Source organism: Gossypium arboreum, chromosome 8 (genome assembly GCF_025698485.1).
Source record: "Gossypium arboreum isolate Shixiya-1 chromosome 8, ASM2569848v2, whole genome shotgun sequence".
NCBI classification, from domain to species: domain Eukaryota; kingdom Viridiplantae; phylum Streptophyta; class Magnoliopsida; order Malvales; family Malvaceae; genus Gossypium; species Gossypium arboreum.
Genome location: NC_069077.1, coordinates 133612721 through 133684809, shown reverse-complemented (window position 1 = coordinate 133684809; position 72089 = coordinate 133612721). Strand labels below are relative to the sequence as shown.

Below are 72089 nucleotides of genomic sequence, written 5' to 3'. Positions count from 1 at the left end.
TATTGTTACCCATATAGTTGACTTGTTCCTCTTCGGTTATGGGATTGAAGGATTGATATTCTATATGCACACCTCCTCTACTTGAGTCACACCTTATTACTGGATGTACCTGCGTAGAACCAAGTAAACCATCAATCTTTTTATTGAGAAGTTCTACCTGATTTGACAGCATAGTAACTGAGTCGACGTTATAAACGCCGGCTGTTTTTTTGGCTTAGTCCTCATGACTTGCCACTGATAGTTGTTTAGTGACATTTCTTCAATGAATTAATAAGCCTCTTCAGGTCTTTTGTTGTTGATGGTTCTGTCAGCAGCTGCGTCGACCATTTGCTGAGTCGAGGGATTCAGACCATTGTGGAATGTTTGTACTTGAAACCAAAGCGATAACCCATGGTAAGGGCACCTTCTCAGTAAGTCCTTGTATCTCTCTCATGCATCGTAAAGTGTTTCTAAATCCATCTGCACAAAAGAAGAGATATCATTATGTAATTTAGTCGTTTTAGCTGGTGGAAAGTATTTTAGTAAAAAAATTTCGGTCATTTGTTCCCAAGTAGTAATTGACCCTCGTGGTAACGAGTTCAACAACTGTTTAGCTTTATTCCTCAAAGAAAAAGGAAATAACCGAAGACGAATGGCATCATTAAAAACACCATTGATTTTAAATGTATCACAAAATTCTAGAAAGTTTGCTAAGCGAGCGTTGGGATCTTTATCCTGCAAACTATCAAACTGAACAAACTGCTGTATCATTTGAATTGTGTTAGGTTTTAGTTCAAAAGTATTTGCAGCTACAGCCGGTCTAACTATGCTAGATTCCGTTCCTATTAAAGAAGGTTTAGCATAATCATACATAGTGCGTGGAGTAGGATTTTGATTAGCCGCAATTGCAGGAGGTAGCTGATTGCCTTGGTTTCCAGCCATCTCGTCGGTTGGAGGTTGAGTATCGTCTTTTTGCTCGTTCTCTGTATCTTAAGTCTGCTACTTTATTTCTCTTTGGTTTCTCTGAACTGTCGATCGATTTCTTCGTCAAAAGTAATGGTCTCGACGGGTTTCTTCTAGTCATAAACTACTAAAACCTGCCAAGAGAAAGAAAAAGTAAATTAATAAATAATAATAATAATGAAATTAAATTAAATTGCAAGTAAAATAAATGACTAAAGTAATAAAAATTGAGCGTTCCCCGGCAACGGCGCCAAAAACTTGATCGCGTGATTCGTAACAAGTAATAAATATTTATAATGAAGATCAAACCTACACTAACTATTATCACGATGTAGGCAAGTGTACTTATCGAACAGTAGTACAATTTTAGCAAGACCGGATTGTCGAACCCAAAAAAATCTTGTCACCCTATTTTTAAGCACGCAAACAACTCCGCTTAATTATGACAAAAGTACTCTTAGACAGGGTCTATTCCTCCTCTGAATAAGAGCATGTCTTGAATCAGTATCCTGGGATATCAAAACAAGAATTAAGAACACATAATTAAGAACAAGTTAAATATTTATCATACGATTTAGAAAATAATAACAAGATTCGTCTTAGGTTTCATTCCCCTTAGGTATTTAGGGGATTTAGTTCATAACTAAATAAGAAAACATCTCAGAAGAATAAAGAATACAAAACATAAAGAAAACTCAAAACTCCTGAAAGGAAATTGAGGAAAGATCTTCAGTCTTGATGATGAATCTGGCTTTTAAGATGGATCAATCGGCTTTCTTGGGGTAATTCCTTACCCCCTATTCTCCGTCTCCCTTTTTCTCCTCTTCTGGGGTGTATTTATAGGCTTTGGAATGCCTAGAAGCCCTCAAAAGTGGCCTTTTCCGAATTGGACTTAACTTGGGCTCGGCAGGGACACCCCTGTGTGACACACCCGTGTGCGATACTTTAGGCCGTGTTCGAGCCTGTTAGAATGGCATGGGCGTGTGCTATGCCCGTGTGAGTCGTGCTCCAATTCTGCGATATTGACACGGCCGTGTGGTCTGCCCGTGTGATGAGGTCCAGGCCGTGTTGATTTCGTACTTTGGTCCATTTTCTCCATTTTTGGCCCGTTTCTCATTCCTTTCTCTCTCCTATGCTCTCCTAAGTATAAAAAATGAAATTAAAGCATTAGAAGCATCGAATTCACCAATTCTAATGAGAAATCATCCATAAAATGCATTAAACATGGGGTAAAAATGTGTATAATTTACAGTTTAGCATACATCATTTACAAAATATCAAATTATTCACATATATGTATACTTAAAATTCATATAATATCATAAAATTAACATTAAAATACACATTGCATTATTAAAATCATATGAACTTACCTCGTATGCGAAAATAGTCATTTTTACCATTTTGTCCACAACTTGGTATTTTGCCGATTTTAGCTCGAATTTTGATTTTCCTTGCTCTATTATTTCAAATATAACCTAATTAGGACTCATATTATTCAAATCAACCCAAAATCATATTTTTGAAAAATTACAATTTTGCCCCTAAACTTTCACATATTTACACTTTTTCCTCAAATCTCGTAAATTAAACTTCACCCTATTTTCTTATGTTTTATGACATGCTGATCATTTTTCCCTTCTATAGCAACATCAAATTCACACTCTATCATGTATTTATGAACATTAGATATTTTTACCGATTACGTCATTTTAGTCGTTTTTACGTAAAATCACTTAGCAAAAGTTGTTTAACACAACCTCAAGCTTCATATTCTACCATAAAACATCAAAATTCATTCATATCATTCATGGGTAAATTTTTAAATATAAACCCTAGCTCAAAATATTGGTAGAAATAAGTAAACCGAGCTACGAGAATTTCAAAAATGTAAAGAACATTAAAAACAGGGCTAGGATTGACTTACTATTGAGCTTAGAAGTTGAAGAAACCCCAGCTATGGTAGCAAGTAAAATTTGGCAGCAACATGAAGAAGATGAATGGATTTTTGCTTGATATTTCTCATTTTAATTCATTAAAATCCAAATGACCAAAATGCCCTTCCTTACTAAACTTTTAAAAATTTCATCCATGTCCAATTTTTGTCCAAAAACTTAGAAATTGGTCAAATTGCTATTTAAGGCCTCTTAAATAATATTCCAAAGCAATTTCATACTAGAAACTTCTAGAATGCAAGTTTTGCAACTTATTCAATTTAGTCTCAAATTTCAAATTAAGCACTTTATGCATAGAATTTCTTCACGAAACTTTCACACAATCATGAATCATATCATAGACCTCAAAATAATTATAAAATAATTATTTCTATCTCAAATTTGTGGTCCTGAAACCACTATTTCGATTAGGCCGTAATTCGGAATATCACAACTCTCCCCCCTTTAGGGATTTTCGTCCCCGAAAATCTTACCAGTAAACAGGTGTGGGTATTGATTCCTCAATTTTCATATTCTGTGCCGAAGAAATTTCACTCAGACGGTGCCTCCAATATATCTCTTTAATTTCTCATATATTCTGGAAGCTTACGGACTCATCTCTCAATTGTTCTTAAATTTTCAACCCTTCTCAGTTTCTCTTGTCATCTTGACATAAAACCAAAATCTCAATTTGGTTAATGGAGACTAGAATTCCAAGAAATCCAACAATCAAAGAGACCTGAAATTCCATGAATCTGATGAGTAGAAATTCATTAAATACCGATATGATTTACAGATCTCGTCAGACATTTAACAATAAGATACATTGCATTTTCTTTTTCCGCTACGGAAATAATTCTAATATGGCCTCGAGAATAATCCTTTCTCATTTTCATTCTAATATCAATACTGGCAGAAATAACTCTGGTAGATCCTGATGCTCGGCTTTAACCCCATTAACAACTCAGATTTTTCATGGCATCGAATGCTCTAAACTATTACATTACCTTATTGTCTTGAAACACATTACAATTCATACAGATTGAACACTCAAGTCGATCTTAATCACCGGTGAATGACATTTCAAGTAATCCTTTCTTCTAGTTACAAAACAATTCATCATGCCATCCTTTACTATTCATTCCTTACGTTAATCAAAACCGTCTCAATTGCATTAGCTCAAGTAACCAAAATATCTCAATTGAAGACATTAACTATGATTGACTTACTCAAGAGAAGTAATCTACTATGCCGATTGAAACTCGTACTTTTATCACCTATGTCTTTACTGATGTCAAACCTTACACGAAAATTAAAAAAATCCCAATACTGAAATCACCACATTACCCAAATCAAATCAGAAGTATAGTCATACTTGACATGATTATCACGAGCTGAAGAACACACTTCGAACATGAGTCATAATTGACAAATTACGGAATAAAGATAACAAGAAAATCGAATAAAGAAATCCAAGATAGAGAAACCCAGAATAAAGAAACCCAAGATACGATACTATGCTGGAAAATTGAAAACCAAACTCATAGGAAAATATAGAAGATCTCAATAATTCCTCAGAGAAAAGAAATCCAGAAGAAAATATCATTTAATCTCACTGGAATCAAATGCAACAAGAACAATGTATCTTCCCATATATACATATCAAACAGAGAATCAAGTAGAAGAAACAGAATCATAGTATCATACATATTCTCTCATCAATTTTTATCAGGCAGAATATAATAAAATGCCCGAAGGAATGGAGCAATACAAATTATAAACCAGTCAGGCCACCAATGCTTTCGTCTAACATCAGGATTAGAAAACATCCCCATATAACAAGAATTTCTTCAAAAGATCAACAACCATAAAAATATTTCTGGGAACGGATAAACACATAGAACATCTTAGAAGAAATTGCTAAAATCTATCCAGCCGTAACTGTCACACTCAGATATTACACATTTCAGATATCATTTCCCCAACTATTTCTACCATCACAAATTTCATATTACCTTTCACTAAAGAAGACCAGTTCTGAATAAATTTTGATTTGCACTTTTCTCGACCTTGTACCTTAGTAATTTGATTTATCAAAATAAATTTCTTCTCTAACTGGAACAGTGCATAACTCCAATAATCTTTATGCCAATCTGATACTTTTCTAGCTTTGACTTTACTTATCAACTCATTCTTCAATCTCTAATCATATTTATAATCAACCGGAAACTTATTCAGTACAAATCTCATGAAATTCCATTATAAACACCACTTCGGTAAGGGGAAGGAGTTGTAGGGCCTTTTATTCGACTTTCTCATACATATACATATGACACAATTTCCATCATCATAACAACATCATCAAAATCATATCATTTATTCAGGCAATGCATCATTCATGTTGGTTTACACAAATTTTCTAGTTATCCCATTTAGACAAGTATACTTATGCATGCATCCTATGTTTTCTAGATAGCTTGACTTATCCATTCATTTACTCAAACAAATCATATTCATGACATCATATAAGGGCTAAACAAACATAGATAAATTCATTTCATTATAATCATTTATCTCATAAAAAATATCATTGACATTCATCAACATTCAACGTTCAATCAAGGCAATGACATTTTCATTCATATCATAATATTAGGAACCTTTGCTCATACCTTTACGAATTTCTCTTTATCCCGTTCATCTTATCAAGTAAGCCAAGTGCACTACATCATATGAGCATTAAACAAGTATGGATATTTATTACAATATGAACTTTCATCTCACGTGTTATCACACATATATATATATATCATAAACTTTTATTCATACTTTTCTGAATCGAGACTCATCATAATCGTAATCTTATTCAAACACCTTCGCATCACATTGAACATGGTCAGTGCAGCTCGGTTGGACAGTACCTCTGTCTAAACAAAACAGTGCTCATACGCGTCAGGAGGCATCACACTATCACGGATCAGTGGCATCTATAGCTAGACTCTTACAATTGCTAGGTTAGTCCAAGAACCGACTAAACTATAGCTCTGATACCACCAAATGTAATGCCCCTTAGCCGTGTATGATGTTGGGACCAGAAACGAGGCATTACCGGACTTAAACATGCACACAAACAAAAATCGGCCCTAAAATTTCATTTAATTCAAAACTGTTTAGACACAAACATAACGTCCTTTATTTGGGTCTACGAAGCCCAAAACATACTTTGGAACTGTTTTGGGACTAAACCGAGAACTTACGAAAACTTGGTAAATTTTACGCAACAACAAGTCTTTTATTTTAAACATATTTCACTTTAACCAACATCCATGACTATCAACCTCATCACACCAGAAACATAGAACATGACATGATTAATTAAGCTTACAAACCATAGTGAATATGGGCCACATCCCATGGCCATATACGATAACTCAACGTAGATCAATAGGTTAGGCCAAATCATAATAATAATACATGTCATAAAACTAGCTTCCTATACATGCCACTCACTTGATATTTCTAATATTTGAATTAATTCTCCCAAAAGTGATAGCTTGATAGTGTGATTTTGCCTCCGACGATATCTAACCCCGAGCCGACCTATCAATACTAAAGAAATGGAGAGGAGGGGTAAGCTTTACGCTTAGTAAGTCCATATGAAATTAATAAGCAATTCTAACATGCTTTTTAAGATAAAACACTATAATTGTACAATTACACATGTTCAAGTTAAGTTGTTTTATCGAGTTACAGTTACTAAATCATTTATATCTAGATCTACGAAACTCCAAATTAAGTTCCATTAAGTTTTCATAAAACTATACTCATATACCTTTCTCCCATAAAATTTTCAGAATTTTTTACTTAGCCAATTAATACAGTTTATTCATTAAAGTTTCCCCTATTTTAGTGTTCGGCTACTCTGACCTCTGTTCACTACGAATCAATTTTCTATTTGTACAGAATTCAAAGGGATCTTCTATTTATTTCTATTAAAAATAGACTCAATAAGGAATATATGCATGTAAATTATAACTCCTAATTATTTTTCCATAATTTTTAGTGAACTTCTCAAATAGGAACAGAGGATCTTTTAGTCATTCAGACTCTGTCTCACAATAATTTAAATATCTCATAACATAAAATTCAATTTCATGTATCGTTTCCTCTATGTGAAACTAGACTCATTGAGTTTTAATCTAATATTTTATTCAACCCATAACTCAATTTTCACTATTTATGGTGAATTTCCAAAGTTGCATCACTACAGTAACCCAAAACTGCCAAGGCTAAATTTACTCAATCACAACTATTATTCACTAAATCCATACAATATCATTTCATCCATCATGGAAAGAACACATAATTATGCTTCATAGGCATAGATCCATAATCTCAATGTCATCAAGTATCAAGACTTATTCCTCATCATGTCATTTTCATAGTATTCACCAATACTATATACTTCATATATCAAGGCATCACACATAAGTTTAGTGTACATACCTGTACAACTTGTAATTTAACTTAATAACATACTCACCAATGGCTTGTCTCATTGGGACCATTATCGAATACTCCGTCAAATTACCCATTGAACACTTGGAATATAATCGGATACACGGAAGCCCGCAGCTAGACAAACTCAATAGCCTACGGTTTATGTAGCAAAGCTACCATAATCTCACCCATAATGAACTCGGAATGCAACTCAACGAGCTTGGGTGTTTGCATCTATAATGAAATCGGAACACAACTCAACGAGTTCAGATTCTTGCATCCACAGGTGAACTCGGAACGCAACTCAACGAGTTCAGATCTCAATTTCCTAGTGACATGTCACTTGTATCCTAATCTATTCCTAATGTTCAAATGGGATTTTCCTCGATCATACGCCTTTTCCATCTTTCTCGTGATGTCAATATCGATACTCCGGTGGCAACTCATATTTTTCAAGTATTCCACATAATTTGTATAATAATTCAACAATAATCATCATACCATTATAAAGACATCAACGACATATAGTAATGTTATATCATTTAGAAAATATCAAATTATTCACATATATGTATACTTACAATTCATATAATATCATAACATTAACATTAAAATACACATTGCATTATTAAAATCATATGAACTTACCTTGTATGCGAAAATGGTCATTTTTACCATTTTGTCCACAACTTGATATTTTACCGATTTTAGCCCGAATTTCAATTTTCCTTGCTCTATCATTTAAAATATAGCCTAATTAGGACTCATATTATTCAAATCAACCCAAAATCATATTTTTGAAAAATTACAATTTTGCCCCTAAACTTTCACATATTTACACTTTTGCCCCAAATCTCGTAAATTAAACTTCACCCTATTTTCTTATGTTTTATGACATGCTGATCATTTTTCCCTTCTATAGCAACATCAAATTCACACCATATCATGTATTTATGAACATTAGATATTTTTACCGATTACGTCATTTTAGTCATTTTTACGTAAAATCACTTAGCAAAAGTTGTTTAACACAATCTCAAGCTTCATATTCTACCATAAAACATCAAAATTCATGCATATCATTCATGGGTAAATTTTTAAATATAAACCCTAGCTCAAAATTTTGGTAAAAATAGGTAAATCGAGCTACGAGAATTTCAAAAATGTAAAGAACATTAAAAACGGGGCTAGGATTGACTTACTATTGAGCTTAGAAGTTGAAGAAACCCTAGCTATGGTAGCAAGTAAAATTTGGCAGAAACATGAAGAAGATGAATGGATTTTTGCTTGATTTTTCCCATTTTAATTCATTAAAATTCAAATGTCCAAAATGCCCTTCCTTACTAAACTTTCAAAAATTTCATCCATGTCCAATTTTTGTCCAAAAACTTAGAAATTGGTCAAATTTCTATTTAAGGCCTCTTAAATAATATTCCAAAGCAATTTCATACTAGAAACTTCTAGAATGCAAGTTTTGCAACTTATTCAATTTAGTCCCAAATTTCAAAATAAGCACTTTATGCATAGAATTTCTTCACAAAACTTTCACACAATCATGCAATCATATCATAGACCTCAAAATAATTATAAAATAATTATTTCTATCTCAGATTTGTGGTCCTAAAACCACTATTCTGATTAGGCCGTAATTCGGGATATCACAGGTGATGCAGTCAAATAGCTATTTTACGATAATTATGGTGATCTAACCTACTTACTCGACATCAAGATAGATAAGCATCTGTTTCGATCTTTGGCCCAATTTTGGAATCCAGCCTACAGTTGTTTCACCTTCGGGAACGTAGATTTGGTGCCTACAATGGAAGAATATACTACCTTACTTTGATGCCTAAGGGTCCAAGTTGACAGGGCCTACTCTAGAGCTGCTAATGTTCCGACCTTTGTGAAGAAATTGATGAATTTCACCGGAATGAGTGAGCAGTGAGTTACGACTCGGATCAAGCATAAAGGAGAAAGCAAATGTATTCCCTGGAAAAGTTTGCTAGACTTGATTTTGGCACACCCAGACGTGAAGAAGAGAGTGGACGTTTTTGCTTTAAGTAACTACGGGTTAATAGTTTTCCTTAAGGCACTAGGGCATGTAGACGAGGCAATTTCTAATCTATTTGACTGACTGGATAAGAAGGTCACGTCGGTTCCCGCGATTTTAGCTGAAACATTCAGATCTTTGAATGCGTGCCGAAGAGCTGGTGAGGGTCGGTTCATAGGATGTGTGCAGCTGCTACTAACTTGGTTCCATAGTCATTTCTGGAAGGTAGACAAGGTGTCATATCAGGTGTTCTCCGAGAATTACTCACCATTAAAGGAAATAGTGGCTACACCAGGACAAGATGACATATCAGAGGAAAGATGGATGGTGATCTTCCAGAATTTCTAAGAAGAGGATGTCGAATGGAGAGCCCCTTGGTTGGTTCCCGATGAGATCTTATACCGATATGGGGATTTCGACTGGGTCCCTTTACTTAGGATTTGGAGAGCCATAGGATATGCTCCTTTGCTCGTATTAAGGCAGTACAAGTCGAGATAGTTCATACCGGTGAGCCATAGGCTAGCTCAGTGTGAGTTTTCATATAAGGGGGATAATTATAAGAAGAAGGTACGAGAGATGTCCAACGCTTGGAACCAGACTCTCCGGATGAAGAGATTAGCAGTAGGCCCGATAATGACCCCTGAGTATAATGGATGGCGGAGTAAGAGAATCAATGATAATATTCCTGAGCCAAATCAAGAGGGCGAGCGGTCGATGGAAGAATATCTACAAGTGGTCCCATCTGAGTTAGAAATCATAAGGCATGACTTTGAGAGAAGGAATGCAGAACTCAAAAAGAAGATAGAACAACTGGAAGAGGAAAAGATGCATTTGACACTAGATGTTAATATCCAAAAGCTAGAAACTGAAAAAGTGAGAAAGGGCAAGAATAAGGTCTAAGAAGATTTGGATAGTTTAAAATCGGATTATAAGAAGCTACGTTTATCAATGAGAACTGCCAGTTTAGGAAAAAATCTGAACAATGGCGATACGAGATCCAAGAAAAGAAGGCCAAAGCCGATCGATAGGAAAGAAAATATCAAGACGCCCAGGGTCGAAAAGAAGCCTTAGAAAAGAGTCTGTCAGAAGCCCAAAATAAGAAGAACGGGTTTTGCCTTATGGTCAATTCTAGGGATGACAGCGAGGACTCTGTTTATTCGCCGGGTTTCTCCCCAACAAACACCCCAGCATAACCCAACGCATATCCACCTAGGGTGTCCATTAACATCAGTCTCTAGCATCAAGCAGGTGTGTCGGCATTAACAAACTTTCTAACAAGTTCAGGCTCCATAGACAATCCAGCAAATCCTTGTGTCCCTGATCTTGATGACATGGTGGAAGTACAAAAGGCAAAAGAAAAGCACTCAAAACAACTCGAAGACCGATGCAGATGGCTGGAGGAAATGTTCAAGGCACTGGAAAATGCTTATTACCATTATGGGGTTGATGCCAAATGCTTTAGCTTGGTTCCAGATCTGGTTCTCCCACCTAAGTTTAAGACCCTAGAGTTCGAGAAATATAACGGGACTAGCTACCCTGAAACTCACATTACAATGTTTTGCTGAAGCATGATGGGCTATATTGATAATGATTAGTTATTAATTCACTGTTTCCAAGATAGACTGACTGGGGCAGCGGCCAAGTGGTATAATCTGCTGAGCCGTGCTCAAATCAATTTATGGAAGGACCTGGCAGAAGCCTTCATGAAATAATATGGCCATGTAACAGATATGGCACCCGAAAAAATCACCTAACAGAACATGGAGAAAAAGCCAAACGAGAGCTTCAGGCAGTATGCTCAAAGGTGGAGGGAAGTCGCCACACAAGTCCAACCACCTTTTTTAGAAAAGGAAACAGCCATGCTCTATATTAATACCTTAAAGGCTCCATTTATTAATCACATGTTGGGAAGTACAACCAAGAGTTTCTCAGACATAGTAATGTCTGGTGAAATGATAGAAAATGCGATAAGGTGCAGAAAAATAGAAACAGAGGAAAGCACCAAGAAATCAGCCCCAAGAAAGAGGGAGAATGGGGTGAATTACATGAGCACATATAACAAGAGTCATTCGAGATCAATCACGGTAAGCCAGCCAAAGACAACAGCCACCAATCATCAAGGTTTCCCGAGAAAAGAATCCAACACGAGGACAAGCACCGAAAGGATATAGTTCACAGCTATACCCATGACGTATAGGGAGCTATATCAGAACCTATTCGATGCACACGTGGTATCCCCTTTCGACTTAAAGCCGATGAAACCCTCATTTCCCAAGTGATATGACGCAAATGCTCAGTGTGAATATCACGAGAAATCACTTGGCATTTAATCGAAAATTGTACCGTGTTAAAAAAGTTAGTTAAAAGGTTTATAAAAATGGGGATTGTAAAGTTTGACGACTCATCCGCACCAAATGTGACGGAAAGCCCCTTACCTAATCATACTGGTCAGGAGGTAAATGGGATAAATGAAGGTGGGAGTAGGAAAGTCAACTATAAGGTGGCAGAAATTAAAACCCCATTGAGACAGGTTTGGAAAGAGATGGTGAAAAGAGGATTGATCATACTGGATTCGAAAGAAAGATCTGAAGAAAAGAGGAACTGTTGTGAGTTTCATAATGGAGAAGGGCATGAAATCCAAGAATGCACCGAGTTCAGAGCCCTAGTGCAGGACATGGTGGACAACAAAGAAGTAGAGTTTTATGAAGAGCTTAAAAGCCCTAAAGAGGGAAATATATGCGCTTCGGAAGGAGAATCGACAGAGAAAGCCCAAAAAGTCAACTACCCAGTGGTCATCATTTCGCGAGCAAGAAACAACAAAGCTGGAATGCAAACAGCACCATGAGTCATAATCCAGAAATTTGTATCCTTTCCTTACAAGGATAGTAAAAGGGTTTCTTGGAACTATGACTGCAATATGGCAATCCCAGGAGAGGAGAACCCGGTCAATGCTTCAGAGGAGGGTAAAGATGTAGGTTTTTATACGCGTAGTGAGAGGCGCTACGATTTAGCAGATGCAAGAACGGAGCCCATAAAAGGAAAAGCCTTGACGGTCAAACAGAGGAAGGAAAAAATAGCCGGACTTGAACCTCTCGTTAACGAGCCAGTAAATGAAGAGTAGGCTAAAGAATTTTTGAAATTTTTAAAAAACAAAGAGTACAGTGTTGTAGAGCAGATGCATAAACAACCAGGTCGCATCTCGATGTTAGCCTTACTCTTAAGTTCGGAGGTCCATCATAATGCACTGATGAAGTCTTAAACGAAACCTATGTCACAACGATATTTCCGTCAATAAGCTAGACCACTTGGTTGGCAACATAAGCGCTAATAACTTCATTTTCTTTAATGATGATGAAATACCACCAGAAGGCATGGGATCGACCAAGGCTCTGCACATCACCACCCGCTGCAAGGGGTATACCTTACCGGAGGTGTTGACCGATAACGGGTCAGTCTTGAATGTCTTACCTTTACCCATGCTGAACAGGTTACCTGTGGATAGTTTCACATGAAAACGTGCCAAAACATAGTGAGGGCATTTGATGGCACCGAAAGAAGGGTAATGGGAAGAATCGAAATACCACTTTTAATTGGCCCAAACACATATGAGGTGGACTTCCTGGTAATGGACATCAAGCCTTCTTATAACTGCCTATTGGGAAGGCCTTGGATACATTCGACAGGGGCAGTACCTTCATCACTGCACCAAAAATTGAAGTTGGTAACAGAAGGTAGGCTAGTAACCATAAATACAGAAGAAGACATCATCGCAATTGTGACCAATGATGCGCCATATATAGAGGCAAACATTGAAGCAATCGAATATTCCTTCCGATCTTTGGAATTTGTGAACACAACATTCATCACCAAGGGAATAGGATTCCCATACCTAGGATATCCAAAACTACGAAAATGAGCCTATAGCTGACTGTCGAAAAAGGGGCTTTACCAGGAATAGGACACAGTAGATACCTTCAAGGAAAGGTTAAAGCACCGATGATAAAGGATAAACAATGCCGCTTTGGCATAGGATTTAAGCCAGACGCGAGACAAAGAAGGAAAGAGTTGGAAAAGTCGCAGGAGAGGAGGAGAGCACTGTTGAACGGGGAGGAGACTTCCCTACCTCACTTCACTATATAAATTACAATTTTACTTTTTTAGATATAATTATTAAAAGGGTAAAAATATAATAATGTGTCATAAAAAAACACATGTTTTATGTTTAAATATCTATATTCCTTTAAAAAGATTAAAAATATTTAAAAAACTAAAAAATTAAATCGAGGTAGGATGGGATGAGGAATGGTGCATCCAACATTTACACAGGTGGTGGCGATTTTCAAAATTATACATTTATAATGGAGCAGCGAGGATGATGGAGCAAATCGTGCCAACTATGGAACGGTAGTAAATTTTGCAGCATCCACCCTTTGTCTCACTTCATTACCATCCTCGGTGTTGAGGAGACAGTTAAGGTGGTTGGATAAGTTAAGAAATTTGGGTTTCGAGTATAGAGAATAACAAAAAATTGTAAAAGCATTCAACATCTTGATATTAATTGTAAAAGCATTCAACAATTTGATATTATGCAAATCAAAACTTAATGTTACATAAATAATAATCTTATGATCTTTAGAATAACATGATTTTCACAAATATATATATAATTACGTGATGTGAAATTGGAGTTAATGGTTGGATTTGTTAAAAAAAAAACTATGGTAAATTGATTTCTCTGTCTTTACCCTTTAAATTTTCATCTTTAAATAATTTCAAATAATTTATATGTATTTATCCTTGAAACCTGAATTCGAATCCCTTCTCTTGCATAATTTTTATTTATAGTATTTTTGCCCAACACCTTAGTGTGTCATCCCTTGCATAAAACCCCTAGTATAAATAGCATATTTTTCTATTCTATTAGGCTTTTTGCTTTCATTTTCCTCCCCTATTGCCACCTCTTTATTTTTCCTCTTCTCTTCTTCTCCTTTTGCTCTCCTTTATTCTTCATTGTGCCGCCCTAAAACCCTAAATCTTAGCAACCTTGCATTGCCCCCTCCTCTTTCCTTACACCATTTTTGTTGCTGCCCCTCTGCTCTCTCAATTTCTCCAATGTTTTCATCCCCATTGCTTCCACTTTCCTTGCTTTGTCGCCCCCTCTAAAGCCCTCATCCTCTCTCTCTTCTTTTCTTCTTTTGTCACAGATCTGAATCTGGTGAAGTGTAAGCAGCAGTTTTAAGTTAGATCTGATCTTATTTTTCCTTTTCGGTTTTCTCTCTAATAGACGAATTTGTAACGACCCAAAATTTACAGTTATCGAAAAGTGCATTTTCGGGTCTCCGTTTTGAAAAAACGAATTCGTAAATATTTATTAAAAATATTTAAGAAGTTAGTTATGTGGTTAATTAGGTTTTGATTAGGTTAATTTGTTTAAATTAAGAGTAATTAGGTATAATGATTATATTGCATAAAGGGTAAAAGTTGAATTATAGACTAGAGAAAATTGAAGGGACTAAATTAGTAATTAAGCCATGAGTGACAAGTGTGTGGTAATAGTGAAATACATGTGGTAAAATAAAATACATATATTTAAATAATAATCTATTTACTTATTATTTAAGTAAATTTTATATTATATTATTATATTATATTATAATGAAAGAATAAAACAAATAAATGAAACAAAAAAAGAAAGAAACAAGAACATAATAGAAAACGAAACAGGGGAGAAAAAGGAAAGAAAGAAAAAGGAGAAAAGCTTAGGGTTTTAAAGTTCAAACTCAAATTGGTAAGTCAATTTAATCCATTTTCTTGTAATTTTGATCTTTTTGAATCCTAGAACAAAATACTGCTTGATTTATGTTGAAATTTTAGAAGTTAGTAAATTTTTAGATGTTGTTCATGTTGAACAAATTGAGGTATTAGGGATTAAATTGATAGAATTTCAAGTTAGAAATGAAAAAGAGATTGAATTGTAAAATAAATCATAAGTTTTGAGTAATAATGACTAAATTGAGAGAATTTTGAAATTAGGGTTATTGGTGAAATTTGAAAGTTGAAATTAGTCTAAAGTGGGATTTGAATGAAAATATGAAATTAGTTTTAAATAAAATAAAGTTAGTTTTGATTAGGGACTAAATTGAAATGTGAGCAAAAAATTGAATAATAATTGAAATATTTAATTTGAAATTGTGTGCATTAATGATTTTAAATTGTTTTAATTTCCGTAGCTAACGTTAAGTCGGACACATTGGCTAAGAAAGGAAAAGACAAGGTTAACGAATAGTAGCTCTGGAATTACTGTTTGTATTTCTATAATCCGAATTTAAATCATTATTGTTATATTTATTATATATATATATGGTAAGTGGAATTGAGGTGAGTATTGGTCTTGAATTGAATTGAATTGAATTGAATTGAATTGAATTGAATTATGAGTATATGTGTGATTATTTGAAATGTATATTGATTGGAAATTGAAAAATGATTTGAAACCCTATTAACTGTATCGGGCTAAGTTGAATATAGTTGGCATGCCATAGGATTGGAAGAGTTCAGGTATACTTCGACCACGAGTCGGTAAGACACTGAGTGTCAATTTATTACTTTGAATTATCCGATGAGGCACTAGGTGCCAAACTGGTATGTTTTGGTTGGATCATTGTATTTGTCCTAGTCTGAGTCGTGTTAATAGGGGTAATTAAATGAAATGGCACTATGATTGGAATTGGAAATATTGTATGTGAATTGAAAATTGGATAGTAAATTGAAATATGCAATGAAATGCATGAATTATGTGTTCATGAAATGGATATGAAATGTATAATATTATTGTTAAATAAATTGTGAAAAGCTATTATATAACAAATGATGAGAATTGAGTATGGTATGAAATGATGTATCCATGAATTGAGTATTGCATAACTAATGCCATTGTACGAATAATATGGTTTGATATGTGAATAACCATTTATATAACAATTGTGTGAATTTAGATATTGTTTAAATAAAAAAAATGATAGTCATGATACTAGACATTAATATGTCATTATAATTTAATTGTGCCTATTATATTATTTTGTTTTTAAATATTCAAATTATAGAAATACCACTGAGTTTTTACTCAGCGTACGGTTTTGTTTTCTGTGCGCAGATTAAGTACTGTGATTTTGAAGAGTTGTAATTGAGGTTGTGAGCATCCATCTCATCACATCTCCAAGTGCCAAGAGGGTATGTTTCAAAATTTTGAATAGAATGGCATGCACTTAGGAAAATCAAGAATGTTCCAAGTAGTAGGGACAAATATATAAGTTGTAATTTTTTTTAATGTCCAAATATATTAGTGATTAGCCAAAATCTCATTGGCACCAAATGTAATATTCTTATATCAGATTCCTTGGGTCGAACCGCGTATAGGGGTGTTATATAATCTACCATTCATTTTTGGTCAGTTCTTACATGATTTATTTCGTGTTTAAATTTTGGAATGTCCAAATTTAAACGCTTCGGATTAGCAATGACATCGGAAGTTGCTCGCAATTTCATCTTAAGCCAAAATATTGTAAATAATGATATTAAAAACTAGATTTGAAATTTCAATTTCTTTTCCTGTTATGGTCAAACCCTATAAGGTGATTGGTGGCTAGTTTCTAACAATTTTTATTGTGTTAGGTATAGATCTGAACTAGATCTAATCAAATCTAAGTCTTAGAAGCTGTGGGATTAAGTCTAGTGCTGCGGATTTGCGTAAATCATGTATGGGTCCTAACTTTTGTATGTTTTGGTGTTTACTATAAATTGTATGATTGTTTGCAAGTTGGTTGAATGTCGTGTGTAATTTCTATGCATGGTTGAATGGCATAATGCCAACCGTGAAGTGGCCGATTATGGTAAGACGTCGCATGTTGGCCGAAAGTATTAAGTGACCCACTAGTAATGGTCGAATGTTATAGGGTTTTAAAATGAAGTAACCGATTGTGTAAGTATTTTACATATGAGTTAGTTATGTGTTTGATCAATTGATTGGCTAAATGCATGCCATTTTGTAACTAGTACCATTATGTAAGTTACTCATCATTGTTACTGACTACATGTAAGTATGTTTACTATAGTGTATATTGATAGCATGTACGCAAGTCATTCAATGCTATTGTTTTTACTGAATGTATGCAAAGCATACATCTGATACTGTTATACTGAATACATGTTAAGCATGCCACCATACTGAAACCAATACTGTTAAAGCATGATGTGCTTCATTGTTTACATGACATATTGTATTGCATGGGCTTGAGATTGATGGGTGACGGAGGAGTTCCTTGGAGTACCGACAGTTTATTCGCATTATTATTATATTTGCAGTATATCTGCATTTTGGAGTTTTGTGGAGTACTGCGGTTTATTCACAATTTACTGGCAGCTTGTCTACAATTTACTGGCAGATCAACTGCATACTGTTACTAGTGGTTTATCCACATCGAGTTTTAGCTCTTACTGTTTTTGGTGTTCAAATGACGAGTTCTGGGGAACTCATGGTGTGTAGCGGATGGATAGGAATGACCTTTGCATTGTTTTACATTTGAACATGCCCATGCATATACACTGTTTACTGAACTGCCATGAGCTATTATGAACATTGATATTGTTGGCTATATGTCCTACTGTGATTGTTTGAATGTATGCAAAACTACTGTTTGTTCTGTTAAGACTCATACTAAGCTTTTCAAGCTCACCCCTGTAGTTTACTTCTTACAGATAACCTTCAAGGTTAGGATCGGACACGACTTTCAGAGGTCTTGTCTCAATTTTATTTAATAAAGAAAATTAAAATTTTACTTTATTTTATTATGCTTTTTTTGGATTGTAATTTTATTAACTATGGACTGTGGCATGGGTTTATTTGTTTTTGTTTGGGATTGTACTGCATGAATGCAACTTTGTTAAAAATTGAACGCTAAAAACTGGCTTAAAATTTTTTAAAGTAAAACGGTTTTCATATAAGACAAAGGGTATTACATTTCCGCTGTGTAATAATGCAAATTGAAGTTTTAAAAATGCAATTTAACAAAAAAAAACAATTAAGTTCTTTTTCAAACAATATAACTTTTTAATAAACTGGACTTTAAATATAGACAATCTAATAACTTGACGTTTTTAAATTAACACAACGCAACCACACTAAGTTTTCTTAAAAAAAAAATCAAAATAGGAGTTTCTAAATTGAATGGCTTTATTAGGCCATTTTGATGGTCAATGTAGTCTACAAAATTCAGCCATAACATTTAAGTCAGGTATGGAGGTTACATCTTCCTACTAAAACAAGGTTTTAATAAATTCATTAGCATCTCATTTATCCTCTGTAATGTTGCTGTTAATTTAAAATTTCTCATAATTTGAAAATAATGTGTTCAAAATGAACTATAATAAGAAAGAGTTATCCATGTCTTAAAATCATTAGTTTTACAACAATATTAATCATCTAGATGGTATGTATTACATTTTCAAAAACATAATTTATCTAAAATTATGATATAATAAGGGTATGTTTGAATAGTACAAAGTAATTGAATGAAAGTGTAATTACTAGAGTAGTAATTACACTCTCTTGTAATTACATAGAATTGTAATTCTTTATAAGCGTTTGGTTGAAAAAGTATAATTTCATCGTAATTCTCTATGTCATCTTTGGTAGTACAAGTTGTAATTACACATGTACATAATTTATAAATTTAAAAATATTACTCACTATAAAAAATACTAGTATGATAAAATTAGTTTTTAAACAAGCAACCCAAATAAAATTAGATCATTATATATATTATGTTAATCTAAAAAAGTAGTTGATAATATAAACACTAGAAAAATAGCATGAATAAACATCATATGCAATTTTATCTAATTATTCTAATGCATATTTGTTAGGTTATTCCTCTTTAATATTTAATATATGCTCTTTATTATCATGTATTGATCCTTGACTGAGTTCATCATCATCTGAATCTGAACCCGCGTTATTAAAAATATCAACATCTCTTTCTCCATATACTCTATTAAGTATGGATTGTCTCAATTCCCCTTATGACTGAAGTTATGAAATATGCAACATGCTAGTACGATCCAACCTTAATTTATGCTATACTAAGGTGATGTTGATATGAAAAATGTTTTTTTAAAACAACAAATGTCTTCTCAACCACATTTTGAAGCCCCAAATGTCTCAAAGTAAAGAGTCCGTGAGTTGCCTATGGTGTTTGTGTCTAGCACCATTCTCTGACTGGTATCATACCTAACAATATGGTGCAAAAAAACCTTTTTTATTTGCATAATTAGTCTTTATCTTATAATATTTGAGTTCACAGTTCAAATAGTTTATTATCTTTAATTATAAAACTTATATAAACTTAATTTAGAGAAAGACTTATGCCAAAGTTAAATTTTTTTATAATATGTAAATTAAGTAAAAAAGTTTTATAAATTATCTAAAACTTTCATAGCACTTTTTATAAATAATATAATTTTTTCCATAACTTTGCAAAATAAGTTATGATAAAAAATTCTAACATTTTTATAAATAAATATATTATTTTATAATATATAATATGGGCACATAAATAAATTATGTCCATATTTAATCATAATTTTTTATAAATAAATATATTATAGTGCTTTTATAATAAAAATTATTTTTATAATAAATTTTTCCATAAATTTTAAAAATTAAGATTTAAATAATAGATTTTTGTTAGAAATTTATAAAATAGGTAAATTATTTTTATAATAATTTTATTAGAACTTTAATTTTCAAACTTCTCTAAAATTGTAAAGTATAATTGAGTGTTCCAATTACACCTAATTCGATAAAATTTATTAATTAAAATTATTATCCAAATATAATATATTTACACAATTACAAATAATTAAACTCAAATCTAATTATTAACTCACTCCAAGTGTACAAGACAAAACCAAATTAACCGTTGTGCGATGACAGCATAAAAATAGCAGCATGGAGTATCCCTACGAGTTTGACAATCAGATGATGAAACTAAGATAGAAACCTAATGAACTTAGGGCAATGGTTGGATGGAGTATGATTAATGGTATCTTGACTAGGGAAAATTGATGGAAAAAGAAAACCTATATATAGTCAAATTCTTGCTTTACATATCTAAAATTGGTAAATTAATTAGGTTGAAAACACCCCATTGTTTTTATTTATCAAAAAAAAAATTTAAACCATAACCTTTTCAATTTTGCCTCGATTTACGCACAGACAGGCAGCCAAGTTTCCCGACCATTGCCCGAGTCTTCAGCTGCCAGAAGAAAACCAAGTCAACAACAACAACCAAACGCGCATTTGGATTGGTTCTCTACTTTTGACATTTCTTTCAAATTAAATTATATAGTAAACTATCTAATTGGTCATCTAACTTTTTAGATGTTTTTATTTTAGTCACCCAATCGTTAAATCTCTAGTGGTAGTTAACTTGTATACGCCACATTACGTTCACATTTTCATTTTGGTCATCCAAAAATACCTTTTTTTTTTAAATATTGATTGAGGTAGAAAAAATTAAGGATTAAAGTGAAAAAATGGTAAAAACTAATTAAAATCATGCTTTAAAAATTGTCAAATTATACTTAGCCCATTGCGGGAAGTTCTAATTTTTTTAATATTAAAATTTAAATTTTAAAACATAAAAATCAATTAATAAGTTATTAAAATTTTTATTAAAATTTTTCCCTTAAAGTGTCAATAAAAATTTAGAATTTACAGCAATCCGATAAGTAAGTATAATTTGACAAATTTTTGATACATTATTAAAATGCAACTATGAACATGATCTGGGACTATAAGTTAACTGCAGATAGAGATTTTACAATTGGGTGACTAAAATAAAAAAAAAATTTAAAAGTTTAGTGACAAAATTACATATTTCATTTAAAAAGACCAAAATGAAAGCTTTCTAAAACTCGGTCACCTAGGTAGTTGACCCTAAACTATAATACGGAAAAAGACAGACCAACTCAGTTTTCCATTTTCTTTCTTCTTTTTTTCCCCTCTATTTTCTTTCTCTTTTCTTTTTCCCCCTCATTGTTTTTTCATCTAACTTTCTCAAATCCCAAACAAAAGGCCCCTGGGAAAAAAAGGGTTCTTTTTAGATTTTGAAATAAAGGCAGAAAAATGGTGAACTGGGAGCTAAACAGTTGCTGCAATAATGGCCAAGTTACCTTTCTGGTTACAATTGGTGTCTTCACTGTTGTCATTCTTGTTGTAAGCTTCTTTCTTGATTTTTTTTTCTCTTGTTTATAACGAAGATCATCTTTTTCTCTGCTATGCTTTTGGTTGTTGTAAGGAAACAATATAAACACGGTAAAAACAATGGGTTAATTTTGGTAAGAGCTCCATGGTTATGTTTATCTGAAGGATGATAGATCTACGGTTTAGTTGACTAAGCCATGATTGTTAGTTTTAGTTTAAAATTTAATAAGTTTCTTGTTTTGGAGAAACCATCGAATTGATGGTAATTTGAATTTTGAAATAGATTAACAGTTTAAATAGTTTCTTGGTTTGCACGTTGAAGGAAATTGGGTTCTTTTCTGGGAGCATTTATGATTTACTTTTGTAATAATTGTTGTAAATCTGTTCATAAGGAACTCATAAATGCTATGGCATTTACAACAACTTTCATAAGCTGTTCATAAGGATGAGGATGCCAAGGTTTTAGGAGTTTTCTAGGAGGACTCACTGCAGTTGACTTTTTGTTAAAAGATACAGCATTCTTTGGAATTTGAACTGGTTGCCCATGTTTGCTTAAATGGATTGACCTAATGTTTCCCCCTGATTGTTGTAGCTATGGAGGACAGTGCTGTTGCTGCCGTTTAAGCTCATTACAGTATTCTTGCATGAAGCAAGTCATGCAATTGCCTGCAAACTTACCTGTGGTCATGTAAGAAAGCCCTTTCCTTTATCACATGTCATATGAAGGGTTTAAACATGTTTTTAATGTGATCATTAGATTTTGGCTGCATAATTTTTCTACCTGCTCATCTTACTGGTTTTAACCTTTGGATTATGGTCTGCTCAATGATCAATGTTCCTTTTACTTAATGATGTAGGTAGAAGGGATCAAGGTTCATGCAGATGAAGGTGGAGTAACACAGACAAGAGGCGGTATATATTGGGTGATCTTACCTGCTGGATGTAAGTTTTTTCATCTCTAAACTCATCCTTTTTTTTATGGTATATGACATAAATGCTAGAACTATGCAAGAAACACATTTTTATTTTATGAAATTTATGGAAAGATCCATTTACTCTTATTCGGACAAGATACAGCTCTCCTGCACTTATTATTGTATGTAATCTGTATATGGATGCATGATCAAGACATGTCTAATTTGAGTGCAAGTTTGTGGTCATTGGCTGCCTGTGTTTGCCATATATTCTTGATGTTTCACTAGGACAACTCGTCACATATGGAGTGACCGGCATACATATTTTCTTGATTTAAACTTTTATATACGAAGTAACGTATTCTTTTCCTTCCCTTTTTCCTATATAAACTAGTCTACCATTCTTTTCAAACTATTTATTGCATCTTTTTCGAACTATGTGGTCTTTCATCTAATACAAGTTGCTTTTTAGTGATACTTATGCTACTACAATTGCTTTTACATTCAGATCTTGGCTCATCGTTTTGGGGGATGGCTTTGATTCTTGCATCTACAAATCTCCTCACTGCAAGAATAGCTGCTGGTTGTTTTCTTCTTGCTCTCGTTGTCGTGCTCTTTTATGCTAAAAATGTAAGATATCAAGGATTATGGTACTTCCTGATAAAAAATTGCATTAATATTTAGATACTTTCTTTCTTTCCTTTTTTATTTTGTATTCTTCAAAGAGTACTTTCAAACTTTTAACTTGCAATGTGTATGATTATTCAAACAGTGGACACTTCGAGGACTGTCCATCGGTGAGTACCCTTATAACCTTGTGGTGACTTGTGTTTTTATAACTAGGAGTTGAACTTGAAGTGCTAACAATTTTGTTATCTATAAATTGGATTCCTCAGGTTTTATTATTTTCCTTGCTCTAATTTGGTTTTTGCAAGAAAGGACAACAGTTCATATTCTCCGTTACGCCATTCTATTCATCGGTATAGGCTCTCTTGTCGTATTTTCTTTATTGTTCCCAAGGAACAATTTCATTCTACCATCTCTTCCGTGAAAAGAAATGTTGCTTATTTCTTATTTTGGAAATTGCAGGTGTCATGAACAGTCTGTTTTCAGTCTATGGTATGTCTCAATGATGGTGCTTCCTCTGACATTTTTTTTTTTCTCTCAATTAAGCATTAAATTTGAGGTGATTTAAATATTGTTTGCATAGATATCTATGATGATCTAATATCTCGAAGAGTCAACTCCAGTGATGCCGAGAAGTTTGCAGAAATTTGTCCTTGCCCCTGCAATGGAGTTGGATGGGGGTTTATATGGTGAGAAACTGACACTTGAAGCACTGGCTGTCCTGTTTTCAATGATTATTTCTGTCTTGCTGCTCACATTCTTTTTGTACACTATTTGCAGGGGAATGATATCATTCATATTTCTCGGTGCATCAGTGTATCTAGGACTTCTCATCTTAGCTTGACCTGAGGTACAGCCTCCTTCTGAAAGGATATTTTTTCCTTCATTTGCTAGAACAGGTGATTTAGATTGAAATTTAAAGCAATAGCATGAGGCAATGTTATATTGGCGCATCAGTGAACATTGCTATAATTGAGTGGAAGTGAAATATGCATGATGTTGTTATTGTTCCATTTAGCTGCTCTGACATTTAAGGAAGGAACCTGGCTTTACTCTATAATTCAACTATAGGCTATCTAGCTGCAAGGTGATTGATGATATCTTTGTTTTTTAAGTTGAAATCTGTGCTTTATTCAGCATTGCTTCTTAAAAAGTGGCAGTTTGCTGTAATCTAGTATAAACATGGATCTATCTGATTGGTATTTATTACATTGATTTGAAAGAAAAGGCTATAAATCATGGTTTTAAAAATCTCAAGCTATTTCTTTTTCTTCTATTGTCATGTATTGAATTTGCCATTTTAATTTCAATTTCAGGTTCTGGAATTGGTTGAAAGTCATCTTGGTACTGGCAATTTATTATTGTACATCATTCAGCACTGTGTTAAAATGGAGGATGCCATTTTTCCTTATTCAGAACATAGTTTATTTGTTTGTAATTTGATTCATCATTCATCCAGCAATGTATTGTAGTGCAATTCTGTTTTTGGTATTAGATAGTAACAGCTTGGCTTCATTCTTTGTAACCCTTTCTCATTTGGGCTCAGATTCCTTTTTTTTTTTTTTTTTTTCATACTGTACTATCACGACCAGATTGTAAAGTAATATTATTTACAGGCTTAATTCATTTTCAGCCGATCATTCTGAATGCTAAGGTTGCAAATATGAGTTTTGGAGGGTTAGTTTTATTTGCAAATATATTTAACACCATAATATACCCAGTATCATACTTGCAGATTTGAGAGCAAAACACCACTCTTTTTACATGGTAATACCTAAGATATTTTACTCATTGATTTCACATTTTAAACAAAGGAAAAATGGAACATACCAATTTCAATTTGCAATGTCAGGCATTAATTAAATAAGTTGTTGATTTGGTCTAACAAAATCATGATGTCATCCTCATTTACTGGAAAAGATCAAGTTTTCTATAATGATTTCTTTTAATGGGTTGTTTTTATGAACATAACCATCTGAGGAAGAACTAGGAGAGAAAATCTCAACACAGCCATGAATATGAATTCAATGAACATCACGGACACCAGAGCCTATAAAAGCCTGTGAGACACATTTTACACATCAAATACGACCAAATAACTACATGTTCAAGAAAACAGAAAACACTAGTCACTCTGAAACAGTGTCACACCACCTACCACTTTGAACAAAAACAACCAAACATCAAGTCATGTTGGAGAAAGAACCAAGTAAAACAAGTATACATTTTGTATTTGCTGCTTAGCCCAGAGAAATGTGCAAATGTTCAACTGCACACAGACAAGACAAACAATAGCAGGAAACAAGCCTGGCAAGTCACGTACTTATTCAATCTCTCTTCTTTCCTCTCATATTTCCCAACCACAAGTATTAAATTTGTCAATGTGAGGACAGACTATTCCTCATATATTTAACTCCACATAGTGACTACATCAGAAACCAGCCCACCCAGCAGGTTGGGAAACTGGATTACTCTCCTTTATTTTTGATTCGCGTTGGGAACTACTTCCTTCATTTATCGTTGATTTTAATCTCTGGGAGCTGGCCGTAGGGGCAGCTGTAAAGTTATCTGCACCAAAACCCCATGTTTCCATGCCAAAAGTTGCTTGAGCAGCATGCATGTTTGAGTGACCATTTCTAGTTCTAACTGACTGGACATTATCCTTTGAAAGAGGTTGCTGTTGCTGCGGTTTGGCATCCTCTGGAAAAGCCTGCCATGGCTTAGCTTCCGGGCTAGCAGTTTTCCAATTACCAGCTTTTTCTTGTGCAAATTCCGAAAATGTTCCTTCAACCTTCTCTCCCTGCGATGAAACAAATAGGTCAATCAAGAGCATAACCAACAGGTAGATATGTGATTGGAAAAAGTTCATGTATACGCATACAAATAGGGAAAAAAAAAAAAAAAAAGAAGAAGAAAACTGTACCAGACTTCCTGGTGAGTTATGATATCTTGAAGTACTTTTATTAGGAGATGGAGTTCTAGCAGCTAGAGTTTGCTTGAGCTCCTGTATTTCCTGCCGCTGAGAACGACAAATTGCAGATAACTTTTCAAATTTGGAGGTCATCTCAGCCTTCTCCAAGTTGGATTGTTTTAGCTGTTCTTTCAGCCTCACTATTTCAGCCTCCAATGCTTTTTCTTTTCCAGTATTTTTATTAATAATTCCAGAACTGATCTTATTACTATCAAATTCAGCAACAAAGGTGTTAAACGCCTCATCTTGAAAAGAAGTGGTGGTATCCTTGTTCTCAAAAAAATTAATTTCAATGTCTTTACTAAGGCCATCTTCAGGCTTGTGTGATTTATCGGGCGTACTTCGAGCAGGAGAATGTGTTTGTACAGTTTCCCCTCTTATAGGACTCCTCTTATGTTTAACTGAGCTATAGCTGGTCGGATCTTCGTCATATTTGGGTCTGCTCTTCTCTTCAGCAACATCTGCGTCCTTTGCATGCTGAGTAGACCAAAAAGCGCCAAGCTGCCCGCCACTTGCCCTTAAGCCAGGCTGTGATGAGGTTTTAGCTGGTTCCCCAACTGGAGGGGATGGGGGGCTTCTAGAAGGCATCTGAGGTGATCTATTTGAAGACTTTGGAACACCTGCTAAATTGGCACAAAGCATCCATTCAAGTTCAAAGAAAACTAATGTCAAAGCCTCCAATATTCAAACTTTTTCTATCTATAATCTTCTATAACTCATCCCACACACCAGCGTCTACCATAGCAAGATGCAGTTAAATTTAATACAAGTATTAGACCTTCAAGTGGAGAACTGAACTGTCAATTGGTATAAATCGTCACCTTCAGTAGATGGCATTTCAGGTGGCCGATCAGGTAAAGACTTCTGTAGAGCAGCAGGCAACTGCTCATTAACACGAAACCAGACCTGTCATCATGGGAGAAAAATCCCAACATCAGTTAACACGATGTTAGATCTCTGCCAAAGATTAACATGGGCATAGACTATCTAAAACTAACCTAAATTCAAGGATGAATGACCAATCAAGCAAAGTGCTTGCCTGTGTGATGTCAGGTCTGTCAACAGGTGATGCTTGAAGCATGTCTTTAATTAGGTTTGTAATTGAAGAGCTATATTTTGGCAAATCTGGAATCCGGTAGTTCCCATTTAAGATTTGTAACTTTGATTCACCGTCGAATGCATTCTTGAAGTAGCAAATTCGAAAGAGGAGACACCCAAGGGCCTGCAACATGACATAGCAGCTGCAGTTTGTACTTGGCATATCTAATCTAATACATCTAGATGTCACATGAAAATGCTTACCCATATATCCACCTTTTCATTTATAAGTTCTCTCCGGAACAGATCCCACATCTATTCCAACAAAAGAATGAACATATAAATTAACTATTTTAACCACCACAAGTTTTAAAATGTAATAAAAATAATAGATGTTCATTCAACCTCAGGGGCTCTATAGGCAGGTGTGGTGTGCTTCCTGATATTGTCTTCTTCTATACCCATTTCTTCAGGCTTCTCAAAACGCTTGTGATTGGTTGACGTGCTGCCAAAATCACACAACTTCCATAATCCATCAGAACCCAACAGAATGTTCTCAGCTTTCAAGTCCCTGCAAAAATCAAAATGCCAAGAAGTAAAGAAACATGCACCTGAGAGCAGTTATAACGAACGTGGAAAAGATTTCGACTTTAGGCCTTATAAATTGGGATAATGGCATCTTTTTTTATTTGATCATATTTTCATTTCTCTTATTCCCGTGTCAAGGGGAAAAAACGCTGGCGTGTGGCAGTACCACATAAAAGATGTACAAAGCAATCCAAAGCTACAAAAAGTTTTTTAAGTTAAACTTCAATGAAAGGTAAAAGCTCAATTCGAAGTTCATGTGCTCAACCTAAAAACTTGAGGAGCTTTAGGACCAAATACCTGTGAGCAATTGGCGGGGACTGGCAATGCATTGCAAAGACTGCATTGCAGATATGCAAGAAAATGGTAAGAATCTGTTTCTCCTCAAAATAGGCAGTTCCTCTGGTTTCTAAGAAATTAACAAGAGATTTATCACAAAATTCCATGACAAGAAGGGCTTCCTTGGTCCTTCCCATATCCAAGATCGTATGTGCATAAAGTGTGATGACGTTCGGGTGTCCTTGAAGTGATTTCAACACACTGATCTCCTTGACAACCAACTCCAATGACTCTTGATCATTGCATATGATGTGCTTCAAAGCATACTGCTTTGAAGCATGTAGAGCATCCTTAGCTAAATAGACACAAGAGAAACCACCCTCGGCAATAACATTCCGAACATGAAGTTTAAGATTGGCAACGTCAAGGGTTCGGCCCTCGAGCCCTGCAGGCTCTTTTTGCAAAAATGGCTTGAACCTCCACATTGTTGGTAGAATGAACCCACAAAGATGAAATGCGAGAAACCCCGATCAACTATAATTAAGGGTATCTAAAACAGAGCAATACCAAAAACAAAAAAAAGGGAAATTACTAATATGAAATACAAAGATGACGAAATGATGATAGTTATTAATTATAATAGAGTGCCTAACCTAAGAAAACAATTATTAATGAATGCACATATAACAACAGCAGATCTAAATACACTTCAATATTGGGGGTAGCACAAAACAAGCAAATTGCAATCAAGATCTCAATTTTCATCCAGACCCAAAACCCAGATATCTTCAATCACTTCCATTACTTGATGGGTTTTATTATTATTATTGCTTCCAAATTTGTGTGTGGATCGAGTGGTGGGTAGCAAAAGAGTGGGTGGGCAGCTACATAGGTAAATCAATAAAAATGAATCTAAAGAGGAAGAAGAAGATCATGGAGAATGTACCTGGTTAGATCAAGTAGAGTGAAGGAAGGACTTGATAGAAACAGATGATCCACAATTGAGTAAAGATGACCCAGAAGAGAAGATGTGGTTTTTGCTTTTGCTTTTGCTTAAAGATCTGATTTTTGAGACCTTTTTTGTCTTTGCGCGTTGCCTTATTCCTCAATATTAAAAATTATCCTAAATACATCAATCAAACACTACTCCGAACTCCTAACTCCTAATAATTTTCATAACCAAAAAATAAAAAATAAAAGAATAATCCTCCTATTTATTTTTACACACATTTATTTGAAAATGGATCATTTTCCAAATTTTCAAAAATAATTAAATAAATAAATCAAGAAATTAACTTTTCAAATCATTAATACAATATTATATTTTATATTCATGTATTCACATGTACTTAAATATCTATAATTGAAATAAATCAAATTTTATTTTACATAATAAATGGAAATTCATTATATGGATATGAGATGTATCCTTTCTAAAATATGCAATTTTGTTATTTAATAATTATTAAATTATAATATAAAAAAACAATTCCAATGCTATAATTTAATATATTTATATACAAATAATTTTGTTACAAAAAGTTACTTGTTACATACGGAACCAGACTTGGAACATATAGATTTGAGGTAGTTTGTCGGCTAGTTATTGGAGGGGTAGGGTGTATGTATGTAGCCAAGTAACATGCCTTGCCCTGAACCCAACATATGCTATGCTGGCTGAGGCTCCTTTTTCAAGGCGAAGCCAATGGCTTTTAAATTTTAATATGTTTCTCATTTCTATATAGTTGATGATTTAATTTTCATAGATTTTAATTTTATGCATTGAAAAATAAAACAGTTGAGTTAAAAATCATTGTTGTTTTAGTCAGTATTATTATTTATTTTATCATTTATTCTACATTTATTTTAATTACTCAATTTTAATATAAATTTTGAGTTTTTATATGAAAAACTCATGTTTTTAAGTGAATTTCTTTTTACTTTTTAGAATTAATTTTAACTTTTTTCTCGTATAAAGAAAACCTGAGATTTTTCAATGAATTATTTAACTATTTATAAGAAAAAATCATTTTATCTTTTTAATTTCATTTAATTTTTATTTCTTTTTAATTTCATTTAATTTTATTCCAGCAAAAGAAAAAACTTAAGGGTTTATAAAGAGTATTTATAGGAAAGACTTTAGATTTTAACAAGGAAAAACTATTTTAGTTTTTAATGAACTTTTTTCTCTCTTTAAATTAATTTTAGTTTTCTTTTCTCGTAACAATGAAAAAATTTAGGTTTTTTATTTAATTACTTTAGTTTTTATAGGGATTGAGTTATAAAAAAGAATTGAGTTTCATCTTTATAGTTAAATAACTCAATTTTCTGTAAAAATATAATTTTTTAAAAATAACATTATTTTTAGAAAAATAACAAACGATCAAAATGAAAATAGTTTTTAATGGTAGTGTCTAAAATGATTTTTTTATTATTTAAGATTCAATATGAAAACTTATAAAAGTTAGATGACTAATTAGTTAATTTACTCTCTTTTTTCTTAACACCAAAAATAAAAATAAAAAAAATAGTAAATCTTTTATTTGTTTTTTGTTTTGGAGAAAATATGGGAGGAACATTGATTGGAATATATGACCTTGTGCCTCGTGACTTATGACCAACCGTACTATTTATTATAGGCTTTAAGTTGTGAAAGTGGAAAGCAGGCTATGATTAGGCGAGTAAATAGTTAGGGGCTGAATAATACGCACTCATATGGCCCTGCATCTGCATGTAGGCCTACTAAGCTATATGAACCCTACAACAATATATTGGGCATTTGGCAATACTGTCTATTTTGTAGGGCTTTCATTTTTGGATGAATGGTAATAGAAAGTATTCCAAAATGAATTGGGATTTTTTAGTACCGTAAGGGCTTTGGTCTTTTTAATTAAAATGGAGAAATTATTTTTTGATTTTTCCTAAATTTAATAATTTAGTTTACATCATTTCAATCAAAATTATTTTCTTTGAATCTAAAATTTTATAATTTTATTTCGATCTCTAATACAAAACTCACAGGTTTAACCAAACATATGATATAATTTTTGAGAATGTGATAAATATTTAAAATTATTATGAAGGATGAATCTGCAAGGACATTTAGTATGATGAAAAGTTATCACTTTTCAAATAATTTAACTGGTTGGAACGTGATTTCAATTTTTAGTATGCAAAATTAATTTACTTTCATTAAAATGTAACATTAATTTGGGAGTTACTTTCTCACAAATAATGAAAAATGACTTTATCGGATTTTGGTTCTTTAGTATGTACAATTAAAACTCATTATTTCAATGTAAGTAAATAATTATTTTTCTTTTTTATAAATATTTTTCTAAAATGTATTTTTTTCTTTAAATTAAATTTTAATTTTAAACTATATGCATAATATACTTAAATTTATGTCGAAATTATTTTTTGAATTTGAAAAACTGGAGTCGACTTAAAAATAAAAATGGAGTCACCACCGATCTTTTTTCGAGGTGTGATCGGATCACCTTGAGATCAATCATTTTAATAAAATATTTTGATTTATTAAAACAATGATTTTGGGTCTACGAAATTCGAGAAAAAAAAAGTTCGGGAGCCGGCCCAAAATTGGTACCAAATTGATTAATTAATGTCTTAATGTCGAAAATTTGAAATAGTTTTGAAATACGATTTCTTTTAAAACATTTGAATAACTCGAATTGGACATTAAGAATTCTCTTGTTACGAAAGAATAAAACATCACATCCAGCACGTTAGGACATGACCTTTTAAGCCTTCGAAACCACGACCGAGTCTTAATTTCCAAAAGCTCATGCATTTGAAAATTATAAAAGGATACTCAATTATTTGGTCCAACGAAAAATTGAAACCCAACACGTTAGGGTACGATTTCTCGGATTTCCAAACATAGAATATTGCATTGTTTTGAAATTTAGAAAACACAAACGAAATTTTAAAGGGACATTTGATTATTTGGACAAACGAAAAAAAAAATCGAAACACAATTTCTCGAATTTCTAAATATCAAACATCGCCTTTATTTTATAAAGCTGGCTCAAAACGCATTAGTTTAATTTACTTTAGGGTAAAAAGCAATCGATGTTAGGCGAAAATTTGGAATCTAAAATTTAATGTAATATCAATCATACAAGCTTAGTATTGAGCACGAAATAAAAATACGGGACAATAATATTACATGAATAAATTATGAGAAAACACAAAGGAACGAATTAAAGTACATGCATATCATATACCATATAAATACAAACGTTAATAACCAAAGAAGAAATAAAATAAATAATATATTAAAAAGTAATATACAAATGAAATTTTAAAACAAATATTATAAAGTAAATAATATACGACATAATACATAAATTAATTTACATAAAACAACTTAATATAAATAATTGGTATATAAGAATAAAAATATATATAAAAAGTATTTGGAACAATAAAAAGTGATAAATAGGGTTTTATGGGAAATAAATTATACATAAATATAATTTTAAAGGGAAAAATTTTATATAAAATAATATAACATCAATAATATATACACGTACATGATAATATAAGGTGACTAACATATGTTTAAAATGAATAAAACCATAAAAACAAGGTGACTAACATATGTTTAAAATGAATAAAACCATAAAAACGATAAAAGAAGCCATGAATTTTGAATAACAATTTTTAAAAATTTATGTAATATACATAAAAGATGATATTCAATGAGTTAAACAATATATAATGGTAAAAAGAACAAAATGATCTAAAAACAATACATAAAATATTAAAACTAATAAATAAATACCCAATATATATAAAAAAAAACACCTACATGCTAGGGATTAAATCAGAAGAAAACTAAAATCAAGGGAAAAAAACAAGAAATATGCATACAGGGACCAAAACATAATGCGCGTAAAGCACAGGGATCAATTGGGAAATTAATCCCTGCCCTCAAAATGCAGCGTTTAAGCATGGGTTAAATTAAAATAGCGCATAAATTTCAGGGAAAATTTAAAAAAGTTAAAAGAAATAAAAACAGGGCTTAATCAGATGGCGGCAAAACAGGAAGGGACCAAATGCGAAAATTCCCCATTAAGGGCAAAAACTCGCAGACCCTCCCTGAGGGTCGAGTCAACGCGCGGACCTAGCCCCCCATTAAATGGCGCCGTTTTTGCTTTGCTATTTAAACCATTTTTTTTTTTGTTTTAAAAAACATTTTAAGCTTTGTTTTTAGAAAAGAAACCCCAAAAGCCCTATAATATTTTCTGCTCCCTCACTTCCCCTTATTCTCCAACCGAAGGGCTAAGCCTCAAAAGCTATCAAAATCCGACTGCGATGAATGGAGTTGAGCCTCCAACGGCGTGAGTGCGATGCCACTCCGGTAAGTCTCCCTCTCGCTCTTATATATTTTAGTATATGTTGTGGATTCAAATGAAAAAAATAAAAAGAAAAACAGAATAAAATTGCAGTAAATAACCACCTTTTAAGTATTCTTTGGTTGCTTTCTACTGATTTTGTGTGTATTTTGTATTCAAATCCGTAAAAAAACAAATGAATATTCATGGCTTTATATAGCCATTTTACAACTGTTTTTTGCTATTCCCTTGCTCACGTTGCAGGTAGCGAAGACGTGGAGGAGAAACAGGCATGGGACGTGCTACACTCGAGCTGGGGCGGACGTGCGTGGGAGTTGCAGGTGGCCATAGCTGTGGCGCGAAGCAGATGGAAACCCTAGGGTTTCCGAAAACTCTAACAACTTGGACTTATCGGGCTTGCTTTATTTCATTCGGGCCATTGTAAAGTTTTTGGGCTTTTGGATTTATTCTTGTTTTTGGGCCTGAACTGGATTTGGACTGTTTTAATTTTTGTGTTTTATTTTGGATTTTGGTTTCCATATTGCCCGCGCAAAATCCGGGTCTTATAATTTATTTATGTAATGTAATGAGGAAAGTTTGTAAATAGTATATCTTTACAATCTTGAATCAATACACAATTTATTTTTCAAATGTATTCATGTAACAAATTTAATCGAAATGTGAAAAAAAATATACATTGTGGATTAATTCAAATATTTGTTAATAATGAAGATTATTGAAAAACATTATTATTAAATATTTAATTTAAAAACATTATTATTAAATATTTAATTTAAATATTTTTAATAATAAAAAATTATTGAAAATATTAAGCTATGTGAATATTTTTATTTAATAAAAATAATTTTATAAAGTAAATCACATTAAAAAAAAGTGTTGACTATACTAAACTTATTATTTTAACATGATTTTATTAAGGCTTAATTGAATAATTAACTCCCGAATTATACCTAACTTGATTTTAAGTTAGGTATCTAAATTTCTTTTATCAAACCATCTACTTAAACTTTATTTCCTCGACAAATCAAAAGTTGACACATAATTAAAATTTTATTTTCCCTTAATTTAACTAAAAAACTGAAAAAATAAAAATAAATTAAAAGTATCCTCTCTCTCCATCTTCATCTTCCCCATCTCCATCCACCATTTCCCTTCCCCTTCCCTCTCTCAAACAGAACCAACATCATTCCCTCCCCCCTCTCTCTGCTCCAAACCATCACCATAAACCTCAAAAAGAAAAAAAAAAACTAAAACAAAACTAGTAGTTTGCAAAAGAAACCCAATCCAAGCTTTGACTGAAACAACTCGTGAGTTTAAAGCATTCTTGGCTGATGAAAAACCTGAATACTGAATGGAAGACGGCAATAAGTTTGGCGATTTATCCTTCTCTATTTTTTAGAAAAAAAATAAAAAAGAAAACTCTAAATTTTGAGTTGAATCTCCAATTATATTTTTGAAATAAAACCCAAGCAGAAACAAAAACCATAAGAAAAGCAAAGATCTAAAATTCTCTCTCTGAAATATCTATTCTCTCATGAAGTATATCAGAGAAGGGGACTGGACTTGTGCGCCGGTTCTGCCGGCGGTGGCTGATCGGAGGGTCAAAATTACAGGTCCTGTGGAGAGGAAGATGATCAACAGCGCTCTTAACTCGGGAGCTACAGTGTTTATGGTGAGTGATGTTTGTAAGTTATATGTCAGTTTTGAATTTGTCTTCCATTTGTTTGATAAATTGCTGAGTTGAAATTTGTTTTCCTTCAGTTGTTAACGTTTATTTCGGGTTAATTTGACTTTTATTTTCTTTTAAGAGTTTTCCCATGAAATGAACAATAAAGAAGGAAACTAGAATAAGTGTTTTGAATTTCGAGAGTTACCTAACTCTAATAAAAATATTTTGTCAATTTAGTAATTTATTTGTGGATTAATGTATGAATAATAAAAAAACTTAAAATAATTAAAATAGGAATGATATTATTTTTAAGTTTTATAGTAGACGTTAATAATAACAATAGCATAATCGTAAAGTAATAAGAAAAAAAAGTCACGGGTAGAGAAAGAGAAATTTATTAATATTGAAAATTAGATGATACGAGAGGAGTTTCGATTATATCTGTTTAAAGATTGAAAAATCTTATTCTAATCAATGTTAAATAGAAAAAGCGTACTTTTATATGAATTTTATGTCCCAGGCCTCTCGCCCTTACAGATCTTTTTATTTTGTCACTGTATTTATTTTTTAAATAAAAATTTACACAAATTCTAACATAGAATGATTTATAATATAATTTTTGATAACTTAAAAATTTATAATTCAATTTTAAGGTGGTGAAGAAATTTTAGATTCAGCCCTCATTAGAATTAAAGCACCAAACACCCCTATATATATGGTAAAGATACCCCGACACTCATTTTCCCTTTATGATTAAATTTATATATGAAATGGCCCTACTCAAATTTGAGCATAACCCATCTATTAGATAATTAACTTATAAACTTTGTTTTTGGGTTTAAGTTTACTTATTTAACTAAGTTGAATTTCAAGAGATTAAAATTATTTAAAATTTTAATTGAATAGATGTCATTAATTTGATTAAGAAAATTATTAAAATGTTATTTTATATTTAAAATAAGTGATATATATTTTGGTACATTATAAATGAGGATTTTATTATAAGAACTTAAACCTTAGATTTTAAATGTTAACACAAGTTCTTAACTACTACTTCATTTGGGTTGTTGACATTTAAAATAAGCTATATTATTCGAAAGTGCATATGGATGGATTTGAACCCATGCCAAATGCATCAAGAAAATTATAAATTTGCCATTCAACTTATGCTTCACTTTGATATTTTTTTATACATTTTTATTTTATAACTTCCATCAATCGTGTGTGTACATATATATATATTAATGTTGTTGATTTAGTTGGTTTCATAAATTAACTTAACATCAACTCATGACCGATGACAATACAATTATAAACAATTGAATTCATTTAGTATTTTTATAATATGACGTATTTATGTGTTTAAATTTTATTTTACTTATAATTTAATCTAATTCTTTATTTTAATAACATACATATTTTATATATTATTATTATTAATTAATTTTAAACCATACATTTTATTATTTATTTTATATTATTTTAAACTTATCTTTATATTTAAATATGTAATTTACACTTATATACGTGTGATAGAATTTATAATAATATTTATATATAAATTATTATATCATGTGTCACTTTTTTTTATTGAAATATCATATTGCTTATCATTACTCATACAAGCACACAATGTTGAATGTGAATTCTAAAATAATTTATTGAAAATCTAAATCTTACAATTAAATTAAGCGATTTAATATTGAAATTAATAATTTAGAGGAATTTTTGTGGTAAATTAATAGGTTAGATATATATATATATATATATATATATATTGAAATTATTTTAACAAATTGCATTTTATTATATTTTATTACTATTTATACTCGGCCTTTAATATTTAATCTGATTCGTCTATAAATATTATTCATGCTTGGTAAGTAATTAAAATAAAATTCAAATTCAAATTACGTATAAAAAGAATATTAAAAAAATTTATCTTCTAATTCAAATCCAAATTTAATCAGTGAGTTTAAGAATAAAATAAATATTTAGGTGAAAGGATGAGTGAAAAGAAAATAAAGCTGAGGAGATATATAAATGCAGATGGGGTTGGAGCAGAGAAAAGGGTCAAATAATCACATGAAAGTATTAAATACTAATATTATTATTCAAAGCCCTCTCTCTCTTTGTTGTATTAGGATATGATTTAGGGTTATATAATATTATACAGACAGGTATTTAGTCCTTTTCTTTCTCCTAATAATATATATATATATTATTATCCTATCATTGCCATGCTTTTGTTTATATATTATATTCTTACAATAAATTTTCCAACTTTCTCCGTGATATTATTTGGAAACATGGGTAAAATGATTTTGAATTTGGATTTTGAAATTTTATATTTGATAATAAATAAATTTCAAAATTTTGAATTTCAAAATTTAGGATTGATTAAAAACATGAGAATTTTTTTTGTTCTCCCTTCTTTCACATTTCTTTCAAAACCCAAACAATAAATATTTAATTTTACTTATAATACAATATATCATCAACAAAACTCAACATTTTTAGAATTGGGTCGCTAAGCGAACTAGTCAGACCATCGGTTCTTTTATGGTGCTTGAAATATGTTGGCATTGGGATTATTGGTTGCTGGTATTGAATGATGTATTGTTGACTTTTGAGCATGTAAATTTTGATTGATGTTAGATAATTTTGATATTTTAAAAGTAGATTAGAGGTAATTATTCTTTATGTAAATGTATACGATTTGTGTCATATGATAGATAGATTGTATAGATGTTTGTAGATAAATAGTGCTTGAATAATTGTTATTCATTAGGGTAAATGTAGGCATGATTGAAATTGTGTATTATAATACGTTTAGGGATAACCTGAGGCATTATTTGACTAGTTAAGAGCCTAAATGACTAACCTTGATGATATGTTATCCCTAGATCCCATGATTTGAGCCTCAAAATTATCCTTTATTGATGAACCTATATTTGTGAAACCTCGAGCTTAAACTGAGTTAAAAACTCAACTCTTCTCTATCCTTGATCTTAAAATGCAATTTGAAATGGACGTTGGAGCATGGATATCGAGGGTTAGGTAGAGACATTTTAGTGGTTTCAAATTATTCTTGAGAGAAAAGAGAAGAGATTGTTTAATATGGTGCGTATAGACTCTTCGTAGATATAAAAAAAATTGAGTGAATAAAAGCAATGTGAGGGTTAAAAGCAAAGTGAATGCAAACATTGTGAGTGAAAGCATGAAAATTTTTAGAAAACACTTAAACGAAAAATCATTTTTGAGCTTGAAAGAAATATTTCATTTCGTAATAGGCTAGTGCTCGCTAGCTTTTTGTATGCACTAATATTGAACAATATTTTCCATTTCTTTTGAGAGAAAAGGAAGGTGAGAGAAGGAGAAATAAAGTGGTGAGCTTAATGACTACTTTGGAGATGAATAAGGAACAATGTCATATGCTTTACTGTTTCTAGTGCTTGAAACTATTTCAAGCTATCTTTGTGTTTGAAATCCAAATCATCATAAGCCTCTAAACGTTACGAGCTTAGAAGACTTATGTGACCTAAACATTTCCTTTGTACGATTTTCTTGATTTGTTTATAATTAGCTTAATGGATGTTTTTTATTCTCATTTTGTGTCTACTACGTATCTATATAGCTTATGTTGATGAATCACATAATTGAGTATTTATTCATTTGAATTGCCTCTAGGTTTGTTATTTCTTAACTCAGTGAACTAGGTATATTTGCTTGAGGAGTACTTACGTTAGCTAAACATCAATATTAAGTTGCATGCGAGAAATGTCTTGTATGAATTCAATATTTGATTGCTATGCTTCTTATTGGTTAACATATTCCAAAGGTCGTCTTATGCATGTTTTGTGTGTTTTCTTGAGGACAAACAAAGACTTAAATGTAAAGGAGTTCGATCGTAATTTAACACGTCAAATTAGACTCTATAATACATTCAATTAACTTATTCTCAAGCAATTTAAGTGTCTTTTTATATGTTTTTGGCAATTTTTAGTTCTAAGCATTAATAAACATTATTGTTTAGTTTTACACCCTTTTGACACCCAAATTGGCTAAACATGCTGTGAGGAACCTAACAATGTGATTAAGTTGGTGTAGGGAAACAATAAGGGCTCAAACTCGAGGAGAATGTTATTTAGAGTGAGTATCAAAACACAAATGCCATGGAAGTTATGATATCCTCGAAGGTGTTGAAGTGAAGAAATGAAGTCATTTTCCAGTGGTATCGCGGCATTGAGGGATGGTATTGCGACACCGAGACCCCCAAGACCCCGATTTAGCTACTGTTTTGGGTATTACGACACTGAAGGTTGGGCGTTGCGATACCGTTGCCAGGAGCAATTTTGTGTCCAAGCAAGCTTAAGTCTTTTTTTCATTTGAGGGCATAATGGTTAATGCTAGGTTAAATGTTAGTATATTACAAATTCTACTTTATAAGTTTTGGAAGGCAGATTTTTGTAGGCCGAACATTGCCCTTTAGTTTTTCATAGTTTTAGGTTAGGTTTTCTTTTCTTTTCATTTTTATATTAGGTTTAGAATATATTTTATTTTTGTTGTTTTCTATTTCTTCTTTTAAATTTACAAAAATAGACTTTAAAATTGCTTACATGCAAGGGCCGATTATTGAACTACTTTGAAGATTTCATTTTTCTTCTCCTATGGTGTTTGAACGGTGAAGGAATATGAGAATGAAAATTATCTTTCCTTCCACCTTTATGTTCTTTTATTATAACATACATTATTATAATTTTAATTAAATCAACATATACTTCTAATAAAAACACAAGCATTAACCGTCCCTAACAATTATAAAGGGGCTAATTGCCTCTTATCCTTGGATAATTACTAATTAAGCTTTTTAACTAACAAAAATTAATAGCGATTAACTTTTACGATCTTTATGATTTAGTCATTATACCCTAATTAACCATCCAGTCGTTAAAATTTTTGGATCAGAATTCAATTCACCTATATAAAAACTCTGTAAATTTTTAATAAAAATATTTAAAAGCTTGATTTATGAAAACGAGTTCTGATACCTCATTTCCAAAACCACTAACTTTAGGGTCGAACCACTTATACTTTAACTAACTATCCAATTAGTAAAGTTATCAAATCAATATTCAATATAGCTATGGACTCACTCGTCGAAATTGGCATCCTAAAACCACTATTTTCGGCACCATTGAAAATTGGGTCGTTACGAAAAGTTTTTGAAAGCTCGTTTTAAGCTCGGTTAAGTTAGTAAACCATATTCTATATGCATTATGAATGTTTAATTAATATGTTATTATTGTAATTACTCCAAGAACAAATTTTACATCCCGGTATCTCAACCCGACGATCAGGTCAGGTAAGGGTTGTTACATTGAATCGATTAGACCATTGGTTCTTGATTAAATCAATTTGATCAGTTCAATTGTTGAACCAAAAATAATTAAATAAATAATTAAAAATTCATAATTTTTTAAAAAATTATTAAATGAGTTCAACTATTAGTTTTTGTCCCAATTTTAGATTTTTACTAGTTTCGAGCAATTTTTTATTTAATTGGTTCAACCCCTTTGTTTGGACTAGACTGATCATAGGTCGGGCCACTCACCCAGACCCGAAGGCCCACTTGAAAAGCAAGAGAGTTTAGACAAAAATATAGCCCTGAAAAATGGGTTTGGATAAAAAATAAGGCCTATTTTCTAAACAGATCGAGCTTCTGGCAGAATATTTGGCTCGGGCCTGGCTCGACCACAATCACATGCCTATACTCTTTTTTTTTTTTTGGTACTTTCAATTTGTTGGGAAAAAATTATTTTAACATTTTTAGTATATTCAATGCATTATTTTCTTTAATTTTGTTTTTATCTAAAAAATAATCTAAAATAAGTTATTATAGTCGGGTTGTGTCAAGCTCAAGTTTAGCATTTTTAATATGGGTCGGGCTTGGGCAAAATTTTAGGCTCATTTTTAGCCTAGGCCTAGAAAGTGGACCTAAAATTTTACATCAGCCCAACCCCTGATCAGGTCTAGTTTGAATCAATATACCAGTCGTTTTCGGTCTAATTGGTCCAACCGATCAATCTAGTCCTCTTCCAAAAATAATGGTGTCATCATCAAATCTTAATGAAATCCCAGTTCGAGGACCAAAATGGATCTGGTTGTCAAGTTTAGGCACCAAAGTGACCTCCAAAAAAAGTACATGTACCAAAGTGGACCTAGTTACCAAGTTTAGGGGCCAAAAATTATATTATCCCATTTTAAAAATACTTAGGATAAAAAATAAAAGTTTGGATTAAAATATCAAAACTTGGCACCAACCAGTACGGGCATATACATACCGATATAAATCAATATAGATCGAAATAGGTTGAAACATGCCGGAACAATCAAAATGCATCAAAATCTTGAACGAAACTGAACTTAAATTACTTGATATCAGTTGAGGACCGAAATAGTATGTACCACCCAATATGACTGGTACCAGCACAGTATCAGCTACTATGGTATGAAGACACAATCCTACCAAGACAAGTACAATAGCCATAACTAGTCGAAATTGTTTACCTAGATATAAATACCCATGTATATTCAAGTATGATCACCCCATAAAACCACAATTTTACTAAAATATTCTAGAGAATATCCTAAAACAAAAACGGTCTATCTTGTAAATCCAAAGTTGTTACGATGCCATAATCAACTTATATAGCCCATCCTCCTTCCAATAAAACGTTAACAACGCTTAATTATAATTGCATTAATATTTTTTGAGAAATTATACTACTTTCTTTGTACCAATTTAGTGACACAACTAAAATTAAATATGATTCAATTATGATATGGGCCACTATTGGTCCCAAATAAGTTCAACATTTTTAGAAAAAAGAAAACAGAAAGAATCAAGGAAAATTAATTAATGCTTGAATGAAAGTTGGTCATATACATTGATGATTCATTTGAGAATAAACCAATGATTGGTCATAATATATAAATGTACATATGTAATGTTGAAAATAGACACCAGACTTATACTCATTCATCATTTCATCATTATTCTATTCTTCAATAATATTGCAACCACTTCCCTTTCTTTTTTTACTTGTTTTGTTTTGATAGTAACGTCACAACAACTCACAACTACAACACCACGAACTTCTAGTAGCTTGTTTGATACACAAAGGGAAGAACAAAATTGAAAAAAGAAAAAAGAACTATTATTATTTGACTTGATCTTCAAGCCAATATTATGACAATTAGAAACCAAGCTAGCTTTGATTATGATGAATATAATACCACCATTAATTACATGTACCCTAACTAGCACAATTAATATGTAATTATGGTTTGAGACCATGGGTGAGAATAATTTTATACATTCTTTTCGAAGAATATATAATAGACAGCTGTTTAGATTAAATGATGACCATGTAGATTAATACTTTAACCATGGATCCATTTTGCTGATTGGTGTATTACTAATATCTCTTTTACTGATGGATTATATATACAGTTATTGATTGCATACATACATGCATTTAAACCTAACCATTTTGATACTGTTGGTTGGAGGACTTGGTGATCAAACATTAAGTATTTGGTTCAAGACTAGATATTACTATGGTTGGGTGGATGATGTGCATGGATGATAATGATGATGTTATCATGATTTGTATGTTTAAGTCCCAACACAGTGTCTTAAAAAAGAGAAGGATAAATAGAAGGGAAGATTGTGCAATTAAGATAGATACAAAGAAAGAGGAAAGGTCCAGGGGTGGGTTTATCCGATTGGCTTTGGGGTGAACTTACAAAATATTTGGATGAAGAGGTAAAATGTAATTTTATTATTATATTAATTTATATTTTTAGTTTTTAGAAAGATTAAATTAAAATTTTATCAAATTAAGGTGTCAAATTGTAATATTACCATCTATTAACATATAATTTTATAGATTTTAGAGTGTTTAAAGAGAAATTTTAAATTTTAGAGGGTCAAGCCCTGACCTGCCCTTGCTCTTGCTGCCACCCTTGCGGTAAAATTACAATTCTAATCCCTTATAAATGACCAAATTAAAAACTAATACAAGAGAAAATTATGCTTTGGCTCCAAAAAAATGAAAAGAAATTCTATCTAGGCGCTTCTAAAATGATAAAATCTATATTTGATATCTCAAAAGTTTATAATTTAATTTTGATCCTCTAAAAAATTCGGGATTCACTCCGGGCCTTGGGCTTAAAAAAAGAGTAAAATTATAAATTGATCTCTTCTAAAATTATAAATTATACAATGACAAATTTATAATGTTAACTCCCCACAAATTTTTTTTTACTAACTTGGCCTCTTAAATGGCCCACAGAAAGGGATGAAGAACAATGGGATGGCCTTTTTTTGTAAGGAAACAGTTGCTTCTGCTGCATCAAAAAGTTGCAGAATAAGGTGGCCACTCTATGCATGTTTCTCCTCATGATCATCAAAACTAAGAAACACCTCTTATCTCCATTTCTCATTAATTATCATCTCCTCTTTGCCAATACATCACTACCTTTCCAATATATTCTCCTTTAATACATATATATCTAAAACATACGTTAAAGAAGATATATTTAATGATACAAACTTCCATCCTATTCAATATTATAATACTAACTTTTTCTTCATCAAACAATAAAATTATTTTTATCTTTTCACCGGCAAAATGAAAAAGGTTACAAGGGAGTGGACTAGTATTTGGAAAAAGATGGCTTACCAAAAATGAAAGAGAGAATAATTGCCATAGTTTTCAAACTTGGGAGTTGGATGCACATTAAAATATTTTGATACTCTTTTGGGTTTTTTATTATTATTAACATAATATAATAATGTTAACAAGCAATTGCTGATCTTATAATAAGATAAAGATAAATATATTTGAGGTATTGAAATCTGTATATTGTTGGTAAATCAGTTTCATTTAAAACTTTTTTAAATGATGTGTTCTTATTTAATTTTATTAATAATACATAAAGTAGATAAAAGATGATATATAATTTGAGTGGAGAATGATGTTAAAAATATGTTGTCAAGACTTAAGACATGATGATGATTGGATGGTAGATTACTCAATAACTAAGCCTGTATGAAAAATTCTATAATAAAAGGTGAAAGTCCAAATGGAAAGTGTAGAAACAAAGACTTCATCAATGCCAGCCTGCCTTTGTGGATCTCTTCTTTTTCTTCTTCTTCTTCTTCTTTATTCCCTCTCTTGACAAATTCTTCGATGTTGGAATGAAATGGAAACAAGACATGTCATTTCATTTCCAATTTCTTGTTCGTAATAAACAATAATAATACTTAAATCAAGAAACAAGAAACTGAAACCTATTGGTATAGCGGCATTTTGATGTGTTTTAATGGGGAAGTCAAACAAGTGTAAAGCCAAGAAGCAGTCGTACATATCTGTTCCGTCTCAGATAATCACCTCTCTTTCTTCCTCTTCTCTCCAATCTCTCCTCCTTTCTCCAAAAAAGGCACACCTCAACAGCAGCTTCTTTGTCGGCCACAACTACTCATGCAGACGCCCCAGGGTGTGCCTGTCGGCTCTCTTTCTCTTTGTTCTTGTTGGCTTGTTGAGGTTGGGCTGGAACGTTAACACTTTGGTTCTATGTTCCCAAAGTTTCGGTTCCAACACTGGCAAAGTTGGTGAAAGAGACCACCAAGTCTTGGTTACCAGCCAATTGCAAAGTCCTCGGCCTTTGCATTTGGAAAGTGAGTTTTGGAAGCAGCCTGATGGGATGGGTTACAGGCCTTGTTTGGAGTTTTCTGCTAAGTATAGAAAAGCAAGTGAGGCCATTTTGAATGGCAGACGCAAGTACTTGCTGGTGGTGGTTTCGGGTGGCATGAATCAACAGAGGAATCAGATTGTGGATGCTGTTGTTATTGCTAGGATTCTCGGCGCTGCTTTGGTTGTTCCTGTCTTGCAAGTCAATATCATCTGGGGTGATGAGAGGTAATGTATCATACTTATAGATAAAAAAAACATATATGCTCAAGCTTCATTACTAACTAACTGTCAATATGATGCTTTTCTGTGGTTGCAGTGAATTTTCTGATATATTCGATTTGGGTCATTTCAAGAAAGTTCTAGCCGATGATGTACGTATACTATCCTCATTGCCTTCTACACATGTAATGACAAGGCCAGTAGAGGAGAAACGTACTCCACTTCATGTCTCACCTCAATGGATTCGTTCACGGTATCTCAAGCGGGTATGCAATCATGTTCATTCCCCCACATATTAAGCATTGTGACACATTCTGTTTAACTATAGGAGTTAAAAGTGTTTTATGATCAAATAGATGCATATTGATATGATTCTTTTTGTGCAAAAGATAAACAAGGAAGGAGTTTTGCTTTTACGAGGTCTGGATTCTAGGCTTTCTAAAGATCTTCCTCCTGATCTTCAAAAGCTTCGCTGCAAGGTACATTGCGCTGTTCTTTACCAAGTTCTTTTTCTAGAATTATATGCAATTCTAATTTGTTTATTATTGATTATCAGGTGGCATTTCAAGCATTAAGATTTGCTCCGCCGATCCTGGAACTCGGTAACAAGCTCGCTCGGAGAATGCAGAGCAAGGGACCATATTTTGCTCTTCATCTTCGAATCGAGAAGGATGTATGGGTGAGAACTGGTTGTCTTCCAGGCTTGAGTAAGGAATATGATGAGATAGTCCACAATGAAAGGAGAAGGCACCCTGAATTTCTTACTGCAAAATCAAACCTGAGTTACCATGAAAGAAAACTTGCAGGGCTATGCCCCTTGAATGCTTTTGAAGTGACTAGGTAAAGAACTAGTTCTCTTATGACTTCACCATGAGCTGCTACTTGTTTATTTTTTTAGTGAACAATCTTCAATATGTTGTTGTATACTTTAGGCTGCTTAAAGCTCTGGGGGCGCCCAGGAGTGCTAGAATATACTGGGCTGGAGGGCAACCACTGGGCGGAAAAGAAGCCTTGTCACCATTAACCAGAGAATTTCCCCATTTCTACAATAAGGAAGGTCTTGCATTGCCTGGTGAACTAGAACCATTTGCTAATAAGGCTTCTTTTATGGCAGCCATTGACTATATAGTTTCTGAGAAAAGTGATGTTTTCATGGCCTCCCATGGTGGAAATATGGGCCACGCCATTCAGGTATGAGAAAACAATCATAGACTTTACCTATGTGTATAGCTTTCATTCTTTTTTAAAAACTGAAGCTTGATTTGTTGATTTTAGGGACAAAGAGCATATGCAGGGCATAAAAAGTACATAACTCCAAATAAAAGACACATGCTCCCATATTTTGTGAACTCCTCTCTCCCAGAAGCAGAGTTCAGCAGGATCATAAAAGAGTTGCACCAAGAATCTTTAGGACAGCCGGAACTGAGAAGTAGCAAAGCTGGAAGGGATGTAACCAAGTATCCAGTTCCAGAATGCATGTGCAAGCGCAACAAAACTACATAAACCCACTCAAGGCTAGGAGGCTTTTCAACATAAACAAGATAGTCGCATTGCTTCACGCAGAATCGAGAGCCCTTTGAAAAGTTGATAATGATGATGATGAATCAGGATTCTTTTAATTTGGAGCAGCAGAGCGTCAATTCAAGAGCGGTTGCCTATGCAATTTTTTTTGGTTGCACGGTAGGTACACTGTGTTTGCATTGCATATGTTGTGTGCTTAATGTATTCAAAGCAGTGTAGATAGATAGATATCTACTAATGGGAATACATTTTTTTTTAATTCTTTATAGGAAAATATATTTTTATAATCAGAGTTATATCTTACCATTAAAAAAAATCATTTCAGTAACTATAACTAGAATTAACATTACAAAATATAATCGAATCAATAATTAATATATATGAACCTAAATCAAAATAAGTCTAGACAAATCTCACAAAAATTTGTACCTTGAACTAGAATAAATTTACAGTGAAAATCCATACATAATTTACACAGACTGAAACACGATATTTCAAAATTTTGGGACCTCAAAATATTTTTTTATTTTCTAACTTTCATTTTTAAAAATAATTTTTTACCTTTTATTCAAATATATATATATATATATATATATATATATATATATAGCTTAAATGATAAAAGAATCATAGTAAAATAAATGAATAATCAATTGAAGAAAACAACACCAATTGAGCCCTTAATTGAAAACCAATAATAAATTAGGACTCAAATTATGTTTTTCGTTGAAGTCCCTGGACACGTTATCTTTATGTTAATTGGGTTGATGACATGATTGATTATGGATGACATGGCAATTGGAAAATATATTTTAAAAAATAATATTCCTAAAAGAAATTCTAAAAATTATGAGAAAAGTGATAAAATTAGAAAGCAAATAAAATAATACTCTTTAAAATTTTAAGAAGTAAAAAATACAAAATGTTTAAAAATTACTAGATATCTCATCGCATGTGTATGTAGGTGGAAATCCTAAATTTAGAACATAAATATGTATTTAAAAATAACATATAGCCAACAATGAAGTGTGCAATTTGAAACTAATTAATAATAATATATGAAATATGTACACTTCATATTTATCATTGTGTTGTCATTAATATTAAGTCTAAAGGAGACAATAAAGTGTGCATGATAAAATTAAAATGTATAAAATATCAAAATAAAATTTTGGTTGAGTGGTAAATTAAAGGTTTTGCTAACTTAATTAGTATAGGCTAAAGTACCCTCAAATAATATAATTTATTTTAAATGTGAAGAGCCATTAATGTAATTTTCCTATTTGAGTTGAGATTTGGTTGATGGGTGACACTTAGAGGTGTCCAAACGATTAACTGAACTGAATTAATATTAACCAAATTAACCAAACTTTTTAATCCTTTAACCATTAACTGAACTGAATTTTTTTCAAAAAAATTAACCAAACCGAAATATTTTGGTTAATTCAGTCCATTAACTAGATTAACTGAAATTTATATGTTTTTTTTGTTAAAACAATTATAAAACATATCAAGACAATAAATTGATAATGTTCATTTGACCGAATTATCCGAATTAAAACTACATATAATTTGTATTATTAATTATTAAGTTTGATTATTCGATTAATTACCCGATTCCGAACCGAATTAATCAATAATCAAACTTCCAAAAAATCATTAATTTACCTCTAACCGAACTAGATCAGTTAATCGACCAATTAACCGAATTAGATTGGTTCGGTCGATTAATTCAATTTTAACCGAAATTTGAACACCCTTAATAATACCAACTCAGTGAAGAGCTTTATAAATAGTATAAATAAAACAATTCAATTAATTCAAATATTACAACCGCAATTCAAGTAACTGCAAATCATGTTTAAGTTGTTATAACTTTCAGGTGATTTGTATGATCTAGATAATTTTGTTTAAGTCTACAAACAATTATAAATTTTATATTTTTTTATAATTTTATTAATTTTTATATTTATGTTCGGATACATGTTTTATTATTTAAAAATCTAAAAATATAAAAAAAACTCCCAAAATTTTGAAAAAAATCTAAAATTTCTAAAAATACCTAAAATTTTCCTAAAATATCATATGATTAATATTATTTTTGAAATTATAAAAATATATAAAATCAATAAAATGTAGATCCAAAATGAACTTAGACAACAAATTGTCTCAATTCAAAATCTAAACAACTATTTATCTAAATTTATTATTGATGTAAAATCAATAAAAAATCCTAAAAAATTTATAATATGCCATTTCATCAAGGGCCCACATCAACTCTCATGGCATCAATTTTCATATTTGTTTGCCATGTCAACTACCACATCATCAACTTGCTATATTTGCTATCATGTCATTACATAACAGACTTTAAAGCTTCAATAGAAAATATAATTTTGAAGGTTTAATTAATTGTTTTCCGAATCACAGTGAAAACTTTTAAGATTCTTTATTAGAGAAATATCGATGTCGTTAATATTTAAAATAATATTACAACATAAAATTTAGTGGGGTAATGAATAAGGGTATGTGAAATTTGATTAAAATTGAATTAATTAATCGAATTGAATTAGTTCACTCAACCTTGTGGTGGGTTTGTGTTGTAATATTATAGCAAGAGTTTTGATTATGGTGGACTTTTTAAGTTTCATGGTTTTTCCTTTTTCTTTAAGTGGGTTTTCCATGTAAAAATATATGTGTTTTAATTTTATTATATCTTGTAATATTGTGGTTAATTTACCTTGATTGTTGATATACCGTGTTATTGAGTTTTCTATAATTATCAAATTAATATTTGGGAGTGATGATGTACCCTATGATTATCCACTAGGAAGTCTCAACCAACTGCCCTAAAGCTACCTTATAGTAGCTCAACATCTCACTTACAAATGGGAGGAAGAGAAGATGGAATCCAACTTCCAATACATAAAGAGGTAGATAGAAACCTGGCCTCTTACCACCATGCTTGGGCCCATACATAGTGCTCAGTGCATGAGACCCTTATGAGATGACAAACTCATATATGTAATGGTTTATGAGCAACCCATGGCAATGGAACAACTATTTAGCAGCCCGTTTTTAGTGAAATCAGAATAGAGGTTTCGGGACAACAAATTCGAGTCAGCAAGAAAAATTATTTTAATATTATTGCATGGTCTGCATTATGATAGAGATGACGTATGAAATTTTTGTTAAGACAATTTTATCGATTACATGTTTAATTGTTAAAAATGACTAAATTGCATAGAGTGCAAAAGTTGAATTCTAGTAGCTAGAGGGATTAAATAGCTATGGAATTCAAAATTTGAGGTCTTTATAAGACAAATAGACCATTAAGAGAACTTAGTAGATATTTATGATGATTCATCCATGGAAATTTAAGAAAAGAAAAGGACTAATTGAAAAGTGGAAAAATAAAAGATGATAATTAAATTAAAAGATAAAATATCATTTTATTTCATCATCTTCCCCAAATTTTCTATGGAAACTCTAGCTAAGAGAAAGAAATTCAAGTAATTAAGCTTAATTGGGTAAGTAATCTTGTCCCGTTTTTATAATTTTTATATTTCCAAAATCGTAATAATCTAGCTATTTTGCGGATCAATTTGCAAAGTTATCAAAGTATTAAAATTTTGCCATGGATGAGTATGCTGAAATTTTGGAATTTATGGTAGAAAAGGTTGTTGATAGATAAACAACTTTTGTAAAGGAAATTTTCATGAAATTATTAGGGACTAAATTGAAAAGATGTAAAATTAATAGAAAATTTCTTATTTTTGTGAAATAAATGGACTGTTATTGTTATATGAAAAATTCAGCTACGATTGGAATAAGGGTTAAATGGCATGAATTTCATTTTCCGAGCCTAGGGACGAAATCGTTATTAATTAAAAAGTATAAAGCAAAATAGTAATTTTACTTTGGATGTGAATTGAATTGAATTGATTATGAATTGTATTAAATTGAGTTCAATTTACTCGTATAGATCTGAACAACTCAAATACGAAGATAGGTCGTGGAAAAGAAAAAGTGTAGGATTAGTAGATTTCAAATACATGAACATTTATTAAGGTAAATTTGTGTAACTAAATTGTATAATTATATGTTTGAATTGAATGCTGTGTATGTGTATTGTATAATTGACATGTATGAAATTGATCACATATCCAATAATGATCGATAAATAATAAGTTTTGTTTGGATAAATGAGGTCTGATGGATACAGGGTTCCCGAATTGGTTGTGGTTCTGCATATGTTGCGGACACATACCATAGATCTTATGAAAGTCCCGTTATTAGCTCTTTCGAGCTTCTCGTTATATGGTTCTTGCGAGCTTCCCGTTAATAGCTCTTCGGAGTATCTTGATCGGTTGTGATCCTACATGTGCTGTGGACACACCGCAACTCTTATGAACGTCCCGTTATATGGCTTTTTATGAGCTTTCCGACTAAAGGCTCTTTGTGAGTTACCTGATATGAATCATTTGAACTTCCCGATATATGGCTATCCGGAGTTTCCTAATTAATGGCTTTTTGGAGCTACCCGTTATTGACTCGTATGAGTTTCCTAATTTAGGCTCTTATGAGCTTCATGTTATATAGCCCGAATAAGCTTCATGTTACATGGCTTACATGAGCTTCCCGTTATATGGCTCAAGAGAGTGCTTCTCGTTTAAGTGTTCTTATGAACACCCCTAAATATGAATTGACGAATTACAAATTTGTACATTTCAAGTGTACTACCCGATGTCCATCGATATTTCATAAGATTCAATGAGCAAAGTTCTGACATAAGTTAAGATAAGGACTGAATGAATTAATAATGGTATCTACTTAAAAATACATGGAAATATTCATATGATGAGCTCCTCTCTGTTACTTACTTGAAATGCATTTGAAATACATGACTAACTTGCTTTAGGATGTATATATGTTAGGTTACTGATTAATTTGATTTGGATGTATTACTGATTAATTTGATTTGGATGTACTTTGTATGCTTATTTTAAATAAATATAAATGGTAAGTTTATTTCCCGTTATATGAACTTGCTAAGCTAAAAAGCTTACTTTGTTTTATTTCCTCTATTTTATAGTGCTCGGAAGCTTATAAAGGTTAGAATCGGTCGGAGTAAGATCGCACTATCCTTCAGCTTTTTTTAGTATAAATAGCAAACTTTAATTAGAATATAATGACATGTATAGGTTAAATTGGTTAAATGTTGGCATACACATGTTTGGTTGTAATTAGCCATTGGAATGGCTAGTGATGATATGTTTGATGTATATATACATAAGGTTGTTTTATGTTTAGTATATGAGTGTGCTTGGATTGGTTTATTATGTACAAACGTACTTAACTAAGTATTTGATCAAAAAGGCGTAAGTTGGGCACTTGAACATATGTGATAATATGTCATCCATAAATCTTGATTTTGGCTTGATTTAAATATCTTGAATTTGCCAGTAAAAGTGTTGAAATATTTATTTAGGTGGAAGACATGTTTGGGTGAGAAATAAAGCTTGGAAATGGCCTTATTTTATCCACAGAAGCAAAGACACAGGTGTGTGTCTCAGCCGTGTGCGACACACGGCCTAGAACATGGGCGTGTGCTTCGACTATGTGTCCCTAGCGTCTTAAAATTTCAAAACAGAATGCTCAGGTATTTTCACACAAGCAAAGACATAGGCATGTGTCTTAGCCGTATGTGTCATACGGCTTGGCACACGGGCGAGTGACTTGACCTTGTGAACCCTGCACCTTAATTATGTAAATCAGTATGCTCACACAGCCTAGCACACGGGTGTGTGGTTTGGCCATGTGACTAAATCAGTATGTAACCTAATTTGGACACGGGCTGGAACATGATCATGTGTTTCACATTGAATGCCCACACGACTTGAGACACGGGTGTGTCACATGGCCATGTGAACCACACAGCCTGGCTATACAGGCGTGTGTCCCTTACACTTAAGGAAAATTTTGAAATTTCGCGAAATTTTTTTTGAGTTCCTGATTTAGTTCTGACTTGTTTCTAATACATAAATTGGGTCTAGAAGGCCTATATAAGGGAAATTATGATTGAATATGTTTGATTCCAGATATGAATAGTAAATGTTATAAATTAATTATATTTGATCTATAAACTCTAGTAATGCTCCGTAACCCTGTTCCAGCAATGGATACGAGTTAGGGCTGTTACATTTATTGGTATTAGAGCTATGGTTTAGCCGATTCTCGAACTAACGTAGCAAGTATGAGTCTAGCTATACATGCCATTATATAATTTGTGATAGTGTGATAACTCTTGATCATTTTAAACATGTTTTTCATATAGTAATGTCGTCCAACTAAGCTGAATCCGAGGAAGCTGAGAGCAATGCTTAAGCTTCAGTTTAAAGAGTTGCTTTAAGCAGTAGAAGGCTTGTATTTAAGGGCCGAGTTGAGGAGGCAAAAAAAGCCTTCTTTCAAATGATGGACGAATGGTTCACTGAATTCTTGAGAATAAATCCTGCTGTACAACAACCTCCCCTTCTTGTCCCTCCACCGGTTCCTGACATACCACCAAGTATAGAACCTATTAGAACTAGTAAGCCTTTGGTAGATAAAATTCGTAAATATGGGCCAGAAGAATTTAGAGCTACTGCTGAAGACAATCCAGAGAGGGCTGAATTCTGGCTAAAGAACACCATTAGGGTTTTGGATGAATTATCCTATGCTCGGCTGAATGTCTGAAATATGTTGTATCCCTGTTAAAAGATTCAGCTTACCAATGGTGGAATACACTGATTTCTGTTGTGCCAAAAGAACAGGTTACGTGGGAATTCTTCCAAACTAAATTTTAAAAAAAGTATATTAGCCAGAGATTTCTTAATAAAAAACGAAAGGAATTTTTAGAGCTTAAATAGGGGAACATAACTGTATCCGAGTATGAGCTAAAATTTGTTTGGTTAAGTAAATATGCCAGAGAATGTATCTCAACTGAAGTCATAATGTGTAAACGGTTTGAATAAAGATTAAATGAAGATATCAAGTTATTAGTAGGGATTCTGGAATTAAAAAAAATTGTGTTACTGGTTGACCGGGCACATAAAGTCAAAGAATTAAGTAAAGAAAAGAGGCAGGAAGAAATGGAAATTCAGACTTTGAGTAAAAGATTTATGGGAAAGTCATAATCGTCGGTTTTAAAGAAATCAAAGAAATATCATGATCGTTCTGTCACATCTACGGGGTACTCTAGAAGAGACTGAAGTATTAAACGCTCTAATCCGATATCTCAGGTTCCATCAGTAGCTAGTACTGGAAGTGTTGGAAATCTTAAACCCCAATGAAAATATTGTAATAAATTACATTTTGGGTAGTGCCGTATAAGAAGTGAAGCTTGTTTTAGATGTGGTTCTCTGGACCACTATCTCAGAGATTGTCCAGAAAAGCCTGAAAAAGAAATTGTTCAAACTTTAAAACCGAGCAACCCTGCCTCAAGAGGTAGACCACTCCGTTACCCCGTCAATGTCAGTGCTAGCTGAGGTGCGACAAAAGATTCAACTGTCAAATCTGAAGCACGAGCACCGGCAAGGACATACACTATTCGTGCACGTGAAGATGCCTTTACACCCGATGTTATTACTGGTACTTTTTCGCTTCTTGATACTGATGTTACTACTTTGATTGACCTTGGTTCAACACATTCATACATTTGTATGAATTTAACGTTTATTAAAAATTTATTTGTTGAACCCAGTGAATTCGTGGTTAAAGTTTCAAACTCCTTGGGCCAGTATGTGATGGTGGATAAAATTTGTAAAAATTATCCATTAATGGTACGGGGTTGTTGTTTCCTAGCTAATTTGATGTTGTTGCCATTTAATGATTTTGATGTGATTTTGGGTATGGACTGGGTAATTCAGCATGATGCCGTGGTAAATTGTAAATAGAAATATATTGTGTTAAAATGTTAGAATAATGAGTTGCTCTATATTGAATCTGATAAAATGGATGGGTTGTGTAACAGCCCGGTTTAGACCCTAGTCAGAATAGTGGTTTTGGGACCACAAATCTAAGTCAGAAAATATTTTAATATTATTTTCTATGTTTATAAAATGTGAATTGATATCTGTGAAAGTTTCGTGTGAAAATTTTATCGTTTGTATTCCGATTTGATAAAAATAACTTAATCACATAAAATGTAAATGTGGCTTTCTATTTAATTAAGTGCTGAATTGATGTGTCTCTTTAAATGGGAGGTCCTTATGTTGTAAATGAACCATTGAATTCATGAACTGTCATGGATGGACATTAGTTAGTGGATTGTATATGATAATAATAAGGTTAAAAAGGTAATTAGTAAAATAAAGGTTAATTAAATAAAACCAAAGTAAAAATTTATTCATTATTTCTTCATTTTTGCCAAAATAAAAGAAGAAAGAAAAGGGTTCATGGCCATTTAGGGTTCGGCACTTTGATTGCTTGATTAAGGCACGATTTTAACTCAGTTTTTTATTATTTCTACATTTTCGTAATCGTTGTTAAGTGTTCTAGCTAGCCCATGCTTAAATTCATGAAATTGTTGATGATTTGATGAGATGCCATTAATGAATTCATGAATTTTGTGATGTTAAATGATGAAATATGAAAGCTTGGTGCTTGATATACATGTTTTGTAAAGTGATTTTGAGTAAAAAGACATATTAAGAGTGTTACATTTTATTGATATCAGAGCTACGGTTTAGTCGATTCTAAGACTAACGTAGCATGTGAGAGTCTAACTATACATGCCATATATATAAATTGCGATAGTGTGATGATTCCTTACAGTTAAAATGTGTTTTTCATATAGCAAATGGATCTCAAACGAGCAATAGCTGATGATGTTGAGAGCAATGCGCCCGTTCCCGCTTAAGACGCAGCGCCGGCTGAATCAGGCCCATATCTAGTAGTCAGGGAGGAGAGGCTAAGCAAGCCTTCTTCCAAATGATGATTGAGTGGTTCACGAAATTCGTACAAACGGATCCGGCTGCTAAACAACCTCCACCCCCACCTGTTCCTCAACAAGTCCCGGTTGTACCATAAGTAATAGATTTGATTCAATTGAGTAAGCCACGTGTTGATAAGATTCGTAAACATGGGGCTGAAGAGTTTCGGGCTACGGTTGATGATGATGCCGAGAGGGCTGAGTTCTAGCTTTAGAACACTATCCGAGTATTCGATAAGTTGTCCTATACTCTAGATGAATGTATCAAATACGTAGTATCTTTGCTTAGAGAAAATACATACCACTGGTGGAAAATGTTGACATTGGTGGTTCCTAGGGAATGAGTTTTCTGGGAATTCTTTCAGACCAAGTTCTAGAAGAAGTACATAAGCCAGAGATTCCTCGATCAGAAAAATAAAGAGTTTCTAGAGTTAAAACAGGGTCAGATGGTTGTAACAGAATACGAAAGAGAATTTATACATTAAAGCAAGTATGCTCGAGAATACGTGTCTACTGAAAAGATCATGTGTAAAAGATTTGTTGATGGATTGAACGAAATATAAAGCTGTTAATCGGGATACTTGAGCTGAAAGAATTTGTAGTACTGGTTGAGAAGGCTTGTAAAGCTGAGGACTTCAGTAAAGAAAAGAGAAAAGTTGATGCAGAGGCAAAAGATTCGAGGAAGAGATCGATGAATAAATCTTATCATTCATTGTCAAAAAAATCAAGAGATTACTTTAACCGATCGACAACTTCTTTGGGATATCAGAATAGAGATCGTGGGAAATAATATACCAATCCTAAAGCTCAAGCCACATCTGTATCTAGTGTTGGCAACGTAAAAGATGTTAAGATTGAGTGTCAACAATGTGGAAGACGACATTTTGGAGATTGCTGGGGGAAAAGTAATAATAGAGCTTGTTACAGTTGTGGTTCAGGAGATTATTTTATAAAAGATTGCCTAGAGTTAGTTGAAAAAAATAATGTTCAGAATATGAGGCCGAGTAACACTACAGTTAGAGGTAGACCACTGAGAAACACGGAAAATGTGAGTGGTGGTAGAGGTGTGACGCGAGACACTGCAGCAAGATTTGATGCTAGAGTACCTGCACGAGCCTACGCTATTCGAGCACGCGAAAAAACGTCATCTCCAGATGTTATTACCGGTACTTTGACTCTCTATAATATTAAAGTTATTACATTGATAGATCCAGGGTCTACTCATTCGTATATATATGTGAATTTAGTATCCAGTAAGACTTTACCTGTAAAGTCTACTGAATTTCTAATTAGAGTATTGAACCCCTTAAACAAGTGTGTAGTGGTTGATAAAGTGTGCAAGAATTGTCCATTTATGATTCAGGGAAATTATTTTTCGGCGGATTTGATGTTGTTACCATTTGAAGAGTTTGATATAATCTTGGGTATGGATTGGTTAACGTTGCATGATGCTGTTGTAAACTGCAAACGGAAAACTATTGATTTGAGATGCAAGAATGATGAAATAGTCCGAATTGAATCTAGTGGTTTGAATGGGTTACCGGCTGTGATTTCATCAATGAAAGCTTTGAGTATTGTGAGAAAGGGTTGTGAAGCTTACTTTTCTTATGTAATTGATTCAAAAGTATCAGAAAAGAAAGTAGAATTAGTGCATGTTGTCTGTGAATTCCCTGATTTGTTTCCTGAAGAACTTTTGGGATTACCTTTGATTCGAGAAGTTGAATTTGGCATTGAGTTAGTACCAGGAATTACTCCGATTTTGATAGCTCTATATAGAATGGCTCCGACTGAGTTAAAAGAGTTAAAATCTCAGTTGCAAGAATTAACCGATAGAGGATTTGCAATACCGAGTTTCTCATCTTAGGGTGCACCTGTTCTGTTTGTGAAAAAGAAAGACGGCACGATGAGAATGTGCATTGATTATCGCCAGTTGAACAAAGTGACAATCAATAACAAATATCCTTTGCCCAGATTGATGATTTGTTTGATCAGTTAAAAGGAGCTACCATATTTTCAAAGATAGATTTGAGATCAGGATGCTATCAGTTGAGAGCAAAAGATTCAGATATTCCAAAAACTACTTTCTGAACGAGGTACGGTCACTATGAGTTTCTAGTTATGCCTTTCTGATTAACAAATGCACCTGCTGTTTTTATGGATTTGATGAATAGAATTTTCAGACCCTATTTAGATCGATTTGTTGTCGTATTCATTTATGCCATATTGATTTATTCACGTGATGAAATTGAGCATGCCGTACATTTGAGAATAATGCTACAGATTTTGAGAGATAAGAAATTGTATATGAAGTTTAGCAAATGTGAATTTTGGTTACGCGAAGTTGGTTTTCTGGGTCATATTGTATCAGCATCTGGTATTCGAGTTGATCCAAGTAATATTTTAGCCATTTTGGATTGGAAGCCTTCGAGAAATGTTTCTGAAGTCCACAGTTTTTTGGGACTTACTAGTTATTATCAACGATTCATAAAAGGCTTTTCAATGATCACGACTCCGTTGACGAAACTGCTTCAGAAGGATATGAAATTTGATTAGTCTAAAAAGTGTCAGAAAAGTTTTGATTAGTTCAAAGCCCTAGTGACTAAAGCTTCGGCGTTAGTACAACCTGAATCGGCTAAGAATTTGTGACCTATAATGATGCTTCATTAAATGGTCTGGGATGTGTTTTGATGCAGGAAGGCAAAGTCATTACTTATGCTTCGAGACAATTAAAGCCACATGAAAAGAACTATACGATGCACGACCTTGAGTTAGCTGCGATTGTATTTGCTTTGAAGATTTGGTGTCACTATCTGTCCGTTGAGAAATGTCACGTTTATTCTGATCACAAAAAGCTTAAAATATTTAATGACACAGATAGATCTGAACCTACGACAGCGAATGTGGTTAGAGTTGTTAAAAGACTATAAGCTTGTAATTGACTACCATCCGGGAAAAGCCAATGTTGTTACTGATGCTCTAAGTCAGAAATCATTGTTTTCATTATGTGCGATGGATACTCAGTTAACTTTGTCTGATGATGGTTCGATTTTAGCTGATTTGAAAGTAAAACCGTTATTTATTCAGTAGATTTACGAAGCTCGAAAGGTTGATAATGAATTGTTAGCAAAACGGACTCAGTGTGATTTAAATACTGATTCAGAATTTAAAGTTGATGTTAAAGGTTGTTTGAGATTCAGAGACCAAATATGTGTTTCAAGAAATTTAGAGTTAATTCAGATGATTTTAAATGAAGTTCATAGCAGTCGGTTATTTGTTCATTCGGGTAGTACTAAAATGTATAATGATCTGAAACAACTTTATTGGTGGCATGGTATGAAACGAGATATCTCGAAATTTGTTGTGAAATGCTTAATCTGTTAGCAAGTTAAAGCTGAACATCAAGTTCCCTCTGGTTTGTTACAACTAATTATGTTCCGAAATGGAAATGGGATGAGTGGCAATAGACTTTGTTTCAAGTTTGCCCCTATTCCCGAGAAAGAAAGATACAATCTAGGTTGCAGTTGATCAATTGACGAAATCAGCCCATTTTATTCCGATACGATCCGATTACTCACTTGATAAGTTAGCTGAGTTATACATTACTGATATTGTGAGATTACATGGTGTGCCATTATCTATTGTGTTAGACAGAGATCCGAGATTCACATCGTGATTTTAGAAGAAATTGCAAGATGCTCTAGGTACGAAATTGTATTTCAATACTAATTTTCACTTGCAGATGGATGGTCAATCCGAGATAATTATTCAGATACTCAAGGATATGTTGAAATGTTGCATTCTTGAGTTTGAAGGCACGTGGGAATAGTATCTGCCATTGATTGAATTCGCTTATAACAATAGTTTTCAATCGAGCATTAAAATGGCATCGTATGTAGCCTTATATGGTAGAAAATACCATAAACCTTTATATTAGTCAAAGCTCAATGAAAATAAGATACACGGGATTGATTTGATAAAAGATACTGAACAGAAAGTAAAAGTGATTAGAGATAGTCTGAAAGCAGTTTCCGATCGTCAGAAATCTTACGCAGATTTGAAATGAAAAGATATTGAATTTGAGATTAGTGATAAAGTGTTTTTGAAAATCTCACTGTGGAAGAAAGTACTTCGATTCGGCAGAAAAGACAAATTAAGTCTGAGGTTCATCAGGCCTTAGGAAATTATCAAGCGTATCAGACCAGTTGCCTATAGGTTGTTGTTGCCACCAGAATTGGAAAAGATTCATAATTTATTCCATGTATCGATGCTACGAAGATACAGATCAGATTCTTCACATGTTATTTCCCCGACTAAGGTTGAAATTTAGCCTGATATGTCCTATGAAGAAGAACCGATACAGATTTTAGCTTGTGAGATCAAAGAGCTGAGAAATAAAAGAATAACGTTAGTGAAAGCATTGTGGCATCGACATGGAGTTGAAGAAGCTACGTAGGAACCTGATGATGCTATGAGAAAGCAATATCCAAACCTATTCACTGGTAAGATTTTCAGGGATGAAAATCCCTAAAGGGGAGAGTTATAACAACCTGGTTTAGACCCTAATCAGAATAGTGGTTTTAGGACCACAAATCCTAGTCAAAAAAATATTTTAATATTATTTTCTGTGTTTATAATATGTGAATTGATATCTGTGAAAGTTTCATGTGAAAATTTTATCATTTGTGTGCCAATTTGATAAAAATGTCTTAATAGCATAAAATGTAAAAATGGCTTTCTATTTAATTAAGTGCTGAATTGATATGTCTCTTTAAATATGAGATCCTTATGTTGTAAATGAACCATTGAATTCATGAAATGTCGTGGATGAGCATAAGGTTAAAAAAGTAATTAGTAAAATAAAGGTTAATTAAATAAACCCAAAGTAAAAATTTGTTCATTATTTCTTCATCTTTGCCGAAATAAAAGAAGAAAGAAAAAGGTTCATGGCCATTTAGGGTTCGACACTTTGATTGCTTGATTAAGGTACGGTTTTGACTCCATTTTTAATAATTTCTACATTTTCGTGATCGTTGTTAAGTGTTCTAGCTAGCCTATGCTTAAATTCATAAAATTGTTGATGATTTGATGAGATGACATTGATGAATTCATGAATTTTGTGATGTTAAATGATGAAATATGAAAGCTTAGTACTTGATATACATGTTTTGTAAAGTGATTTTGAATAAAAATGCATATTAGGGATGTTATAGGTTGGCTAATGTGATTTCAGCTATGTCAGCACAGAAATATATCAGAAAAGGGTATGACGCTAATCTTGCTTATATGATGGACACTAAAGTATCTGAGTCAAAGAGTAAGTCAGTGTCAGTAGTTTGTGAGTATCCATATGTATTTCCAGAGGAGTTACCTAGATTACCACAAGTCAGAGAAGTGGAATTTTCTATAGATCTTGTTCCAGGAACAACACCGATATCTATAGCACCTTACAAAATGGCCCTTACAGAGTTAAAAGAATTGAAAGCACAATTACAAAAACTGACTGATAGAGGTTTTGCTCGACCTAGTTTTTCACCTTGGGGTGTTCCGGTTCTGTTTGTTAAGAAGAAAGATGAATCTCTGAGATTGTGTATTGATTATCGACAATTCAATAAAGTTACAATCAAGAACAAGTATCCACTACCTCGTATTGACAACTTGTTTGATCAGTTGAAAGGTACCACTGTATTTTCAAAGATTGATCTCCATTCTGGTTACTATCAGTTACGGGTGAAAGACTCGGATGTACCAAAAACAACTTTTAGAACCAGGTATGGGCACTATGAATTTTTTGTAATGCCATTTGCCTTAACAAATGCACCTACAGTGTTTATGGATTTAATTAATAGAATTTTCAGACCGTATTTTGATAAATTTGTAGTAGTATTCATCGATGATATTCTGGTATATTCCCGAAATGAAAATGAACATGTTGATAATTTAAGAAATGTTTTACAAACACTGAGTGAGAAGTAGTTATATGCTAAATTCAGTAAATGTAAATTCTGGCTTCGGAAAGTTAGTTTTCTTGGACATATAGTATTTGCTGAAGGCATCAGAGTGAACCCGAATAATATTTCAGCAATTGTTAACTGGAAACCACCAAAAAATGTGTCTGAAGTCAGAAGTTTTCTAAGGCTAGCTGGATATTATCGGAGATTTTTAAAATGATTTTCAATGATAGCTTCACCAATGACCCGGTTGCTGTAGAAAGATGTGAAATTTGAATGGACCGATAAGTGTCATCAGAGTTTTGACAGATTGAAAGCCTTATTAACTGAAGCACCAGTATTAATTTAGCCTGAATCGAGTAAGGAATTTGTAATTTACAATGATGCATCATTGAATGGTTTAGGCTGTGTCTAGATAGCTAAAAACACATGAAAAGAATTATTCGATACATGATTTAGAGTTGGCAACTATTGTTTTTGCATTGAAAATTTGGCGACATTACTTGTTTGGTGAAAAGTGTCATATATTCACTGATCATAAGAGTTTAAAGAATTTGATGTCGCAAAAAAACTTGAATTTAAGATAGCGCAGGTGGCTTGAGTTATTGAAAGATTATGATCTGGTTATCAACTATCATCCGAGAAAAGCCAATGTGGTTGCAAATGCTTTAAGCTGAAAGTCATTATTTGCATTGCGAGTAATGAATATCCGGTTGTCTTTGTTTGATGATGGTTCAATCATAGCTAAACTAAAAACTAAACAGACATTTCTATAGCAGATTTGTGAAGCCCAGAAAAATGATTATAAATTACGAGATAAACGGGTACAGTGTGGATCAGTTTTTGATTCAGAATTTCAGATTGGACCTGATGATTATCTGTTATTTAGAGGCAGAACATGTGTACCGAAGAATTTGGAGCTTGTATAGAAGATTTTGCACGAAGTTCATAGTGGTACTATGTTTGTTCATCCGGGAAGTAATAAAATATACAATGATTTGAAAAAGATGTAATGGTGGCCGGGAGTGAAACGTGATATTTCTGAATTTGTATCTAAATATTTGATATGTCAACAAGTTAAAGCTGAACATCAGGTGCCTTCAAGATTATTGCATTCAGTTACAATACCGGAATGGAAATGGGAAAGAGTTACAATGGACTTTGTATTAGGATTACCCCTGTCTCCGAAAAAGAAAGATGTCATTTGGGTAATTGTTGACCGTTTAACAAAATTCGCACACTTTATTCCGGTACGTATGGATTTCTCCCTAGATAGATTAGCAGAGTTATATGTTTTTGAGATTGCCAGTCTGCATTAAGTGCCGGTCTCCATTATTTCAGACAGAGATCCTCAGTTTACATCTTGATTCTGGAATAAGTTACAAGAAGATCTAGGTACATAATTACATTTCAGTACTGCATTCCATCTTCAGGCTGATGGTCAATTTAAATGTGTAATAAAGATTTTGAAGGATATGCTTCGGGATTTTGTTTTGGAATTTGAAGGTATCTGGGAAAAGTATCTACCTTTAGTTGAATTTACATATAATAATAGCTATTAGTTGAGCATTAAAATGACACCGTACGAGGCTTTGTATGGTCGTAAATGTAGAACTCCATTATATTGGACTGAGCTTAGCAATAAAAAGATATACGGAGTTGATTTAATCCGTAAGACTGAAGAAAATGTGAAGGTGATTCGGGATGATTTGAAAGCAGCCTCTGATCGTTAAAAGTCTTATGCTGTTCTTCAATGAAAAGAGATAGAATTTCAATTCGGAGACAAGGTTTTCTTGAAAATATCATATTAGAAGAAAGTTCTTTGATTTGACCGTAAAGAAAAATTGAGCCCACGATTCATCGGACCATATAAAATCATTGAAAGAATTAGACCTGTTACGTACCGATTAGCATTACCACTAGAGCTTGGCAGAATTCATAATGTTTTCCATTTGTCTATGTTCCGATGGTATCGGTCAAATCCTTCACATGTTATTTCTTCGACAGAAGTTGAGATTCAGCCTGACATGACTTATAATGAGGTATCGATCAAAATTCTGGCACGAGAGACAAAAGAGCTAATAAATAAAAAAAAGGTAGCTTTAGTGAAAGTTTTTTGGCAGAGACATGGGATAGAATAAGCTACTTGGGAACCGAAGGAAACAATGAAAAAGCAATACCCAAACCTCTTTACTGGTAAGATTTTCAAGGACGAAAATTCTTTAAGGGGGGAGAGTTGTTACCGCCTGTTTTCAGTGAAATCGAAATAGTAGTTTCGGGACCACAAATCTGAGTTAGAAAGAAAAATTATTTTAATATTATTGCATGGTCTGCATTATGATAGGGATGATGTATGAAAATTTTGTTAAGAAAATTTTATCGATTACATGTTTAATTGTTAGAAATGACTAAATTGCATAGAATGCACAAGTTGAATTCTAGTAGCTAGAGGGATTAAATAGCTATGGAATTCAAAATTTAAGGTCCTTATAAGGAAAATAGACCATTAAGAGAACTTAGTAGATATTTATGATGATTCATCCATGGAAATTTAAGGAAAAAAAGGACTAAATTGGAAAGTGGAAAAATAAAAGATGACAATTAAATTAAAAGATAAAATATCATTTTATTTCATCATCTTCTCCAAATTTTCTATGAAAACCCTAGCTAAGAGAAAGAAATTCAAGTAAGCTTAATTGGGTAAGTAATCTTGTCCTGTTTTTAGTAATTTTTATATTTCTGAAATCGTAATAATCTAATCTAGCTATTTTGGGGATCAATTTGCAAAGTTATCAAAGTATTAAAATTTTTCCATGGATGAGTATGCTAAAATTTTGAAATTTATGGTAGAAAAGGTTGTTGATAGATAAACAACTTTTGTAAAAGAAATTTTCATGAAATTGTGATTTAGGGACTAAATTGAAAAGATGTAAAATTTATAGAAAATTTCTAATTTTTGTGAAATACATGGACTGTTATTGTTATATGAAAAATTCAGCTCGGCTCGGCTTGGAATAAGGGTTAAATTGCATGAATTTTATTTTCCTAGCCTAGGGACGAAATTGTCATTAATTAAAAAGTATAGGGGCAAATGGTAATTTTGCCTAAGATGTGAATTGAATTGAATTGATTATGAATTGTATTAAATTGAGTTCAATTTACTCGTATAGATCTAAACAACTCAAATACGAAGATAGATCGTAGAAAAGAAAAAGTGTTGGATTAGTAGATTTCAAATACACGAACATGTGTCAAGGTAAATTCGTGTAACTAAATTGTATAATTATATGTTTGAATAATTGACATGTATGAAATTGATCACATATCCAATAATGCTCGATAAATAATAAGTCTCGTTTGAATAAATGAGATCCAATGGATACAGGGTTCCCGAATTTGTTGTGGTTCTGCAAATGTTGCGGACACATACCATAGATCTTATGAGCATCCCATTAATAGCCCTCTCGAGCTTCCCGTTATATGGTTCTCACGAGCTTTCCGTTAATAGCTCTTCGAAGCATCCCGATCGGTTGTGATCCTATATGTGTTATGGACACACCGCAACTCTTATGCGCGTCCCGTTATATGGCTCTTCGCGAACTTCCCGATTAAAGGCTCTTTGTGAGTTACCTGATATGGCTCGCTTGAACTTTTCGATATATGGCTATCCGGAGCTTCTTGATTAATGGCTCTTCGGAGCTATCCATTATTGACTCGTATGAGTTTACTAATTTAGGCTCTTATGAGTTTCCTGTTATATAGCCCGAATAAGCTTCCCATTACATGGCTTACATGAGGTTCTCGTTATATGGCTCGAGAGAGTGCTTCCCGTTTAAGTGTTCTTATGAACACCCCTAAATATGAATTAACGAATTGCAGATTTATACACTTCAAGTGTACTACCCGATGTCCATCAATATTTCATAAGGTTCAACGAGCAAAGTTTAAATATAAGTTAAGATAAGGACTGAATGAATTAATAATGGTATCTACTTGAAAATACATGGAAATATTTATATGATGAGCTCATCTCTGTTACTTACTTGAAATGCATTTGAAATACATGACTAACTTGCTTGAGGATGTATATTTGTTAGGTTATTGATTAATTTGATTTGGATGTACTTTGTATGCTTGTTTTAAATGAATATAAATGGTAAGTTTATTTCCCGTTATACGAACTTACTAAGCTAAAAAGCTTACTTTGTTTTATTTCCTCTATTTTATAGTGCTTAGAAGCTCATAAAGGTTAGAATCGATAGGAGTAAGATCACACTATCCTTTAGCTCTTTTTGGTATAAATTGGCATGTAAATGTTAAATTGGTCAAATGTTGGCATACACATGTTTGGTTGTAATTAGCCATTGGAATGGCTAGTGATGATATGTTTCATGTGGTTGTTTTAGGTTTGGTATATGAGTGTGCTTGGATTGGTTTATTAGGTACAAACGTACTTAATTAAGTATTTGATCAAAAAGGCGTAAATTGGACACTTGAACATATGTGATAATATGTCATGCATAAATCTTGATTTTAGCTTGATTTAAATGTCTTGAATTGGCTGGTAAAAGTGTTGAAACATTTATGTAGGTGGAAGACAAGTTTGGGTGAGAAATGAAGCTTGAAAATGGCCTTATTTTGTCCACAAGGGCAAAGACACAGGCGTGTGTCTCAGTCGTGTGTAACACACGGCCTAGTACATGGGTGTGTGCTTTGGCCTTGTGTCCCTAGCATCTTAAAATTGCAAAACAGAATGCTCAGGTATTTTCACACAGGCAAAGACATGGGCGTGTGTCTTAATCTTGTGTGTCATACGGCCTGACACACGGGCGAGTAACTTGGCTGTGTGAACCCTGTGCCTTAGTTATGCAAGTTAGTATACTCACACGGCCTAATACACGGGCGTGTGGCTCGACCGTGTGACTAAATCAGTATGTAACCAAATTTGGACATGGGCTGGAACACGATCGTGTGTTTCACATCGAATGCCCACATGGCTGGAGACATGGGTGTGTCACATGGCTGTGTGAGCCACACGGCCTGGCTACACGGGCGTGTGTCCTCTACACTTAAGGAAAATTTTAAAATTTCGCAAAAAATTTTCTGAGTTCCCGATTTAGTTCTGACTTGTTTCTAATGCATAAATTGGGTCTAGAGGGCCTATATAAGGGATATTATGTTGAATATGTTTGATTTTAGATACGAATAGTAAATATTATAAATTAATTATATTTGATCTGTAAACTCTAATAATGCTTTGTAACCCTATTCCGGCGACTGATATGGGTTAGAGGTGTTACAAACTATGTAGCTTCCCTCTTGGTGGTGGGAGCATTTAAAGGTGCCACCCACCATAGGCTCATTTTTTTTTTTTTTTTACTTTGGAGGCATCCTCATCCTCTTCTCAACCATCTCAAAGGTCTCAACCTCCTTACTATGGTTACCTCTGGTTATCGGAGATGTAGAAAGATAAACTAAAAAGCTCAAAAATGAAAGCTTACCTTAAAAAGGCCCTAAATCCTAGCAAATAAGAAACAAAACAAGGAATAAGAACTAGAGATGACACGAACAATAAGAAATAACTTGAAGGAAATAAAGAACACTCAGAGAACTCATAAATTGTAGAGAATTTGAATGCTTTAAACACTTTGAGAAATCATAGAAAATCTAATGATTCACCTCTACTTACGATAGGGCACGTGTCCCTTAAAAGGATGCAAAAGCTAACTCCATCATTCGCGTCATTTCCCAATGGACAACTGTGGTACTTTACTATTAATGTATCTATTTTAGAACCTTTGGTGCATTCACAACGGGCAACTCTTGGTATGTCGACATATCTACCCCTTCATATGCTAAGGGCATTATCTATTGAGAGTTTGTTCGGTTGGTCTCGAGTAGGCCACTTTGTAACTTATAATCTTGACCAATGGCAATTGTTATACCCTTACTCCAGTAATGATATGTAGCAGAATAAAGGGCAGCTTGGCAATAGCTTAAGTAAGCACCTTTGACAGATGTAACCCATGGGTGGCCTTTTGCATGACCAAGAGTTTTCACGCCTTTTATGATGATCCTCTTTAACCAATCATTCATGACCATCCATTTGTGGATCCCATTCAAGCCAATTGAGAGACAACTTGTTGGAAATAGTCTACTTCTAGCTACCCACTATAAGCCCTTCATGTGTACCACTAAAGTGTAACAACTTCATATAATCTCAGCAAGGAAAGTGTTAGAGTAGGACCACACAATACTAAGCATAGAGATAATTGACATGCAACGAACCTGCCACCAAACCAACCACCCAGATAGGCCTACTATCCGTATTGTCTGTGACTTGACAGTACTAGATTGAAACCCTCCCCTATATATACCTTGGAGTACGAGGAGTTGATGATTATCCTTCTTTTCTAAGGAAAACCCTAAGTCTTCCAACCTTCTCCTTCCTCCTTGCTCTTCTTTCTTCCTCCTCTTTCAACTCCCTACTCTAGCTCTTGACCTGTCATAAGTGAACCGATCCTCCAGTCACCACACCTCCTCATTGTCTCCTTATTGATTCCTTGTATCAACAATTTTAAATTCATTTGATTTTGTTTATTTTTAAATTTGATTTTTTCATAATCTAAAAATAAAACAATGAATTTTATATTATAAAATATAAAATTAAAATTAAATTAAATAAAATAGATTTAAATTCAATTTCAATAATTATAGTTTTTATTTTTTCATCTTATTAACAACGAATCAGGACTAAGATTTTTTAAATAATAAATGAACTGACGAATCAATTTTTATTTTTGAGTTCTCCTAGTCGGTCCTAACTTGAATTTTTCGTGTACATGAAAGAGAAAAGGCCCAAATGGTAAGGAAAATCCAGGAAGTCCATTTTCCCAACCAGATCAAGCAAGGTTTGAGGCTCCGGTCCTTATTATTACTCGCTTCACTTGCTGTTGTGTTCCCTACTTTACTGGGTCTGGTTGGGTGGGTGGTTCTCATTTTTTCCCCCAATAAATTAACTATATATAAATTTCATAGGAAACAATAACAACCCTACCCCGCCACTGCTGCTGCACCCGGTAGCCTAGAACCTTCCACCTCTCCTGCTTAACAGTCAAATTACCCAAAATTTAGGGTTTTGTTAGGGTTTAATCAAAGTCTCAACTCTTTCATTCCCCCCCCCCCCAACCCCCCCAAAACTATAATCAATTTTATTTCGCTTCCGTTGTTACACACAGGGAGGGGCAGATAGTAAGGTCGCAAATGGTTGGGTCTAATGGCGTTAGGCTTATTCACTGCTTGCTTCGGCGTTCTCACTCCCTTTCTTCTACCCTTTTTCACCACCCAAATTCTGTACTTTCTCTCTCCCTCTCTCTCTCTTTTAATTCTAATTTTATCTGTTTTTTGTATTATTTTTCTGATTGCATAAATAAAAATTTTGGCTTTTCCTTGAACAATATTTCTTCAATTGTAAATACGTCAGACTCTGATTTCTGGGGGTTCGAGGAGTTTCACAGCCGGACTTGGCAATCCCGTTAACGTTATTGGAAAACACACTCCTCAATATGGTAATATACCATCTCACCTTTTTACACTTTCTTTTTATTGTTTTGGTTGAAGTTTTACTTCTTTTAACGAGTAATGAATTGCATGCTTGTCAATGCCAGCTAAAACTAGAAACTGCTTGGTTTTTGGACCTTTTAATGTGAACTTGGGTGCAAAACGGCTAATTCATGGCACTGGTATTTTACAAGCTCCTTGTTTTTCATTTTATAAATTATCTCAGGGATGCATTACTGTTCTCTATCTCATACTGTGATCCTTATCTTCTGGGTTCAGCTCCTTTGTCCGCTAGGGATTATTATGATACACTTGGTGTAAGCAAGAATGCTACTGCATCTGAAATAAAGAAAGCTTATTTTGGGGTAATACCTTTTTCTTCTAGTTGTCTTTCTGTCAGCGGGCGTGTTAATGTGATGTCTTTTTGTTTGTCCTTTAGTTGTTACTTCTGAACTCTATAATTTGTCATCCCTGTTTCTTGATTCAAAATTTTCTTGTTATTGTATAGCTTGCCAAAAAGCTCCATCCAGATGTAAATAAAGATGATCCTGAAGCTGAGAAAAAATTTCAAGAGGTTTCCAAGGCCTATGAGGCAAGTTTTTCTCGCCTGGATTGTTGACTTTTTTCTTGGTTACTTTGCCTTGGGGCTGAAGCTTGAAGGGAATTGCATTTTTGTTTGTTCTGTTGTAGGTTTTAAAAGACGAGAACAAGCGTGCAGAGTATGATCAGGTGTGGTATAAATTTATTTGTAAAATCTTTTTATTATTATCATTTTATCAGATGGAAAATGTTTTTAATAACCTTTCTGGTATTAGTCAATATGTTAAGCACAGAAGGCTAGAAAACAAATGTGATTTTACTGCTCAATTGATATGTACCTTGTTAAATTTATATCTGCAAAAGTGGATGTCCTTGATTCTAAACTGTTTCCTAAAAGGATTATGTACAAAAATACTTTTAACTTTTTATTTTCTGTAATCTTATTTCCTGCTGATTATGTGCAAAATTTTGTAGGTTGGCCATGAAGCATTTGAACAACAGCAAAATAATAGCGGCTTTAGCGAAGAGGATTTCAATCCATTCAAATTCCACAATTTTCATGATGTAATTTGCTTCTTTTAACATTTCTGGTTGGTTTTGGTTACATTTAGTCAAGGATATACTTTTTTAATTAGTGAATATAAAGCTTCTTGCAATGCTTTATCATCAATTATATTTGATTAGACTTGCTCCTTTTATGGTCTTCAATTCTAGGAAGAGCATGTTTTCGAGCATTTTTATTCCAGAAATTTGAGATATTTATGTGATGCCTAGTGTTGTCAAGGTGTGTGCCTGCGCCTTGCACCTTAGCACTAGACAGTGAAAAGACTCATTAACTGTAGTGCCATTGGATGATCTGATAATGTCAAGGTCAGTAGAAGCATAAACATAGGTGTTATATTTTTCTCCCTGTATTATTGGGATTGGAGGCATCAGTGCCTGCCTGCCTGGTGGTTGGCATGATTTAATGTTCCTTAAAATAGAGTATAGTTGCTGGAGGGGTGAACGTGCCTGTCTGTAGGTTTCTTAGTACTGTCTATTTATTGTTTTTAATTCTTTAACACAATATTCTTGTATGCATGTTGGCCAGATATTCAACGTGCAGGATATATTCAGAAATCAAATGGGTGGTGAAGATATCAAGGTTGTCATCAATTTCAACTTCATGGTGATTATGATGTTTTTACTCAAATTTGTTTTTCTGAGTTGTCATGTGTGGTTTTCCATACTTTAGGTTGCAATTGAACTATCTTTTATGGAAGCTGTTCAAGGATGCAGCAAAACAGTGACATTTCAAGCTCCCGTGCTTTGTCAAGCTTGTGGTATGCCTTATCTTGCCTCTTAAACAATACTTTTTTTCTCATGTAATCTCTTCCATCTTGCAAAATGTTCTGAACTGTCATAACTGTTTTCTTTTTATCTTCTGGATTTCTCTAGGCTCCATACATTTATTTATTTATTTTTTAGAGAGAAAAAAGCTCTCTTGGATGCAGAAATGAGCAATATTTTTGAAAAGATTATGATATAATAACCAAATATATAATCCTATGTTGATGAGCTTATTTGGTCTCAAGTCATTTTCTTCATTTTTAAGGTGGAGAAGGAGTTCCTCCTGGCGTGAAACCTGAAAGATGCCGGCACTGTGGAGGCTCAGGCATGGTTAGTTTACTGGAAAAGAATTCTGCAAGCGCTCATAATTGTGGAGATACTCCTAATCATAGACGCAATGGAACTAGTTTGTCTCCTTCTTAACTTCTGGTTTTGTTGTTGTCTCAGTTATCTATCAACAAGGGCTTTATGAGTATTCGTTCTACTTGTCCTCATTGTGGTGGAAGTGGTCAGTTTGTATCGGTATGATATGCATCCAAGTTCTCTCACTTCTGATGAATTTCTTCATTTTTGGTTGTGATCGGTTTGCTTTTGTTCCTTTATGCTGTTTTTATTGAGGTTTTTAAAATATTATTGTTCTCCTCATGATTAACAGAAGTAATTAATTTTCTCATGAATTGGGTTTTATGATGATCCTCCTCTGGAAAAAATGCTCATGAGCAATTAATGTTGCTTTTTAATTCATGTTTTTATCACAAAGAACTTGTTCTATATTACTGTCTTCCTGTTTGATTTTTTGTTTTAGAATTGTCATTTGAAATATCTTTACTTTTGTTGGCACCAGAAGCTTTGCAAGTCATGCAATGGAGCTAGGTTAGTGAAAGGACCAAAAACAGTCAAATTGGACATAATGCCAGGTACTTTACAAAGTTAAATGTCTATTGTTGGTTGCTTTGGTAATAGTTTAACTTGTCATGTTCTGCATTATATCATTCATGGAGTTCTCTGTCTAGTCTCCTGCAATGTGGATAAGTGTGTTTTCCTTAAAAGCTGAAAATTCCTATGTGGAACTCATCTCACAGAGC

General features: G+C 33.0%; 4 protein-coding genes, 2 long non-coding RNA genes and 1 other non-coding gene across 8 annotated transcripts in view; 6 read left to right on the top strand and 1 right to left on the bottom strand.

Moving 5' to 3' along the window:
• Positions 1-385: 385 nt before the first annotated feature.
• On the top strand, positions 386-491 carry LOC128279557 (small nucleolar RNA R71). The gene has a single exon (XR_008269759.1). It is a non-coding gene; the product is annotated as a small nucleolar RNA R71 (small nucleolar RNA).
• A 20877-nt stretch (positions 492-21368) lies between these two features.
• On the top strand, positions 21369-24893 carry LOC108469025 (uncharacterized). The gene is made up of 10 exons (XM_017769910.2): positions 21369-21700; positions 22281-22376; positions 22546-22630; positions 23111-23232; positions 23375-23399; positions 23499-23582; positions 23692-23721; positions 23813-23918; positions 24010-24079; positions 24546-24893. Exons 1-9 carry the CDS (start codon positions 21611-21613, stop codon positions 24071-24073), a joined length of 702 nt encoding a protein of 233 aa, XP_017625399.1. The 5' UTR covers positions 21369-21610; the 3' UTR covers positions 24074-24079; positions 24546-24893.
• A 323-nt stretch (positions 24894-25216) lies between these two features.
• Positions 25217-29269, bottom strand: LOC108470072 (uncharacterized). Of its 2 annotated transcripts, none has more exons than XM_017771272.2 (8): positions 29049-29269; positions 28124-28652; positions 27644-27809; positions 27503-27553; positions 27240-27422; positions 27022-27106; positions 26153-26823; positions 25217-26029 (listed from the first exon to the last, which is right to left on the bottom strand). In XM_017771272.2, the coding sequence occupies exons 2-8, from the start codon at positions 28585-28587 to the stop codon at positions 25661-25663; spliced, it is 1989 nt and encodes a 662-aa protein (XP_017626761.1). In that variant the 5' UTR covers positions 28588-28652; positions 29049-29269; the 3' UTR covers positions 25217-25660. The 2 variants fall into 2 exon arrangements, with proteins under 2 accessions (XP_017626761.1, XP_017626762.1); XM_017771273.2 differs by having other exon boundaries at positions 26153-26820.
• Positions 29270-33279: 4010 nt separating this feature from the next.
• Positions 33280-34113, top strand: LOC108469050 (uncharacterized). The gene is made up of 2 exons (XR_001869028.2): positions 33280-33488; positions 33727-34113. It is a non-coding gene; the product is annotated as an uncharacterized LOC108469050 (long non-coding RNA).
• A 394-nt stretch (positions 34114-34507) lies between these two features.
• Positions 34508-39795, top strand: LOC128279421 (uncharacterized). Its single transcript, XR_008269559.1, has 2 exons — positions 34508-35155; positions 39263-39795. It is a non-coding gene; the product is annotated as an uncharacterized LOC128279421 (long non-coding RNA).
• A 4395-nt stretch (positions 39796-44190) lies between these two features.
• Positions 44191-46930, top strand: LOC108469155 (O-fucosyltransferase 20-like). Its single transcript, XM_017770043.2, has 6 exons — positions 44191-45141; positions 45233-45401; positions 45525-45614; positions 45692-45975; positions 46068-46326; positions 46411-46930. Exons 1-6 carry the CDS (start codon positions 44546-44548, stop codon positions 46636-46638), a joined length of 1626 nt encoding a protein of 541 aa, XP_017625532.1. The 5' UTR covers positions 44191-44545; the 3' UTR covers positions 46639-46930.
• A 21583-nt stretch (positions 46931-68513) lies between these two features.
• Positions 68514-72089, top strand: part of LOC108467401 (chaperone protein dnaJ GFA2, mitochondrial) — a 6603-nt gene continuing 3027 nt past the window's right edge. The window contains exons 1-12 of the mRNA XM_017768000.2: positions 68514-68928; positions 69059-69143; positions 69243-69317; positions 69415-69500; positions 69644-69727; positions 69826-69864; positions 70150-70239; positions 70766-70819; positions 70910-70997; positions 71270-71334; positions 71452-71526; positions 71849-71921. Coding sequence (XP_017623489.1) covers positions 68839-68928; positions 69059-69143; positions 69243-69317; positions 69415-69500; positions 69644-69727; positions 69826-69864; positions 70150-70239; positions 70766-70819; positions 70910-70997; positions 71270-71334; positions 71452-71526; positions 71849-71921 — 904 coding nt within the window. The 5' untranslated portion in view covers positions 68514-68838. The remainder of the gene's footprint in view (positions 68929-69058; positions 69144-69242; positions 69318-69414; positions 69501-69643; positions 69728-69825; positions 69865-70149; positions 70240-70765; positions 70820-70909; positions 70998-71269; positions 71335-71451; positions 71527-71848; positions 71922-72089) is intronic.

Coding starts and splice junctions, on each gene's coding strand:
- LOC108469025 (XM_017769910.2), top strand. CDS start 21,611: ATGGTGAACTGGGAGCTAAACAGTTGCTGCAATAATGGCCAAGTTACC. Junction 23,400..23,498: donor ACTTCGAGGACTGTCCATCG/GTGAGTACCCTT, acceptor TGGATTCCTCAG/GTTTTATTATTTTCCTTGCT. Junction 23,919..24,009: donor GTTGGATGGGGGTTTATATG/GTGAGAAACTGA, acceptor CACTATTTGCAG/GGGAATGATATCATTCATAT.
- LOC108470072 (XM_017771272.2), bottom strand. CDS start 28,587: ATGTGGAGGTTCAAGCCATTTTTGCAAAAAGAGCCTGCAGGGCTCGAG. Junction 27,810..28,123: donor TCCCCGCCAATTGCTCACAG/GTATTTGGTCCT, acceptor TGATTTTTGCAG/GGACTTGAAAGCTGAGAACA. Junction 27,107..27,239: donor ACAGACCTGACATCACACAG/GCAAGCACTTTG, acceptor CCATGATGACAG/GTCTGGTTTCGTGTTAATGA.
- LOC108469155 (XM_017770043.2), top strand. CDS start 44,546: ATGGGGAAGTCAAACAAGTGTAAAGCCAAGAAGCAGTCGTACATATCT. Junction 45,142..45,232: donor ATCATCTGGGGTGATGAGAG/GTAATGTATCAT, acceptor CTGTGGTTGCAG/TGAATTTTCTGATATATTCG. Junction 45,402..45,524: donor GTTCACGGTATCTCAAGCGG/GTATGCAATCAT, acceptor TTTGTGCAAAAG/ATAAACAAGGAAGGAGTTTT.